This window comes from Leptonychotes weddellii, chromosome 1 (genome assembly GCF_054177405.1).
Source record: "Leptonychotes weddellii isolate Sample4059 chromosome 1, ASM5417740v2, whole genome shotgun sequence".
NCBI lineage: Eukaryota > Metazoa > Chordata > Mammalia > Carnivora > Phocidae > Leptonychotes > Leptonychotes weddellii.
Genome location: NC_138369.1, coordinates 65358554 through 65430642, shown reverse-complemented (window position 1 = coordinate 65430642; position 72089 = coordinate 65358554).

Below are 72089 nucleotides of genomic sequence, written 5' to 3'. Positions count from 1 at the left end.
AGCTACATACTTTTTCCTGAAATGTAAAAGACTCCAACAATACGACATTCTGGAAATGGCACAATTATAGAGACAATAAAAAGTTCAATGGTTTCCAGGGGTTAGGGAGGGGGGTGGGATGGATAAGCAGAACACAGAGGATTTTCAGGGCAATGAAAATGTCCCCTATGATATTATAATTATGGCCACATATCATTATACATTTCCTAAACCCATAGAATGTACAACAACAAGAGTGAACCCTAAGGTAAATTATGGACTTTGGGGGATGGGGTGATAATGCTGTATCAATGTAGGTTTATCAACTGTAACAAATGTTGGGATGTTGATAGTGGGGGAGGCTTACATGTATAGGGGTGGGGGTGTATGAGAACTTCTGTACTTTCTTCTCAGCCTTGCTATGAACCTAAAACTGTTCTTAAAAAATAAAGTCTATTTAAAAGGAAAAATTATGAGGAAAGTCCTTTCTTTGTATTCCCCAAACTATTTTCTTTTCAGTATTCCTACAGATGCCAACTGAACCTTTGGCACAAAATCCCTAAGGTAGAAGTATCATCCAAGGACAAACATGTTTGTTTGCTGTTGTTTTTTCAGACACATTCCAATATAAGCCCTTTTAGAGGGAGCATGATTTTCTCCATTAGCAAGTACATACCTGCATTGGAGTCAAAGGGCCTCCATCTTTATGCTTTTTAGAACTTTTGGTTTCTTTTCTTCTCTACTTGAGGTGTCAACTAAAGTCTCAAAAAGTTCTGTTAGTCTTGAATAATTGAAATACCTGGGGAAGAGTATAAATGTGGGTTAAATTTTTTTCATTTTGAAGTCTTCTTGAGATAGAAGTTGATCAACAATTTTTTCCTGCCCTGCCTACATTTTTAAACTAGGTTTAATACCATCTGTCCTGCTAAGAGTTGCTTAATTGCATTCCTCTCTAATTTAAAGCAGCAACATTGAAAAAAAGGAAAAAAAAAATTGAAAAAAAGGGATACAAGCAGTTCATCTAATTTTCTTTTTTTTTTTTTTAAAGATTTTTTATTTATTTATTTGAGAGAGAGAGAATGAGAGACAGAGAGCATGAGAGGGAGGAGGGTCAGAGGGAGAAGCAGACTCCCTGCCGAGCAGGGAGCCCGATGCGGGACCCGATCCCGGGACTCCAGGATCATGACCTGAGCCGAAGGCAGTCGCCTAACCAACTGAGCCACCCAGGCGCCCTCATCTAATTTTCAATCACTTTCTTCACATACAAGATAAGTTTTATGAAAAGTCAGTATTTGTTTAGAATACGCAAGAACATCATTCAGTAAATTTACAATAGAACTGCATTAAAAATTATAAGGAAGAAATAATAAAAGCTGAATATAAGATGTTTAAGGCCAAACAAAGATCATTTCTTGTTTGATATCAATACCTACTAACCAGTTTTAATAGAAATCAGATTTCATTTATCAGAATTTGCTTTTTCAATAAAAACATGATTACTAGCAGTGGCTGGGAGTGGTGGTAATAAAGGAAGGTCAAGAACCTAATTTAGACAACAGAGAAGAGAAGAAAAAGAGAAACCAGAAGAAAAGATAAATTTATAATGTAGTTCACAGTTAGTGTCTAGATGCAAAATACCTCCTGGGGGTTGAATGGAAGGTCATTTGTTCATCTAGATTAAAAACTGGGAATTATTTATGTATGTATTTGTGTAGGTGTGTGTATTAGTGTTGGTGAGTATAGGTGTATCAGTAGCCTTTCATTTATCAGTTAATTGTCACTCCACAAATACTTGTTGCAAGACACTCTACTGGGTAGGATGGGATACAAAAATATGCTTGAGGCCCACTTGGTGCCATTTTCAATGATCTATCTAGTAGGTAACATAAGACAAGCACACATATAATTCAATATAAATTGGTCAATGATATATGAATGGTAGAGTATGCTAATCTAAAGCACTGCTTACTTTCAGTATGGTCTGCAGACCCAAGCCAGGCTAGGAAGTGTTTGTCACCTCTCCATGGTGAGCAAAGCACAGGATTTGAGAGTAACTGTGTAGAAACTCTGATAATATTTGATGTTGCTGCAGTATTCCATATGATCAGTGCTCATGAACGTTGCATCCAACAATAAAAATTGGGGAATAATATTTTTATAGATTTTTATTTTAATTTTCTAGTACTTAATTTTTGTTTGGTAATTTACAAATGTATCAGTCTGCAATGAATTGGGGAGGAAAAAATGTTGTCCTTTAATTGATAATTTTAATCTTAAAAGTTTAGAGGAGAAGAGGAGTTGCTCTACCCCAAGGTAAAAATGAAGGCTTAATGAAGAAGCTGGCATTTTAAAGGGGTCTTAGAGCATGGTAAGAGCTTTAAGAGGTAGAATAGGGTTACAAGTTATATTTTAGGAAAGAAAAGTAGCCTGAATTTAAAATGTGCTCGAAAAGCAAATAAATGACTTTGGTAACAATGGAACAACTACAAAGACAACTGGGGAGGTGGGTAAGGGCTTGAGGCTAGAATAACTAGAATGTGCAGAAAGGAATCTGGTTGTATTATTTGGCTTTTTTTTTTTTTAAGACTTTATTTATTCATTTGAGAGGTAGAGAGACAGAGAGGGCACAAACAAAGGGGAGAGGCAGAGGGAGAAGCAGACTCCCCACTGAGCCGGAAGCCGGACATGGAGCTCGATCCCAGGACCTGAAGATCATGACCTGAGCCGAAGGCAGACGCTTAACCAACTGAGCCACCCAAGCGCCCCTATTATTTGGCTTTTTAGCAAGTGAGATATCTAGGTAGTAGAATATTATAAGAGTTGTAACTTTTAGTGGGATGCAAAATAGATTGAAAAGGTCAATCTTAGAAACCAGAAGACCAATTAGAGAACTATTGTGATAGCATGGAAGTGGTAAACAGGGCTTGACTTGGGTGCCAGCAGAGAGAACATGGCAAGAGTTGATGAATACAAGCTTTCAGGAAAACCAAAACTTCCATCCTTGTTCAGCACCATGCGCAGTACTTGAGCCATAGGAGACATCCACTTCTGTTGCTTTGTTGAGCTAGAGAGATTTAGAAAAGGGCCCAAAAGACTACCAGAAATCAGAAAATGTCTGGTCTAAAAGGAGGACAAGATAGGTTCTGTTTTAGACATAGTCAAAGTCACACCTATTTGAAATGTGGCATTAAGAGAAGAGATAGGGATGAAAATACAGAGTCAGCTGTTGAGGTTTCAATGTTAAGGACATAACATGACTAAGAGAAAGAATGTAGGGAAAGGATAATGCTAAGAAGGACAGAATGCCAACTGAGAGGTAAGAGGAGGGCAGTTGTACCTTTCAGACTCATCAGCAGGGAGTTGGAAAGGTACAATGGCAAGAACACAGAGCTGCAGGAATCCAGAAAGGAAGATTTTCAGAAGGCACATCAACTGCACTCTGTAGGATCATGAAGCCTCTGGCTGGAGAGGCTAGATTTTTGGCATGTTTACTTTAGAGAGAGACATTTTCTCAGTGTGGCAAATATTGATAGTGAATTAGAGCAGTTTGGGGCAAGATTAAATAGTGAGAAAAGATAATCAGAGGGAAAGCGTGCATGCTCTCTCTCTCTCTATATATATAATACATCCATATATATATTCAAACTATGACAAATGTGGTAGAAATCTACCTGGGGTGAAGGTGGCAGGACTGGGTGAAGGCTAAGGATGGAAGTGAGGAAGCAGGTAAGGAGGGGAGCTGTTTGGAAAGGGAAGCTCACTGAGGGTACAAGTGTTTGTTTGGAAGAAGCAAGAAGAAAGGAGATTTGAGAGAATAAGTAGCACCTAGGAAGTGAGAATTAGGTATGTGTATTCTGAAGAAGGAAGAGGGCAGAAGAGACAGGTGATCTTCTATAACCTGGAACACAGAGGTATTGGTAATTTTTAAGAGAAAATGATTTAAGTGACTCAACCAAGGTTAAAGGCTCAATTCAGCTGATCCACATCAGGCTGCACCTGCTGACCAGGACTTTCTCCAACAGGACCCCAGTCAGGTTTTACAGGGTAGGAAGTGACAGTTGAGTAGCTGTTCTTACAGTAGGGACATAGGCAGCAGTTTGTTTACTTTCACCAAAATTTGGGATTAGGGGGGCGGGGGTCATTCCTGTTTTTGTGCTCCTTGCTCAAGTTCCTGTAAAACATGAGAACAGTATTTTCTAAGAACCATTTTTGCATACCTTGTGGTTTATCAGTTATTCAAAGTTCATGAAGCTGGGAACAAGATAGCAAAACAAGAAAGAAGGTAAAATGAAGGGGAGCAGAGTATGCCACCCCAAAGTATGCTTCTTTGGCATACTGATTATTTTGAATTGGTTATTTTTAAGAAACAGTAGACACAGGTGAAGCTCTGAGAACTGGGCTGAAGTTATTCTTTTGGAAGAGATATTTACATGCATAAGGGAAACCTCTGTTTGTAAAAGTGTCTTCCAATCTGTACCAGGAAGAGAAAGATGACTCTAAATCTCTAGAACTCATATCAGTGGAAAAGAGAATAACTTAAATCTGCATAACAATCCCACTGTGTGTTTCCTGTGTTGTTTCCTGTGGTTTTTGTAAACTCCCATGACTGGCCTCCTCGCCAACTCAAAATCATCTGTTGTCTGTAGCTGAAGATGGTATTGAAGTGGTGGCTTGGAGTATTTGGGGGAGTTCCTCAGTTTTCCTGGGTCTCTCCCATGTATACAGGAAGTATACATGTTATTAAACTTTTGCCTTTCTCCTGTTAATCTGCCTTTCATTACAAGGCATTCTCAGTGAAGAATATAGAAGGGTAGAGGGAAAAATTATTTTTCCTCCCCCCACAGAAGTTAGAAAGAAGAGAGAGAACAAGGAACCCTCCATCTTGTCTATTGCAGTCCTTCTACATCTTTATTTCTTTTACTTGTTTCTTGTTCTCTCAGCCACTGACTTTATCCTGAATGATTGGCACAGGTAAGTTGAAGTTATTCTTCCCTTGAACAGTCTCTCCTCTCACCTATTGCTTAGCTAACTCCTTGCTGGCCGGGTAGCACACACCCTAGGGGGCTTTCCTGGGCTCCTAGGCTCAGTAGATATTTTTCTCTCTCAGTTCTTCCTTTTCAGTGACTGAACATCTTCATCCATTTCCAGCTTTGCCACACCCTTACAGCCCTGTGGCTAGGGTAGCATAATAAAAAAGCATTCATTACACAGTGCCTTTGGAATCACACAAAACAGAGCTTAAACCTTGGCTCTGCCATTTATAGGTTGTGTAACTTTGGGCTAACTAGTAAGTTAATTTCTCCAATTCATCTTTTTCATCTTCAAAGTGAGGAAAATAATGTCTTCCTTAAATGTATTGCAAAGATCACATTAATTGAAATAACAGTGCTAAATTCCTTGTTACATTGTCCAGAACACTGAAGAAATGATAGCTGTTATTACTACTGTGGTCACATGGCTCATTTTAGACATGTCAGTCTCTGCCTGCTGCAGCCCTGGCATAGCTAGAATATTCGCTGGACATGTGCAGACACAGTTCTGCCTAGTCTTTGCATTAACTAGAGACAAAGCTAAAAGGAGAAGCCTCCTTCACTAGAATGTGGAATCTGGAAAGAGTTGACCACTGTCCTCACAGTGTCCTGGAGGTGAGCAGACATGAGTGTCCCATTATTCACAGACACCCCTTCCAGTAATCCTTTTTCCCTTAGGACACAGTCACCTGATGTTTCAGTTAGTTTTATCCCTTCCCAGGACAGATACTATTTTTTTTCCCTGCAAATACCCTCCCTTGTCAATTGTTCTCTCTTTTTTTTAGATATGTGCCCCTGCTTCCAGACCCACATTGCTGGTGCTGAACTCCGTAGCACCCCTCAAGGACAATAAGCATTTACGGAGCACCTACTCCACGCTCAGGATACCCCTCCATATTAGCATATCAGGGCTTCCTTTCGGAAAGTTGAGATCACCTTGAGCCTCTCAAACCACATCCTCCAGTCCCTTCCATTACTCCCCTGCATTATCCAAACATGTTTTGTTTCCCCTGGGGGAACCTGCTGTACATGTGCACACACACAGACACACGCTACGAAGCAGTATGCACAAATAGTATCATCAATGAGAAACCCCATAGGTGGAGACACACAAGTGCCCCACTTGCTCCCCCCTCCAGGGCCTCAAGTCAGTATGTTGAAGCCCAGATGCACAGAACAGAAAGGACATTTTCTCTGACATGAATACTTGGCATAGAGCAAGAATGGCCGCACACAGGGTGTTCCTGATGGGGAGGCTGAGACACTAAATCATTGGTGCCCAATGGCATGAAGGCTCTGACTCCCATCCCTCTGTCTCTTTATAAATGTCTCCTATCCACATGATTGAACCCAGAGGTTGCAAATTAAACTGGGAGCTCAGATGTGAAATCTAGCCAGCAGATGGCCGGAAGGGTACCATAATGTGTTTTGGATTAGTTGCTAAAAAGAGGAAGATTACACATGAAACTCTGAAACTCCAGATTCCCTCCTCAGTCATGTCAACCCGCCTAGCCCTTGCATTGCACCTTGAAACCCCGATGTCACACCAGGCTGCTTCTTGAAGAGAGTTGCTCTTTTGTACACACCCTCATTGGGGGTGCTGGGAACCCCCAAACCAAGCCTCTTCCCCGCTACATATCAATGGCGGAGCTTTCCTGTGGCTGATAACTCACTGCAAAACGTTTATCACACACAATTTCCCACTTTCTCCAAGTCCTAGCTATAAATCCACCTGTGCCTTTTTGTTGGAGCATGACAAAGAGAGTAGGAAGCCTCCACCTGGGTTTTTACAGGAAGAAGAGCCAGAGGGAGCCAGGACTCCCTGCTCCAAACTGTTTCATTAAATAATCACTTAATAACTTCTGCCAAGACCCTGTTGCTGCTTAATTACTTGCTTGTTTTCTTCTTTCTCTTTTCAACTTTCTTTTAATTGAAAACCCAAGTCAGGCTTGTCACAACCTAGGAAGTCAGATTGCTTGGAGACATCTTCTGACTCTGTCTCATTAGGCGTCCAGCCATTGAAAAATGTATGACGGTTGGAGAAAAGGATGTAGGAGCAAACAAATGCAAAAAAAAAAAAAAAAAAAAAAGCAAATTTACCAACAAGGTAATGAGGGAAACAACACTTTGAAATACAACGTGCTTTTCTATTTAACAAGGAGAGCAATAAACTGCAGTCACGCAAATAAAGTGGGAGTCTAAGTATGATTTTTGGACGCTAATGGGGAAAATAAACATCAGGGAGTGGACACAGCCAGTGAATCTCTGTTGTCTTAAAAGGATGTGAAACCAAATGGGGAGTCTACAATCTGTGCCTAAAGAACAGAGAAAGGGGCCCATCTGAGCAATTAAATCAGAAAGAGGAACTCAGTAACTTGGAAAAAAGAAAGAATGCTTTGCATTATGGCCAAATTCAAACTTCGGATCCCATAGATCTATATCATGCTTCTTATGTTGAGTGCCACAAGAGATTTTCTTCAAAATATTTTATTTACTATTAATGGCATTTTATTACTAATCAATATTAAATAGTAACAATCTTTTATTTAATATTAGTTTTCATTTATGTTTAAATATTAAAATATTATTTCAAAATTTAATCAATATAAAAATATGACTGAGATACTTTACATTCTGTATTTGTATTAGGTTTTCAAAATCTGGTGTGTATTTTTTTTAAGATTTATTTATTTATTTGAAAGAGAGAGAGTAAGGGGGGTGGGGCAGAGGGAGAGGGAGAGAGAAACTCAAGCAGACGCCGAGGAGTCCAACACAGGGCTCGATCCCATGACCCTGAGATCACAACCTGAGCCAAAACCAAAGTTGTACGCTGCTCCTCTGGTGTGTACATAATAGTTGACAGCACTCTGGACGAGCCACATTTCAAGCACTCGATAGCTGCTTGTAGCTAATGGCTCCATATTCTACACTACCAGTCTCCAGTATCTTTTTCTCATATTTTCTTTACCTTATGGCAGAGCACCTCAATTTTACCTCCCAGCCCTCCTACTGAAAGTTTTATTCCCACAAACACTTAGAGTAGCTTGGAACTTTTTTGTTCTCTTACCATTTTTAGTACAAAAATGATAAAACGATCCAGTTCTTGTGTAATAAATCCAGTAACTGCTTACAGCTGTGCACCCTAATTAAAGATTTTATTATTTTGTTTTGCTTTAGGTCTCCTCTCTGTTTCAGTTCTCTTTCCTCTGGAGTCAGTTCTGTATTTGTTTACTTTGGCCTGGCGATCTTTGTATGATCAAATGATCATACGTTGGGATATATGTTGGGATAGGGGAGGCACTAACTCACAGCTTTTCCAAATTAGAACTTTCTATTAACCAGCCCCCTGTCACACACATGTCCCCCTTCTCTACTGGCAGTGTTGAGCACCATGGTCTCCTTCTACGTGGGTAATTTCTGCCCTGTTTTATTTATCAATAAACTTTCTGTCTCTAACTATATTAGAAACTCTCACCCACTAATGACCTCGACAGCCATGCCCCTCACACAATGTTTCTTTCACTATTTGGGCTTGTCTTGGTTTGGGGTCCCTAGAAGGAGCCCGTGAGAAGAGAAGTCTTATTGCAAGTGACTTAGCAAATTCCAGTAATGGCATTAGAAGAGTAGACAGACACTGACTCAAATCTGTAGATATGTTAAGTGCAATTTGATCTAATTGAGAGATTATGCAGGGAGTTCAGAAATTGGCGTGAGCTCCACATTTAAGTAGCAGGACTTAGTAGTGACTAAACTGAGAGATGTTTAGGGGTTTCCAAAGAGTCCTGTTGTCATTTTCATTCATAAGAAAATTCCAAGAATAAATATAAGGACTGTTAATGAGCATACTGAGGAGAAAAACCATCAGAGGCAAACTGTAACAAAACAGACAGTAGGATCACAAAGTGCTATTCTCAGGAAGCACTTTAACACTTTCTGCAGGAACTTTTTCTACAGCTATGCACACTTCATATATTAAAGGTAAGGTCTAGCTAATAATAAGAGAAGTGATAACTGAAACCATTATATACACAATACTGGGATTGAGTAGACATACTAACCTAACTCTATAGAAAACACTACTGGAATCAAGCAAAAATAACTTAGCTGTTGCATAAAATAACTACACCTAGAAGTTAAGGCTATTGGCCAGCCAAATAGCTAAATCATCAAAACTAATGACTTGCTCAACAAGACTTACCTCAAGACCTTAATCTCATCGTTACCACCCATCTAAAGCTATTATGTCATACACTCTGCTTGGCCCTAAACAGCTTCTGCCTGCAAGACCTACCTTAAAGTCACCCCCTCAAGCCCTAACACCCTATAAATATCCTGTTCTAATTTCCCATGGTTCCCTCAATGTGGTGTTCTCCCTTGATGCAATAAATCTGATCAATTTAGCTTTGCCAAATTATAATCACAGTGAGAGATCACTGTGCCTGTTAAAATGACCATCATCAAAAGACAAGAGATAACAAATGCTGGGAAAAGAGGGAGCCCTTGTGCATTATTGGTGGGATTGTAAATTGGTGCCATCACTATGGAAGACCGTATGGAGGAGCCTCAAGAAATTAATAATAGACCTACCATATGATGGGACATTTCCACTTTGGGGTTATATCTAATGGAAATGAAAATACTAACTCAAAGAGATATCTGTACCCCTGTGTTCATAGCAGCAGGATTTACAATAGCCAAAGCATGAACACAATTTAAGTGTCCATCAATGGATGCATGGATAAAGAAGTTGTAAGATAGGGACGCCTGGGTGGCTCAGTCAGTTAAGCGTCTGCCTTCGGCTCAGGTCATGATCCCAGGGTCCTGGGATCGAGTCCCGCATCGGGCTCCCCGCACTTCTCCCTCTGCCTCTGTCTCTCTCTCTGTCTCTCATGAATAAATAAATAAAATCTTTAAAAAAAAAAAAAGTTGTAAGATAGGTAAGTAGATAGATAGATGATAGATAAATAGATAGATAGATATGAATATTACTCAGCCATAAAAAATGAGGAAATCTTACCATTCACAACAACATGGATGGACCTTGAAGGAATTATCTTAAATGAAATAGACAGAGAAAGACGGATACTATATGATCTCACCTATATGTGGAATCTTAAAACAACAACAACAACAAAAAAAACACGAAGTTCATAGAAAAAGAAATCAGATTTGTGGTTGCCGGAGGTAGAGAAGGGGGAGGAAGAATTGGAGGAAGGTAGTTGAGAGGTATAAACTTCCAAGAAAAGGAAGATAGGAACCAACTTCCAGATATAAGATAAGTAAGTACTGGATTTGTGATGTAGGACATGATGACTACAAGTAACACTGCTGTGTGATATATAGGAAAGTTGTTAAGAGAGTAAATCCTAAGAGTTCTCATCACAAGGAGAATTTTTTTCTTCTCTTTTAAATTGCATTCATATGAGATGGTGAATTTAATCAAACCTATTGTAATCATTTCACCATGTATGTAAATCAGACTCACGCTATACACCTTAACCCTTACAGTGATATATGTAAATTACTTCTCAATAAAACTGGAAAAAAATTAAATACAGTTTTGCTGATCAATAGGTTATTCTACTGGTCAATAGTCAGGAGCAGCTATTGCCTTGTCGATTGGGAGCCTTTAAGGTACAAGATACCATGTTCAATGCCTTATATACATTATATCTCATCTTTATTACAACTCTGCAAGGTAATGTTGTTGTTCCCAAGGTGCAAAGAGGAAATTGAGACTCAGGGAGGCAGTAAACGGCCCCACTACACAAAAAGGAAGTGGTAGATCCACATCTGTCTGGCTCTAAAAACTTTTGACATACCATATAAGCCACTAGTCATTTGAAAATATAGCATAGAAACTTACATCTCTACCTCATCCTTTACACTAAAACTGATTTCAAATGTGCCAATGATTAAAAGGTAGGTTAAACCTTTGTAAATTCCTACATGATAAGAACGCTAAAAGCATCTTCTATTCTATCAAAACAACTCTGGATGGGCTTCTGAATGGGGGCTGGTGACCAGAAAGACTGAGCCATGATTAGAAGGTCGAAACTTTCAGGCCCACCTCCCATCCTCCAGCTAGGGCACGGGTAGAAATAAAGTTAATATTTGATCATCCCTACATGAAGAAGCCTCGATGAATTCCTAATAGTATGGGTTTCCATGAACTTCCAGGTGGGCAAATACATCCATGCTGGGAGGTAACACACACCAGCACCCCAGGGACAAAAACTCCTGCACTCAGGACCCTCCCAGACCTTGCCTTAGGTATATTTTTATCTGGCTGTCTGTATTCTTTATCACATCCTTTAATAAACTGGTAACCATAAGTGTTTCCTTGAGTTCTGTGAAAGGCTCTAGCAAATTCATCAAACCTTGGAGTAGATTGTGGGAACCTCTGATCTGTAACCAAATTGGACAGAAGTTATGGGTAACCTAGAGACTTAACGCTTGCAGTTGACGTCTGAAGTGTGGTGGGAGCAGTCTTGTGGGACTGAGCCCTTAACATGTGGGATCTGACGCGGTCTCTGGGAACATAGTACAGAACTGAGTTAAGATAGCATGGAGAATTGCTGGATGTGGGGAAAAGCCTCCACACGTTTGGTGACCAGAAGCGTCAGAAGTGAAGTGTACTGTGTAGTAAAGGAGGCTCACAGAAAAGAAAGACACAGGAGGGAAGATTGGGTTTTTCCCTACAAAAGGAGGAAAACTGAGGGTTTTTTCCCCCTATTCAGAAATAATGGGGGGTGGTACCTGGGTGGCTCAGTTGGTTAAGCATCTGACTCTTGGTTTCCACTCAAGTCATGATCTCAGGGTCCTGAGATCAAGCCCTGAGACAGGCTCATGCTCAGCGCCAAGTCTGTTTGTCCCTCTGCCCCTCCCCCCACTTGTGCATACACGGGCGCGCTCTCTCTCTAATAAATAAATAAAAACTTTTAAAAAAAGAAATAATGGGGTTCCCTGTGCTAATTATATTTTCTAGTACATTTCTAGTACATTTAAAATAAGCACAAACTATTACATTCAGCTATATTTATTCTAAATGAAACATTTAGAATAATCTTATGCCACACTTTGCACCAACTGGCCAAGAGGCCCAATTGCACAAAGTGCATTTTCTAGAAAATTCATTCTATTTCAAAGCTGATCTTTTGCCTGGCTCAGAAACTAACAAATTCAGATCTTGTCCGTATCCCCCAGTTACACAAATTCCAGGAGGCTTAATCAAACTGACAAATCTTACAACTGTGGAGAGCCAGAGTGCCAATTTGAGAAAATGTGATGAAAACTACGATTGCCAGCTAGCCTGGGAGCTCACATCAGTATGACCGGAGCACTCTCTCCCTATAGACAAGCTATCCCTGGAGTCAACTAACAACCTGAAGTGTTTCTTCCAGAGAGTGGGATCGGAGCCAGGTTGCTAAGTAATGACAGTCAAGCCTCACTGGCCTGAAAGCAAGCAGTCCTGTCTCTCTGGGGAGACTTGGAAATCACTTCTCCAGCACACATAAAGTCAACTCCCTGTCTGTTCTCAGCCACCAGCAGCATTTCCAAATACAGGGGCAGGGGGTGGAGGAGAGAATAACTTAGTGTTGATTTCATTTGCTTTTGGGGGGAAAATGACACTCAGAGGAGGTCATTAATAATTCTAATAAATGGCAGGGCCATAGTTCTTTCACGGATCTATCTAATTATAAAGTGCACGTTTTTTTCCATTATATTCTATGTCCTCACTAACTAGCTAGGCCAACTTCTCTAGTCTATTTCAAATCTCTGAAATTCAGTTGCTAAAACTGTTAAAGGATGTTATTATTATTGTTATTATTATTATTATTTTTACTTGCAGCTTCTCTTGTTTAGAAGATAGAAAAACTGAATTCTTGAGAATTACTGGCTCTAACGCAGAGGGCTGAGTTGTTACAGCCCATCTCTTCTGCTGATTATAATGAAAAGTTCTGGATGAAACACGAAAAGCTACCCAAGGATGCTAAAAAAATAAAAGCAGCTGGATTAAGGACGGATGTCAAAATTTAGAGAAGTGGCGGCTTAGGGGAGCGTCTCGGTTTTCCTTTTTCTTTTGATAGTGTCTCACACAGAGCCGTGAGGAGGAAGCAGCAGCACAGGCAGCTAATACTTGAGGAGAAACCCTGGATTTTGAGTCAGCGAGACCAGGGAGAAGAACCCTTGCTAGCTAGAGAGGGAGAGGAAAGTTCCAGAGCGGAGAGAGCCACAGGGCGGATCTCCTAAGCCTATGTGTGAACCTGCTCATGCTGAGGCCCCGGTTTGTCTCCACAGGTGCAGGTCAGACACAGACCAGCATGGTCCAGCGGAGGGGTCAGATCTGGAACTGGAGCCACCTCCCACAGAAGGCAAGACAGAACTTTCCGGTTGAATCTGCCCAGGTGGATTGCCTGCTAAATCAAAAGCATCAACATTCCCCAGAAGATTATAACCAGACGCAGAGTCTCAACATCCTAACATTTAAAATGTTCAGGTTACAAGCCAAAGTAACTCACTGTGCAATAAAGCACGTGTGTGCGTGCTCACACACACACACGTGCGGATGCGTGCATGCGCGCACAAACACTAAACAGAAATCAGCCCCTAGAAGACCCAGATGTTGGAACTATTATGAAAGCAACGATTACAGCTCTGCTCCATACGGTAAAGGAAAATGCACCTGAGGTGAACAGAAGTATGTAAGTTCTCAGCAGAGAAATAGGAATTATAAAAAAGACCTAAGTAGAGATTTTAGAACTAAAAAATAAAATAAAATATCCAAAAAATTTTAAAACTCCCTGGGTGGGCTTAAGAAGGAAGATGAAAGAAAGGAGTCAAGGCAACTTAAAGTTGAAAATTAAAATTATTTAATCTAAAACAAAGGGAAATTAAAAAAAAAGAAAAGAAAAAAAAAAAACAGAGCCTCAGAGGCCAATGAGACAATACCAAAATATCCTGCACATTAGTCATTGGAATCTCAGGAAAGAAAATGAGATGGAGGAAAGAAAATATTGCAAGAGATAATGTCTGAAAACTTCCCACATTTGGTAAAATATGTAAATTTAAAAGTTCTGGACACTGTGGGATCCAAAATAGGAGAGATTCAGCAAAACCATTAGATAGACAAATCATAATCCAACTACTGTAAAATGTAAAACAAAGATAAAAAATGTGAAGGTAGCTGCAGAAAAATGACATATTACATAGAGGGAAACAATGATTTAAGTGACTGTGGGTTTCTTATTAGGGAATATTGAAAGAGCCCGGATGTCCATTGACAGACGAATGGATAAAGAAGTGGTATATATGTACAATGGAATATTACGAAGCCATCAAAAAAAATATGAAATCTTGCCATTTGCAACGATGTGGATAGAACTAGAGGGTATTACGCTGAGCAAAATAAGTCAGTCAGAGAAAGACAAATACCATATTATTTCACTCATATGTGGAATTTAAGAAACAAAACAGAGGAGCATAAGGGAAGGGAGGGAAAAATAAGACGAAATCACAGAGGGAGACAAACCATAAGAGATTCTTAATCATAGGAAACAAACTGAGGGTGGCTGGAGGGGCAGGGGTGGGGGGATGGGGTAACTGGGTGATGAGCATCAAGGAGGGAACTTGATATAATGAGCATCGGGTGTTACATGCAACTGATGAATCACTAAATTCTACCCCTGAAACTAATAATACACTATATGTTAACTAAACTGAATTTAAGTAAAAATATTTATAAATAAATAAATAAATAAATAAATAAAATATATGGTCTGACCTGTATCACCCAGCAATCCCAGAGAGATAAAGAAGGAAAATTAAACAGGAATAATTAAAAGTCTGAATGTGTATGCACCTCAACACAGCTTAAAAATACTAAATCAGAAACTGTCAAAGCTAGAAGGAGAAATAGACCAATCGACAATTATGGTTGGAGATTTCAGCATTCTTCTCTGGGTAATCAATATAACATGTAGACAGAAAATCAGTAATGATAATAGAGGACTTGAACATTAGCAACCAACTTAACCTAATTGATATTTATGTAACACATCACCCAACAAATGCACAACATGTGTTCTTTTCCAGTGCAACAATGGCAATAGACAATATTCTAGATAAGAGTACAAACCAGGGGAGCCTGTGAGGCTCAGTCATTAAGTGTTTGCCTCCAGCTCCTGTCCTGATCCCAGGGCCCTTGCTCAGCGGGGAGCCTGCTTCTCCCTCTGCCTCTCTCTCTCTCTCTCTCATAAATAAATAAAATCTGAAAAAAAAAAGAGTGCAAACCATAACAAATTTAAAAGAGGAAAACCAGACGAAGTATATCCTCTAATGATAGCAAAATTAAAGAAGAAGCCAATAGCAGACATATATCAGGAAAATCCCCCAAATAACTGGAAAGGAAAGGATTCTAAATAACACAGGGCTTAAATGAGAATTCACAAGAAAAAATAGAAAACTTTGTAATTGAAAGAAAATAAAAGCACAACATACAAAATTTGTGAGATAAAGCTTAAAAAAAAATACAGAGAAATTTACCAAATAGTAAATTGATTATGAAATTAATCATTTAAATCTCCACTTTAGCAAACTAGTAGAAGTAGAGCAAATTTAACCCAAGGCAAACAGAAGAAGAATATAATACAGAGAAGAGCAGAAATCAATGAAATAGAAAACAGACAAATAATAAAATAAATTAATAAAAACAAAAGCTGATTCTTTGAAAAGATAAAGAAATTTGACATTCCTTTATGCAGACTTACGAAAAAAAGAGAAAGAATATAAGAGGGCATATCACTATTCATTCTACAGACATTAAAAGGATAATAATGGAATGTTATAAAAGACTTTATGCCCAGCAATTTGAAGCTAGATGAAACAGGTAACATGATCAGCCTTAAATATATTAAGGAAATTGAATTCATAGTTTTGACCATTCTAACAACGAAGGAAAAGGAAATGGAAGGAGAGAAAAGAAAAAAGAACAGGAGAGGATACTGTTGGGGAGGAACTTACAATCTTTTTAGCTGGATTTAGAGTGAATCAAACACATAAAGCAGATTAGCAGGAGAAAAATCTGATTTAATAGCATATGTACAGGGACTCCACCCAGACACGAGATTCCAAAGACAATGAGGCAACAGGAAGCTTATAAGAGCTAAGGAGAGAAGTAGGTCTGAGGACGTGCAGGGAAGGAAGGCCATTAGCAGGAAGGTGAAAGGAGATGTTTTGAAAAACAAAAGTTGTCCTATTATGCAGATCAGTTTCTTTGGTAAAGGGGCGTCTCTGTTAATAGCGCTCATCCCCATACAGGCTCTCCTTTTCCATGTGAATTTAGGCCTTTGAAGGGGAGGCAGAGAGCTTTTCCTGCATCTGCTGGGGTTTGCTTACTTTTAACTCAAAATAATCTTTATGCCAAAGTGGCTCATTCTAGGACCTCCTGCCCTCGGCCCCTACAATAATAGGTATAACTTTATACCAATAAATTTGACAGCTCTGATGAAACGGGCACATTTCTTGAAAATTACAACTTACCACAAGTGACATGAGGAAAGAGAAAAAAGATGAAGATTCTTAGATCCATTAAAGAAATTGAGTTTGTTCCAGACCCAGAAGATTTCACTGTGGAATTCTATAAAACATTCAAGGAAGGAAAGACCCCAATCTTACACAAACTCTAAGGAAACAGAAGAGGAGGAGAGTGAGGACAGCATAACCCTATTGCCAAAATCTGGCAAAGATATCACAAAAACAAAAACAAAAAAACACCAAAAAACCTCAAAGAAAAGTATCTCTCATAGGCTTAACAATTCTTAACAAAATATTAGCATAATGAGTACAAGCAAGGTATAAAAGCATACATCATGACCAACTAGGGTTTAATCCCAGGTGTAGAAGGTTGGATTAGCAATTGAAAAGCAACGTAAGGTATGTAACATGCCATGTTAGTATAATAAAAGGCAAAAAGTATATGATCATTTCAACATAAGTAGGAAAGCATTTGAAAAGTTCGTTCATAATAAAAACAGCGTGTAAAAATATAACAGGGAAATGTCTCGAAAATATAAAAGAACGTAAAGATATGAGACATTCCTATGATTACTGAGTATAGGCTTTAGTTAGTGGAGTGGGAATTCTTGGGTCAATACTGACATTTATCTGGAGTAGATTTTGCTCTGTTGTAAATATCCTAGTCAAGGAGGAATTTTATTTTAATTTGAAGAAATTTGACTTTAATTTTTTTGTTTGGTTTTGTAGCTAGTGACAGAGACTGAGACTGAGCTTGACAGAAAACATTATGACAGCATAAATACTGTTGTCTGATATCCAGACTAGTTAAGATCCTCTCTCTCTCTCTCTCTCTCCCCCTCTTCCCCCAACCACCTTGTCTGTCTCAAGAGAAGACCACTGGTAATAGCTACTTGTTGGTAAAGAAATAAACCATGAATATGGGTAGTTAATTTGCCTTAAATGATATTCTTTTTGACCTCATCCTATAACCAAAGACAAATTATAAGAAAAACAAAGCATTTTTTTTTCCTGAAAACTAGACAAAGATTTTAAAAATAGCAAAACAAGCACTGATGAAGGTGCAGGAGACATTTTTTTCTCTTGGACAGTGATGGTGAAGCGGGAGAGCGAGGTTCTTGTCTCACAGAATCAAAGAATGAATCGGACAAAGGAGAGTGAGAAAAGTGATAGAGTTTTATTAAGCAAGGAAAGAGAAAAAGCTCTCGGGAGAGGGGTCTGGACAAGGTTGCCAATGAGGGCCTCCAATGACAGTCTTTCATTTAGAACTGACCAGGGAGCTTGTGGCTTTATCATTCTTGTGATGTCTTGGCATGAGTAAGGACTGGTAATAACATCTTTAACGGCTTACTTCTTTTTTAGGGTCTGGTTATTCCCTGTTGGTGGTCACAGGTGACTGTCATAAAAAAGATGCTCCCCCCACATGCCTAGGACAGGGTGGTCCAGTTTGTTCCTGTATCTCTGGTTTTCTTACACCTCAGCATTTTTGAGATTTCTGTGAGCCTGATCCCATAGTCCCCTACCTAGCTCTCCCTACCTAGACCCATTTGTCCCTTACTCACTGATAAGAGTTTAAATTGGCAAAACCCTTGGGGGCAGTGGAGAACTTAACAAAACATGGTCCTAGCCTTTAAACCCAGTCACATGTCCTCTGAGCCAGGAATTTCATTTTTAGGAATTCCTCTTTTTTTAAAGATTTATTTATTTACATTAGAGAGAGAGAGAACTTGCATGCATGGCGGGGGGCAAAGGGAGAGGGAGAGAGAATCAGAGAATCTCAAGCAGACTCCCTGCTGAGCATGGAGCCCTATGAAGGGCTGGTTGTGGGACTCCATCTCACAACCCTGGGATCATGACCTGAGCCAAAACCAAGAGTCCAGACACCTAACCTACTGGGTCACCCAGATGACCCAGGAATTTATCTTACTAAGGAATCAGAAAACAGACTCTTAACTATAGAGAACTGCTGACTGGCAGACGGGAAGTGGGTGGCGGGGATGGGTGAAATAGGGGATGGGGATTAAAGAGCACACTTGTTGGTGTTGAGCACTGAGTAATGTAGAGAACGGTTGAATCACTATATTGTACACCTGAAACTAATATAATTCAGTATGTTAATTATACTGGAGTTAAAAAATAAATAAATAAATAAATAAATAAAAATAAATTGTAAAAAGATATAGCCCCCCAAAAAATAAAAATATGTTATTAGGGTGTTTTATTTTATTTTAAATCTAAACATCTATTTCAACGATGGCAAACAGGAGCCACAGAATGCAGGCAGCATCTGGAAACTGGAGAGGCAAATAAACGGATTCTATTCTAGAGCCCCCAGAAGGAACACAGCCTGCTAACACCTTGATTTTGGCTCCATGGGATTTCTATCAGACTTCTGAACTGCACAACTGTAAGATAACAAATCTGTGGTAAGCCATTAAGTTTGTGATAATTTGTCCACATTTGCAAAACTTATTATATATATCCCAATGTCATTAAATAATATGTATTTTATATGAAGAAGTGAAGAGGGATCTATTTGACCATATATTAACAGTGGTTCTCTCAGAAATTATGGACATTTTTCTTACTGTGTATTTCAAAGGTTTTTCTGAATTTTTATAAATAGAATGCTTGAAGTTTTATAGCCAGAACACATCGAATTTTATTAAAGAAAATTTTAAACTCGACAGCACAGTTTTTAAGCAATAATAATTGTGAAATATTATTCTTAAGCACATACGCCACATTTTCCAAATTATTCACTTCCTCTTTCAACAGGTACTTACTAGGGCCTCCTAAGATAACTGAATCAAACAAGCATATGTTTTGTTTTCTAAAAAAAGGGAAGTGAAATTTCAAGTGAATCACATAATCTGTACTGTCTCTCACTTTGAAGGACTGAGACATCAGATCCATTTTGGGAGCAACAGGTGCTCTGAGTTCTTTCCCAGGAGGGGGTGAGCGACCCATCAGCACTGTCTCCCCACAGACCTCTCTCCAGAACAGCAAGTACATTTTTCAGGCGGCTGCCTGATGAACAATGTTTGTTTCAAAGGGACAGTGTAGTCTCATCCGAATAAATGCCCCAGATAATAAAATCATGACATTTTATGGGTGCATTTCCATCTCTACTGTGCTTCTACATACATCTCATGTGATGGTAGTCCAAATACTTTGGACAGAGGCAATATAACAGAGAACAACTTTGGTTGGGAAATGAGTTAACTATTACCTCATCCTCCCTACCATGTTTGCTTCCAAACTGTAGCAAGAAACCATACCAAGGAAATGCAACAGATTGGCTTGGCTCCAGAAGGTGGTGATTTAGAGAAGAGAAGGAATAGCCAATAATACCCATTGGAAGCCCACTGAGTATGACACAGGAACAGCATGAGGCTCTGATGTGCGTCAATATTTTTTTTATGACTAAGGGGCTTTTATCCTGAAGACAATATAAGTGAGTGAAAATAAGTGAATATGTACCTAAATCAAAGTATACAAAAAAATATAAGATTTTATTCCTCTTGGGCTCATTTGAGAGATGCCCAGAAATCTTCCATCCTTACCCCCAAAATACTTCCCAGCTAACTTCATAGGGCTTCACTATCTGGCCATGTAGCTCTGTTTTCTGTTACTGTGCAAATATTTCCTTATGGGAGGCTCTTGGGGCCTCAGGCATCATTTCCATTACTTGTTCTCAAAGTCTGGCGCCTGGCCCAGCAGCATCAGCATCACTGAGACTCACTAGAAAAGCAAAGTGTTGGGCCCCAATAATTCTGTTTGGACCTACTGAATCAGAAACACAGAGCTGGGAGAAAAGAGGACTGTGGTCATCTGTGTTTTTTTCCAAGTCTTGCAGGTGGTTCTGATGTACCCTGAAATGTGAGAAGCCTTAATATATAAATTAACATGCTAACAGGAGTGGTGGGATTATGATTTTAAAAATATAATCCTTTGAATCCAGTGGCCCCTCTCCCCAAACTGCTAGTTCAGGTTTGCTCTGTCTTAGCAGCAGGGTTCCCTGCAAAGACAAAGATTCCTATGCAAGGATTCATGAGCTACAAAAGGTAGGGGAAGGTGAAGTAGCCAAGCAAAGGGATAATCCTGAAAGGCTGCCTGCAGCCTGATCCTGCAGGAGCTCTGGAGTGTGAATTAGTCTTCAGGGTTGTCCCAACCTGAGGCAGAGGAACAGGACATTCATACCCCATACCCTGACACCTGTCCATGGTTGGCTAAGGGCTGCCCCAGGGGATCAACTCGACAGCATTTCCAGCTCTCGGCAAGTGCAGGCAAAGTAGCACCAACAGCCTGAGAGCAGGCTGCCCAAAAAAAGCCACAGGTGTGGGAAGCAAAGCACACCCACACTTGAGAAGGGCACACAGAAACTGTAACAGGATCCTTGGGGAAAATAACTTGGGGCTCACCCAAAGACTCGGGCAAAAACATCCCAAGAAACAGTAATTTCTCCCTCCTACCCTCTGATCCCCAAACAAGAAAAGGATTCTCTGGGAGATAAAATGAGTGGAGAGATGCAATGAGAGGATAAACACTGACGGATTCCAACGAGTGGGGTTCTGCACACTACCCTCTGGGCGTCGTGGACACGACCTCAAAGTCACAGAAATAATAATAATGCTAATAACAATAATCATGGTAACAATAGCTCACATATTGTTACCAATATATAAGGACCAATATATAAGGCTCTTAATACGTGTCAATACTGTTCAGAGTCCTCTGTCTTTACCAGTTTATTTAACCCACAAAACAACCCTGTGAGGTAAGTACTGTTATTATCACTGTGTTACACAGAAGAATACTGAGACACAGAGCAGTCCAGTACCGTGGTAAAGGTCACACAGCAAGTAAATGGGTAAGCTGGGATTGGAACATCAACAGTCTGGATCCAGAATTCACTGTACTGCCTGAGTCTGAGGTCATGTGAGTAACTGAATTGCGTATCATTTAATATCTGTAAGTCAGGGGTGCTTGGGTGGCTCAGTCGGTTAAGCCTCCAACTCTTGGTTTCAGCTCAGGTCATGATCTGAGGGTCCTGAGATGGAGCCCCAGGGCCAGCTCCATGCTCATCAGGGAGTCTGCTTGAGATTCTCTCTCCCTCTGCTCCCTCCCCCACAAATACATCCATAAGTTGTGGCTCTGACATATAGGAAGAACAGGAATAGAATTTAAAGAAGAAGTAAATAGATTAGTTGAATCTAATCAAGTGGAGACATAAAAATACATAATGTGGAAAGGGAGTCCAAGAGACGTGGAGGGTGAACTGAGATGGGGGCCAAAGAAACAAGTCTAAATTACCCTTAATCTTGGAGGTTGTGAGCTGTTGGCAAGAATCCCATCAGCATCTCAGACACTTCTTAGGTCATTAAAAACTTCAGTCAGTTGAGAATATAACCTTAAGAATTATTTGAAAAGGTTACCCTAAATATTTTGGTTTGGCATAAGTGTTTAATTAGTTGGGAGCATCTTTCAACACAGGGAAGATTCAGAATTAGGAACAGAAGTATTTAAGAGAATCTAAGCCATGATACTAATAGTTGGTTTTAAATTTGTGCCTATTTGATGTTAAAGTATTTATAATGATTGGGAAAATTTGGTCTATTAAAGTAATAGGTTAGACTTGTAATTCCAATTCAAAGATTTATTTATTAATTTGAGAGAGGAGAGAGAGCAAGCACACACTCATGCTTGGGGAGCAGTGAGACAGAGGGAGAGGGAGAGAGAAAATCTCAAGCAGACTCCCCGCTGAGCCTGGAGCCGGAGGCTGGGCTGGATCCCAGGACCCTGAGATCATGACCTGAGCTGAAATCAAGAGTCAGCTGCTTAGCCAACTGAGCCATCCAGGGGCCCCGAAATTCTAATTCAAAAATTAACGTGGACTTTAGTTATTGGTTTATACTTTGGGTTCTTCTTCACTTTTAAATCATGGCTTTAAAAAATACACAAGTAATATGTTAACAAATAGTTAACATTCCCACAATACTTATCCTCTTCTTTATTCTCTACACCAACCCTTTTCCAACCCTAGGAAAAAATACTGTTAAAATTTTGCTTATGTATTTATAGACTTGCGTTTTTAAATTGAAATCTTATTAAGTTATTGTAAATAGTATTACAACACTAAATACAAATTAAGATTCACCATAAATATATATCTATATTTTGGGGTTAATAAGAAACACTTAAATACTTAATTGAGGTACTTGAAAGGAAATAGAATATATTAAATTTATAGGTGCAATTTAAAATATTTAAATGAGGGCGCCTGGGTGGCTCAGTTGGTTAAGTGACTGCCTTCGGCTCAGGTCATGATCCTGGAGTCCCTGGATCGAGTCCCGCATCGGGCTCCCTGCTCGGCAGGGAGTCTGCTTCTCCCTCTGACCCTCCCCCCTCTCATGTGCTCTCTCTCATTCTCTCTCTCTCAAATAAATAAATAAAATCTTTAAAAAAAAAATAAAATAAAATATTTAAATGAGTTTAACAAAGTTTATAAATAGGGACAAACAATAATTACAGTGAAATAATGTATTTACTACACTATTTCTTTTCCCAGCAAACTCTGGAAAATCCTATTTCCCAGTCCTGCTGATAGTTAGGTTGGGATCTTATAATTGAGTTTTTGCTTATGAGAATGTGTCAGTTTGGTTCAAGATGGTTAAGAGCAAGAATGAATAGAAGCAAAACACTACAAGATAGCAAAGTTGCAAAAAGAAAGCAGCCAGATTTTTTAGTAACCTCAGGAGACATGCCCAGGAAAACCACCTTACCTGTATCAGGCTGTGACTCAAGTGAGAAATACACCCTTGTTGCAATTAAGCACAAAGGAAAATATGCGGTGTCATTAGTCGTAAAGGAAATGCAAATCAAAACCACAGTGAGATTCTACTGCACACTCACCTGGATGACTAAGATTAAAAAGATTGGTAATAAACGTTGGCGAGGCAGGAAAGCAAACGTCAGCTGGATGCAATGTATGAACATTGCTCTTTGTAAAATAAAAAAACAGAATTTTAAATCATGAGACAATCAGAAAAATTTGAATATTGACTACTAATCTGCTAATATTTATTGATAAGTTTTTAAAGGGCTCAATGTTGTAGCATCCTAAAAAAAGAAACTTGTATTCTAATGTTTATGAACAAATGTATTTTCTAAACACCAAAGTATTTATGAACAAATTTAGATGTTGTCTGAGAATTTCTTCAAAATAATTCAGTTATAGGGAGTGGGAAGAGTAAGAAGATATGGCAGAAATAAGAGTGGCCATATTGGATTGTTGCCAAAGGTGGGGAAAGAATGAGTAAATGGAGATTCATCAGCCTATTCTGTCTACATTTGTTTATGTTTTAAAACAAAAAGCTTAAAGTGGTTTTAAAAGTAGCCACCAGGGCGCCTGGGTGGCTCAGTTGGTTGAGCGACTGCCTTCGGCTCGGGTCATGATCCTGGAGTCCCGATATCGAGTCCCGCATCGGGCTCCCTGCTCTGCAGGGAGTCTGCTTCTCCCTCTGACCCTCCCCCCTCTCATGTGCTCTCTCTCTCATTCTCTCTGTCTCAAATAAATAAATAAAATCTTTAAAAAAAATAAATAAAAGTAGCCACCAAAAATAAAAATACAATTAGGATGGCTTTGCTTCTGAATATTTGGGAAAAACTGCCTCTCTGATCAAGATGAAAAGAGTAAATATACAGAGTTGTTAAATGTTACTGGAACACTGGAAATAAAAAAAGATTCACTAAAGCCCTTTTATTAAGCATTTTCCAGTAGACAGTGTTATGCTTTTTGATTTGGCTGGGCCAAATAGCAATAGCAGTCAGGGTTCTTGGATCAAGGGACTAGTTAAATGATGCCCGGCAAAAGAAAATGCCCATTACAATGTCAAAGCTGCATCTCTGCAGGTGATCAGTGATGAATGTGGAGTGTCTGCATCTGTTCTTCCAAGAGCTCCCCCCTTACTTCATATCCAAATCTGTAGGAGAGATTTCCAATGGGTAATTGGAAAACACTTTCAATTCTGGACTCTACCTCATGTCTCATTTTTATGCCTGAAGTCTCAACTGTTTTGCAAATAAATTGTAATTCATTCCCTGTCCTCTTAGTGAAAAAAGGAATTAGCTTCTTAAAAGTTGGGCATTAAATCTGCTCAGCCACAAGAGGAGGGAAGACACAGACAACATCAGGAATGGATATACCTCGTCCGTTCCAGAGGGAGAAGGATGCAGGTCCTGATTTTCTGGACTAATGATTACAACAGCATTCTTAAGAGGTTCAGCCCACACTCAGAGGTCAACTAATTGCCATTGTCTGATGAGTTCTATCTCTTTTCCAACATTGAACTGGAGATATTAACTCTCTTCTGGCTATTAAGTAGGTATTCAGATGAGAAAAATTCTCCATCAGCATTCAGTTCAACAGAACAGATTTCAACTCAAAACTTCTCAGCCTATAAATGAGACCCCCCACTTTGTTCCTTCCTTATTTTGATCTCCTATACACAGTGGTTTCAATCAGTCAAGGCTAGTGTTTTCTACCTATGCCTTTCGCCCTAAAGATCAACCAACCAACAGTAAGCGGTGAAAAAAAATCATAGAATTTTATGTTTGAAAATATAAAAATTGTGTAATCTAACATTCCCCAAAGTGTCTTCCATGAGATGTTTATTGGTCTTAAGATGGGGGGAAAAGGGTGGAAAAGCATGGACGCAAATAAATTTAGAACTCCTAATTAAACAAAAATAAACAGGTCTTATTTATGGCATGGTTTTGCAAAGCATTTAATATGTTGATGTGCCCAGTAAATTGCTAAAAGCAGCATAGATCATGTATTCTCTCAATTTTATTTGACCACATACAGCTTTCTTTTATTTTTTTTAAAGATTTATTTATTTAAGAGAAAAAGAGAGGAGGGGAAGGATGGGGGTTGGGGGAGGGGCAGAGAGAGAGGGAGAGAGAAAATCCCAAGCAGACTCCATGCAGAGTGCAGAGCCCAACTCGGGGCTCCATCTCACAACCTTGAGATCACGACCTGAGCTGAAACCAAGAGTCAGACACTTAACCGACTATGCCACCCAGGCGCCCCTATCTTTCTTTTAAAGAGCATAATACTTTGTGAAAAACATTGACTGATTCAGTCCCTTATTTTAGAAATGATGGGACCAAGGAACCAGAGAGGCTTTGTGTTTTTTCCCAACGGCATTGGGCAAACCCACCTTGGAACAGGAGGCCCTCGCTCCTTTCGACCCCCGTGTCAGAGCACATCCCGTGACGTGGTGCTCATGTCATGATAGTAACTGACACTCGGAAATATTACCTCTTAGGCTTGTGCCTTGATCACCGAATTTTAGCCTCACCACAGAAATTTTATTTCTTCTCACGGGTAAAGAAAAGGAAGCTAGAGAGGGTAAAGCCTTCTTCATACAGATCTTAGGTCTTTGGGAGGGAGGCCAAAGTAAGGACCACACTGAGTTTATCCCAAGCCACCACTCATAGTAGAGACGTGACCATTTATAAAATGGCAATTTAATTCCTTAAGTCTCTAAGTACCCTATGTGGGAGCTTTCATCTAATGAATGCTCTCTCAGTGCAAGTAAATCAAACCATTCTCCCATTCTGGCCCCTCTACTTACCAGCCCATTATGTAAGATTGTTGGGGACTGGATTTCCCTATCTATTAAATGGATTCATATAGCTGCTCTGAAGATTAAATGAGCTAATATTTGTTGAGAGAGGCCCTGCTCATAACAAGCATAGTATGTGGTTCAAAACCACTAGGGCACAAAACTAGGGCCTAAACCAGAGAGAGCTAAGCCGCAGTTTAACATGTGATGCCCCAGAAGGCAAAATGACAGGCCATTCCTATCCAGTTATGTACAGTATGCAGTCTTAACTAACGGGACTGTAGAAAATGAGCCCCAGCTAGCAAGAGGGAGAACTGTCTCGGGAATTCAGTAGGCATGGAAGTTAACTATCTGCGAATAATCAGAATGACTCTCACAGATCTTCAGACAGATATTTGAAGTTCATTTTTAATTTTTGTGTTGAATATGTTTTTGGCAGAACCTTCTTTTTCATCATCTTGCAGCCTCCAGCAGCTCTTTGGGTCAATATTTCAAAGAGGAACTTTCTACTTATGCTAGCTATTAAATAGAACAATGAAGAAATTACCTGAAGGTTTTAAGGGAGTAATTCTGTTAAGAAGTGGTCTACTGTGTTTCTAAATAAGGAAAAAAAAAAAAGCCTAGCTTTGCCTCTCATCTGTTTTTGTATCCATCCCTAGTCCTAGATGGCTGAACAATTCCACCAGGAGGAAGAACATGATTACTTCCTGAGGAATGTGGTATCAAATAAATACTGAACTGGAAAGAATCGGAAGATTACCATGTAGAGTGATTCTCAAACTTGGATGTGCATCAGAAACACCTGGAGAGGTGTTAAAACACAGAACATCGGGTCTCATCCCCAGCGATTCTGATTCAGTGGGTCTGAGGGAGGATCTTAGAATCTGCATTTTCATAATGAATTGCCCCCAGTAATGACTCTGGGCCAAACCATGAGAAATACTGATGTCGTTGCCTGTCCTTTCAAAGTTGTAAGGAGAGAAACTGAGGCCACACAAGATGAACTGGTGACAGGATTCGAGCTCAAATCCAACTTTCTTGGTATTCAGGTCAATTCTCTTTCCATAACCATAGCCTTGACATGTAGGGTGTTTAGCTAAAAAAATAAAATGTTCTTGAACTCTCCTTTCAGAGAAACAGGTGTTCATGGAGGTTGGGATAAGCTAAAAATGCTTAAGACTTTGAAACAAAGATCTCAGTGGAGGGACACATTCGATTTTTCTCTGTGACTCCATGTAATGGTACTTGACTTGGTAAGACATGCTTCTGTACCAGACATTTAGGGAAGCAGGGGAAAATACTCATTAGCCATGAGGATTCGCTTACCTGAGGGCTCTGTTCTGAGTGATAAGAGATGAAGCAAATGACAAGCTTGCTGGAAATGTAGTCTGCTCAACTAAGAATCCGTTATAAATAAAGACAAATGATCCATACGCATTTAGATTTCTGTTCCTTCCAGATCGCTCAACAGAGTTCTTTCCGAAGTCCTATCTGTTGTTAGAGGGGATTTGTGTTAAAGGAGCACAAGTCTTCTGCCACCCAGTAAAGTAAGAAATGCAATCATTTCCTTTCCAAAAATAAGAACTATACAGGGTGACTGGGTGGCTCAGTTGGTTAAGCGTCTGCCTTCGGCTCAGGTCACGATCCCAGAGTACTGGGATCGAATCCTGCATGGGGCTCCCAGTTCAGAAGGAAGGCTGCTTCTGCCTCTGCCACTCCCCCTGCTTGTGCTCTTTCTTTCAAATAAATAAATAAAATCTTTTAAAAAAACAAGAACTATGCAAATCACCCTACTTCCCTCTCTTCTTTGGATATGGGGAAGCTCAGAAATGAATCTGAAGCACAATCAAGCAACTATGTTAACCACATTGGCCAAAATATTCGCGTTCTTCTCTAACTAGTTTCCCAAGTTTTTTTTTTTCTTCTTATAGTTTCTGCTTGATTAAATTATCAAATGTGCTGTCTGTGTTTTTGGTTTTGCTTTCCCAAAGCTAAAACAGGGACAGGGATGAAGCATAAATTGAAATAATATCCATGGTAGTTAAAACTTGACCTAAAAGTGTCAATTATGGTCCTATCTTGCCAAAGCTCCTTGAAAGGTGGTTTAACCACCTTGGGTTCCAAGTGGCTTCACCCTACTATTCAAAAATTTTTTTTATTTTTAAATTATTATATTTTTTTTACAAGATGAGGGATGAGATCCTGATCCAAAAGCAGTCAAGCCTTCAGGCTTATAAGATCACTTGAAGTGAAAAGCTCATGCCAAATTAAGATCAGTTTGAGCAGTCAGAATCTCATTTCCAGGAATTAAATCAGGGACCAATGAGGAATATCAAGCAGTTGGTAGTGAAAGCCGAACTAAAGGGATTCTCACCAAAAAACCAGGAGGGGCCTCAGAGAAGAACACGTGAGCTGAGGATATAAATAAAAAAGGGTTCTAGGCAACAGAAGTGATCAAGAAGCAAGAAGCTCTACGGACAGAAAGATATAGAAATGTGAGGAAGCAGCAGCAGCTGGAGCATTCGGAAGGCTGAGTGAGTTGCACCTTGCCCCTGGCCGAGGGGCAGGGGGGTTGAGACCAAAATCCAGGCTACCTTTTTCCTTCCAGGCTGTGCCCACTCAAGCGTGGCTGTGCTCACTGGAGGAAGGTGCGTGCAGTGGTCCTGGCCACAGGCACAGAGAAAAAATGCAGACTGATACAGGATGAATCAAAGACCTAGAAAAATTCAAGTCCCATTCAAGGCATAGAAATTCTTGTTGGCGGGGTCTCTAGATCTGTCCTGGTTGTGGAATGACTTTTGTGTTGACACTCCTTGAGGCCTCCGTCTTCAGTGACTCCAATAATTCCCATGAGGCTGGGATGTTGGGCTTTTTGTAGGTTCCCATGAGGCTTGGCTTGAGACTTGTTTTTCTAATCCTTATGTATATGCTTAAAATAAATCACCAAAACGTATACTGTGAGTTAGCCTGTTCCTTCAACCCATAGAATCTACCCAAAATAAACAACACTGTAAAATGGTTTACCTACCCATTCAGCCTCATTTTTCCTCTGTAATGCTTTGGAAGAATATGGTGACATACACAACTTTCTTTCTGTAATTGAAGTGGGAAATTGATATTGCCACAAACCAATGGCCTAAAACAACACAAGATTATTATCTTATGGATTTATGGGTCAGAAATCTGACACAGCTCTCACTAGGCTAAACTCAAGGTGTTGGCAGGGTTGCATTCCTTCTGGAGACTCTGTTGGAAAACCCCATTCATTTTCTGCCCCAGCTTCTACAGGCTGCCTGCATTCCTTTGCTCTTGGCCACCGTCTCCCACCTTCGAAGCCAACAATTACATCACTCCAAATTCTGCCTCCATTGTTACATCTCTGGCTCTGACTCTTTTGCCTTTCTCTTTCACTTCTAAGGACCCTTGTGATCCCATGAGCCTGTCCAGATAATCCAGGATAATCTCTTCATCTCAAAATCCTTAATCTAGTCACATCTGCAGAGTCCCTTTTGCCATCTTAAGGTAACGTATTCACAAATTCCAGGACCTGTATGGGGACCATGAATTCTTCCTGTCACCATGATCAAGTAAAAGCCCCGCCTAATGGCTGACTTTTTCAAATGCCTTCATGAGGATGATCCATTTATCTCTTTTATATAAGGAAAAAATCGAGAACAAGAAGAAAAACCAAAAGACTACACATCAATTTATCTCCTATGTGGTTTCCTCTGTGGAACTGCAGACCCCTGAGGTTTGATTGTTTTCTCCAGCATGATTTTTAGTGAAAATTCAAGTATACAGAAAAGTTGAAAGAATTATACACTGAACCCCTTTATACTAAATATGTAGATTCTATTAACATTTTGCTGTAATCGTGTTAGCGTGTAGCTATCCATCTGTCCATTCCTCTATCCATCGATCTAACTTTGTATGCATTTCAAAGCAAATTGTAGACATCAGTACACCCCACCCCTAAATAATTCAGTATGCAGGTCATTCACTAGAGTTCAATGTTAGCTTATGATGCTTTTTTTAAGAGAAGATTTAAATAGAAATCTTAAATGTCCACAAATCTTAAATGTACCAACCCATAAATTTTGAAATCTGCATACACCTCTGCAACCTAAACCCCTAACAAAATGCAGAATATTGTTATCATCCCACAGAGTTCCCTTTCTCCTCAGTCAGCCCCTGCTCACATTCACTCCAAGAAGCAATGACTATTCTAATATTATTCACCACGGATTTGGATTAGATTTTTGAAATTACCATATGTAAAACTAAGGAGAATGAAATCCTAGGGATCAATTACCAATTTGGATCTGGCCTGCTTTTCTGGCTTGTCTTTTCTCCACCTGCAGTCATTTGTTGATCAGATGTTACCTGGGACATCTTTGACTGAAACTCTCCATGAATAAAGATTAGGTTTGTTACATAAACAAAAATGCAAAACCACAGTAACTCAAAGGTCTCATTATTACCTAATATTGACAAAAAAAAAAAAAAGAAGAAGAAGAAAGAAAGAAACAGAGCCTATCTAGAGGGGTTTTTGTGGGAAGGGGGTGAAGTGGGGAGAAGGGGAAGAAAAGTCTTTCACTGCAATTGAAAAGCTGCTTTCTGGATTATACCCCATGAGTCCTTATTCAATGCATTTGTTACTTCATATGTAGATGAACACACAGTTTGAGAAGGCAGCAAAACACACTTGAACAGTAGGAGATTTGGAGTTGGAAAAACCTGGATTTTACATTATAGCTGCCTGATTTTCATATTTCATGTAACCTTTTGGAGCCTGGTTATATATCCATAAAATAGGAATAAAAATGTCTATTCCTTAATGTCGTGGGAATTTGAGATAAATTAATAAGTACCTAGCAAAGGATTGGGCACATTGTGCCCCTCATACATCATGGATACTATCATTCTACTATGTCATACTGCATCACATTAGTAGTGGTAATAGCGTCATCATGTTATGGTGCCTATTAAAATAATTTTGGTCAAAGGAAAAAAAAAAACCCAAATTTGAAAACTGGGAAATGCTAGACAATTCCATCCTAATTCTTTTTTGTTCAAGGAAATTTGGGGTTCATTTTGGAACCACAAAGTAATTTCTAAAGTCTCTGGACCACACGTATGAAGAGAGACTCTGAAATTTCAATACTGGGGGCGTGGTTGCTGGGGAAGGCATCACTCCCTGGTTGAATTCCTGAAGATTACTCCAGGTCTTGAAGTGATTTCTCAGGACATACCATTTTTACTCTCCAGGAAATGGCAAGGAGCAAAGCCACCGGTGAAATCATCTAAATGAACAACTTGTCGAAGGAAATAATGCGTGTAATGTTCTAATTATGAAGTCAGACAATCTGGAGAGTTTAAGTGCAGACATTCAATCCAAAGCCTCCTTTCTCTTCTTTTATTTCATAGAAGAAAATCTAACTCTAGGAAGGGGAATACAGGCAAACATCAGCCTCAGCTCCTGATCAAGGACGAGTGCAGTTTGTTTCCTGCCATTTTTAGCAAAGGATCTACATATTAATTTCAGTGGGTAATCAAATACCTAAAGAAGGCTCTGACACTCTCTGATAAATTTCCAAGCCCATCAAAGGGAGAAGATTTTTGCACCGAAAGATAGCTCTGTATCTATCCACGTGTGTTGCAGATTTTTTTGATACCCACCTTTGATTTCTCTTGCCACTGTGGTAGACCATTCCACGCTCCCTGATAGCATCCCACCTCAAACACCTGACTGTATCTTTTCTCTCTCTCACTCCAAGTCCTTCTCCAAAACTAGAGGAGTCTGTCTACTAGGTGTGACTAGAGCCCAGAAGAGCATGGGAATTAATGTCATCAATAAAGGTAACAGGAGACTAGAGTCAGTGGATAAATGCCTCAATCTCCAGGTGTTTGGATGGACTATTCTGGGAAGCATTCTATTCTCCAAAGTCCCCTTGCCATTGACTGGAGCAATGACCTTGATGCAGCTTTACCTGGATGTTTCCTACTTGCCTGTCTGATTCTCCTGGCTCTCCCTAGCGTCCACTTCCTGGGAGACCTCCCAAATAAATTATCTGTTCCTGAATCTTGGTATCAGTTCTCTGCTTTGGGGATAACCCAAAAGAAGCTAAGTTCTTTTTACCTCTATCTCTCCCTTGCCAACACCCTAGTCCATGTCCCCTTATCTCTTGCTTGGAATACTATAATAACCTCCTAATGGATTTGCCTCTTCTACCTCAAATTTATTCACACAGCAGTCAAAATCATCTTTTTAAGTTATATCATATCACTGCCATATTTAAAACCCTTAAAGTGTTTTACTGTCTCATCTAGAACAGAACCCAAATTCCTTGTGATGGCCGGTGAAAAGTTTAATGTTCTAGTCCTAGCCCAAACCCCCAACCTCATCTCATACCCCACGCTCACTGTGTTCCAGAGACTCTCACCTTCTTTCTGCCATGACCATGCCAGGACTGCTTATACCTCAATGGTGCCGTACTTACTCATCTCTTTGCCTGCAATTCTCATTTTCCAGATATTTAAAAGATAACTTCTTTATATGGCTGACTCTTTCCCATTTTTCAGGCCCAGATAAAGCAACCCCTTCTCAGAGGGGACTCTCCAGCTCCCTTAAGTAAAGTTCTCACCAATATTGCGATTTTCCTCCATAAACCTTTATCATGCCAGTTTCCGTATTTACTTGTTTACTTGTTGACTTCCCATCTCTTCCCATCGAGATGAACATTTGTTAAGGACAAAGACTTCTTGTTTTCCACTGCACCACATAGCACATCGCAAGGCACAAATACATTTTTTTAACTTAAAAAAATGATTTAAATAGATAAGAACGGACAATTAAAAAAAAAACAGTGAAAGAACAATTCAAAAGTATTCTCTCTTTCAAGTAATTGAAAAAATGTGGTTTAAAATAATGAAATATTTCATATAATAATTCCAAATAAATGTTTCATTTTTAATTATGCAGGCAAGGGTACAGCAATTCTCTGTAAATAGGTACAAATCTTCTAGAAAGCAATTTGGTAATATGTATCAACAATAATAAAATGGTCACACCCTTTGACATAGTCATCTTACATTTGAAAATTTATTCTAAGGAAATGAAATAAGTACGTGAAAAATCTCTATGCATAAGATTTTTTTTTGAGGCTACATTTGCATAGTGCATAGGAGAGCAGGTAAATAAATTATACGCTATTCATTTGTATGAACAGGAATTAAGAACAGTGGTTATGGAGGCAAAGTAGCAGCATGTAAAAATAACCATGCTATAAAGTTACATTGAGAAGGATGCCAAAATGCACGTGTCCTGTGGTTGCAAATATGGGGAAAAAATATATGAAAAAAGAAACTATACAAAGATGATAACAGAGAAAAGCAATGGGGATCAAAACTGATTTTTAAATTTTATTTTCCAAGTGTTTTGCATTGCATTATTTCTATAATAAAAATAAATACCTGTCTTGCCGTTTGGAAAAGGTTGTTTTGAAAATAGAATCAGACAGTTCATTTTTTCACTCTTCCAACACTCAGTCCCTGATATATGTAAGAAACTGCTAAATGCTGTGGGTGGCTATGCTCATGTTTGTCTTGAAGACCTCAGTGATGCATAAGGAGAGAAAATAGACCCAATCCCAATGCAAAATACAGTGTGGTAAGGACTGAAGGGAGCTGCTAAATACAGAGGTGTTTGTATGAAGAATGAGGGATTTCTAGTCCCCCAACATGGGATCTTTTGCTGCACCCAATGTGTTGTTACCATTGCCAAGTATATTAGTCGGAACAGTCTGTTTTATGTCCCCAAATCTCAAACGCCCAATGCAGATGTTCCTGCTTGGTGGCTTTTGGGGGAGGTCTCTCCTCCATGCAATGCCTGAGGCATCAAGTGCTCTGCATTTTTGATGCTGACATCTTCCAAGGTCTCCTGAGGGGTGTTCAAGAACAAGGGGGAGGCACAGGAGATGCTCAGCCTCCTCTGCCTGAGATGACACATCACGTCCACTCCCATCTCGTTGACTCAAATGAGTCACATGCTTCCACATCGCAAAGCAGGGAGCTGGAAACTTTAGTGCTTGCGTGTGTGATGACTGCATGGTGGACAAGGTAGGGGGCCACGGAGAACAGAGTAAGCAGTAGCCATCTTGGCACAGGAGGCAATGTGAGGGGGCATTCAAGTCAGAACCCCTGGGTTCAAATCTCTGCTCTCAACTAATAAAAAAAAAAAAAAAGAATGGAGACAAATTTACATAAGGGGAGACTTTATTCTAAAAGGTTATTGCAACAGGAGGTAAGGGATAATAGCCATAGGCAGAATGCTCCCACCATGGGATCTGCCAGTGTCTGAGTTATGCAGAAAGAGGCTTTGCTTTAAGCGGCAGTGACGTGGCTTGAAAGCGGCTGGTATGGGCAGGGGGGCGAATGGGGTGAACAGGTGGGCATGGCAGTGACCTGACAATAGACCGGAGAATGCTTCACCCTGCTGTCAGCCTATTCTTGGGAGAGGCTGTTAAGAAGGGGTTGTGGGTTGGCTCAGGGTGAGGGTGGGTCAGGAACCTTGGGGAGGAAGAGAAAGTTAACTGAACTGTGTGGCTAACAAGGATTTTGTTCTGATTAATTAAATGGACAAACCATTCAGTGAATCATTTGTGAAGCAAAGAGTGGGAATTTAGAGTCTGTGTCGAGCCCCCTCACAAGTCGACAAAGGGGCATCTGACAGTCTTGCCTAAGTCACATGAGGAAAGGTGTCTCTTTGCAGTAAGCCATTTCCCAGAATATGAAAGAGCGGAGGGACTTCTGAATGGCTACTCTTTTCCAACAAGAGAAAGCTCAGGTAAAATTCAACATTGCCGTGGCTCTCCCAATTCCTAGCTGGATGCCTTGTGGAAAACAATTCTAAATTCTCACCAAATTTATTTCCTCTTCCTTCTGGGCATAAGCTAGTTCAAACCTCCCAGCCATATGACTCCCTTTTAGGCAAAAGGATATGAGTGAAAGTGATACATGCCATTTTCTAGGATTGGCCCATAAAAGCTTCCCACATGTGCCCATTTGTCCTTTATCCCCAAGCCAGCCAGCTCGGAAGCTACTTGTTAAAGACACTAGAGCCACAAGATGGAAAGAGACAAGACCCTCAATCCCGTTTTCCTGCTTAACAGAAATACTTATTTAGACTTTACCTACATAAAAAATAAGCTCCGACCCTGTTAAGCTACAGAGATTACTTTTTGTTTGTTTTGTTGTATTTGTTACAGAAGCTAGCACTCTTTAATCTTTCTAAACCTTGAAAGGTTTTGGTTTAAATATTTACCAAAAACTTATTAGCATCATGCCTGGTACATAGCAAGCCCTCAATAAATGTTAGCTATCACTCTAAATATCACTCAATATTAGGATGGAAAAGCTTGGCCGACAAAAGGGCATCTGAGTTATGCTTCCAGATACTGGTAGGATTTCCATGGGCAAGAGATCTAACGGACAGCATTTCAAGTGGGATTTATGATGTGTGAAAGGCTAGAGGAAAGGAAAGGCTTGAGAAATGAGACTGGTCATTCTGTTCTCACCCTATAGTTGGGAAGATGGAGAAAATCAAAGGAGGATGAGGTGGGAACGGTAGTTGCCGCCCTATATTGCAGAGTCTTGAATTAAAAAGGAGGCTCCAGTGACATCCAAGCGTAAGAAGAAGAGTATTAATATGCATATTCGGGGGAAGGAGTGGTTTGTCCCAACTCTTTTTTTCTAAAGAAAAAAGAATCATGCTGATAAGTGCTGAATTCATTAAGAAACCTTAGGCTGTTGCAAGAGAGGGGAAGTGAAACAGTGAAAGTACTTTGTCATCCGAAGTGTCATTAAAGAGCAAGGCACTATTAGCGGCAGCAGCCGGGACAATGGCTTTTTACTGGGGTCACGGACCTCTTTGGGAGTATGGTGGAAGCTAGGGATCCCCTTCCAAAAAAGCACATATGAACGTAAATACTCAGTCCTCCAGGCCCATGCGTGGACCCCAGGTTAAGAACCCCTCCGTCAGAGGAATTCAAGAGAAGAGAAAAGAAGCCCCCTGAATCATGCTCCGTGTCGTGCCTCCGGCGGAAGCATAACAGGCGAATGTGTCTTCCTAATCCACGGTGGCAGGGTCATCAGGCTGCCGCCAAGCCAGCACACTAACGGGGACAGTAACAACTTGACACTGTGCGAAGGACCACGGTGTGACTTTCAGCACTATCACCCACAGCATGGCCTTGGACAAGAGGGCAGCATGCTCTGTGACTCAGTTTCTTCATCTGTAAAATAACCTGCAAGTGAAGCCTATGAAGTTGCTTTCGAAAATTCTAAATGGTGAATTGTTATACAAATTAACGCAAGTTCTTCTTTAGGTAAGGCTTAAGTAGGTTTCTTTTCTGCTTCCTCAGGAACTGTGGTGTTACTTCTGTCTCTTATTCCCTTAATGAAGCCTGTATTGAATGACTACCAGGAGCCAAGCATTTTCCTCAGAGCTAAGGAAACAGAAGCAAATGAGAGACTGTCAGCCCTCAAGAAGCACCACGCACTAGTGATCTTTCTGCCCTGAGCTTAATCCCACTGTCTTAAATTGGGCTCCCCCAGAAAACAACCCTGAAACAACAAGCGAAAGGTTCCTAGTTGATTTGGGAGGTGCAGGAAACATCAGTCAGACTGTAGAGAAGTGTAGCCCGTGAAGAAAGACAGCAAATACTGAACACACGATCGATCCCTCGACCACTGTGGATAAACTGGAGCTTCGTCCCATGGGAAATCTTGGGCAAACTCTATAACCCACACTTCAACACTGTCCCACCCGAGAAGAATGAATCGGCTTCCCTAGGGGGATTTATTCCCAGCACTCCCAGCCTGCCTTGCAAATGGAGCTTCTCCAAGCTTCTGAGAAAGCCCCCAGGGGAAGAGATGCAGACGTTGACTGCTGAAATTCAGCTGAAGAGCAATGAAGTGGAGAGGCCCAAGGGATAGGAGCAGAGCACAGCTCTATGTCCAAAAATAGCCAATCCCTCATTCTTTAGCTTTGGGAGGTTGCAGACTTTCCTGAGCCCTGTCTGAATTGGTGAAAGAGATCTCTAGCTGAAAGACAAGACTATAGGCTTGATGGTCACCTCTTTAGGTGACTCTCAGAACATTTTTCCTCATGAAATCCAAGGAGTTGCTTAATCTCTAAGGTTTTGTGCACAGGAGAGGGATGAAAGAAAGAGCCAGGCCACAGATTTAGTAGCTACCGTGTATTGGGTCCTTAGCATGAGTCAAGCATTGGGTTAATTGCTTTATACGCATTATTATCTGTTAACAACACTGCTAGTTAGGTACTACTATTTCCATGACGAAGCAAGAAAACTAAGGCTTAAAAAGGTTAAACAAATGGCAGACCTGGGATTTGAATCCAGAGAATTCAGTTATCATCCTAAGAAAACATTCTTAACCACAGATTGTGCTGTGTTGGAAGAACTTAAGGTTAGACCTCGCATTTCGGCCATGTTCTCTTCCCATGGCATTGGTCAAGAAGTATGGGGTGCCCTTCGGGGGCTGTCAAGACAGAAGTCTGGAAACCAGGTACAGCAAAAAGTCCTGGGGCAGGAGGAATTGAATAAACCTCAGAGCTCCCTCCAAGAGGAGATTGACCCCCAGGAAGAAGCTCTTTTCGCTCAGCCTGGCCCCTCCTTGGAATATTGGCTCCTGCAGCTTCAACATCCCGGAAACCACGGGAGCCTGGGCCATCCCTCTGCTAGCGAGGAAGAGCTAATGAACTAATCATGTTATCTGCACTCTTAGAGGCGGGTGCGGTCACAGTGATGTTCATTCTTTGGGGCGGCCGTCTGTCTTAGCAAGCCCAGCATTCTCTAACAAAGGTTCTTTTCTCGTCGTCACTCCTTTCCCCTCTTCACTCCTTCACTCTGTAGGTGAATGTCTCATAAGCATTCTTGTCTCCCAGGCTGAGTTCAGACCTCCCTACAAGGTGATGCAATAAAAGTACTTAGCGGTCACTGGCCTTTCCCGGGACCCAGAGGGAACCGACATTTCCTTCAAAGTCAGTAACAGCTACTGAGCACTGCCCATGTGCCAAGCCTTTCAGTTGCATCTGCACATTATCTCATCTACTCCTTACAATAGCCCACGAGGTTCTATTATGCCCACCTTTCAGATGAGACACATGGGCTTTCTCTGACCATGATGTTTGGGTTTGCTTTTTTTTTTTTTTTAAGTTTTTCTAAGACTCTTCACAAAATACCCATTCAGGAAGGCCATGAATATAGCTGTCAAGACCTCTCCCACTGCGCCGGCAGAAGACTCTCTGACCTTTGGGGAAGAGAGATAAGAGTGGACAATATTCTGTATAAAAATATAAGCTTCATAAATCCCTTCTGTGGATGAAAATAGCTCAGAGATTGAAGCCCTGGATGTGTAACTTTCTAGGTTAATTGCTTTGATTTTAGGCAGACACATTTGGATAGTTTCATCTGAGTGTCTCCCTTTGAGGGAGTGTGTGCACGAATTATTGATCAACTTCGCATCACATTGGAGTAGCATCTAATTCCCTGAAGAATATGCAGTGAGAGCATAATAGCAAAGGGAGCCTGGGGAGATGTGTGCCCCATGTGGAGTCCTAAATGCTACTTTCCGTGAGCTTAGAATAGAATATAAAGAGAAAGTGGGGAGTCCTCCTTGTTCCCTGGGGGTCCGTGCCTCTTCCCAGGAGCGGCATTAAGGCTCTTTCATGTCCCACAGTGGCAGGAAGGGCTGCCTGATCTTGGATTATTGCTCACAGCAGCCACTTCCCCTCAGACACTCAGCTGCAAATGCATACATCCTGATGGTGTAGCACCACCTGACGCGAAATTGAAGAATGTGTCTCTTTCCTGTTTCCTGAGCTTTATTTCCAAAAAGAAATCACTAAGAATTTTTCGTTGCCTATCATGGTGCCTGATGCATAACTAAGATCCAATAATGGATGGACAGATAGATTAATGAGTGAATGCAAATATAAATAAATGAATGAATGAAAAACTGAGTTTCCTTCTTCATCGAGTCATACATAAGGCACTGTGTCAGATAGCCTAGACTTAGATTCCAGCCTCTTCGTAGCTTGGGATGACTCCCAGAAGCTTCTGAACATTGTTGACTGAACAAACTCAGAATGGCAATGCTTGTCATGGTTCAAGCAGCCTCATGAAACTTGATTAAACAGATGAGACCTATGAAAGAAAATGTCAGTCTGCATGGGAGGAAGGGTTTAGATTTTGCTTCTGAGTCTCAAAGTGTGAAGCAATTGATTGTGGCTTCTCTGTCATTTTCCCCTAACCCACTTGTCTGTATAAACCCCTTCAAACGATCCCTGGGACTTCTACGGGTAAGGAATTAGCATGCTAATTAATTTAGATAACCATCAAATTCATAAGTAGTATGTTTAGAGACTGGCCTTCCAAGACCATGCCCATCTTTCTAAATAATGGTGCAATGGCAATTTGGTGTCATAAATTCACTAAGCCATGTAGGTTAGGTTATGTGCCACCATTCATTCCCTTCTGTGCCTTGGAGTCTAAAAGTTTTCATAGATCCAGATCCTAAAGAGGCTAAGATTTCCTCAATGTAATTAGGGGTGCCAGTAGGGAAAGCAGCATTCTGTGGCTCTTTGCTTCAAATTCATAGTATGTTAGAGGTGGAAGAGAATTTAGAGATTATTCAAACTAGCATCTAGATTGTTACTAGTTCAGATCATTTTAATATGGAAACTTGGGGTGCCTGGGTGGCTCAGACAGTTAAGTGTCTGCGTTTGGCTCAGGTCACGATCCTGGGGTCCTGGGATCAAGACCCTCATCGGCAGGGAGCCTTCTTCTCCCTCTCCCTCTGCCTGCCACTCCCCCTGCTTGTACTCTCTCTCTCTCTAATAAAAAAAAAAAATTAAAAAAAAATCTTTAAAAAAATATGGAAACTTAACTGTTCTGTGTTCTTCCTTTTCTTTGCAGAATAGAAGGCTCATGTTACGCCCACACCTCCAAGGACAATTTGAATATTAAGCCCACCCTATCCCCTGAGAACAGAGCAACAGGTCATTCAGTTATTATGGTTCTAGGCCTGAGTTAAATATGTTATCAAGCTTTATTGGAAAAGAAGGGGAAGATCCCAAGAAAGTTTCCATGGCAGGAGAGGCTAGCTACCTAGGAGGGGCTGGATGAGTGGAATCACCAAGTTCACTGCATGATCCATGCGTTTAGGAGCTACCTGGTTGCTGATCTACCACCTCTGAATACATAGGCTTCACTTGGAGATGAACATTTCATCACCAGGCTTGGGATGCCTTTACCAACCATGCCTCCCCATGGGTGCCCAATGAGGACTTTGTCAGTATGCATTGCTGCCCCAAGACCTGGCCATCAGGAGGGACACTCAATCATGACTCACAATCCACTTTTCATTACTCCCTGTGGACACTCCCAGCAACACAGCAGGAACCTGGGAACCCAAAAGAAAAGGGTGAAACCCTACAATTGGAAGAGTCTGAAATGAAAATCTCAAGACCCCTTGAGCTGTGTGACAAGTGTTACTTCAGTAATGTTTTATTTTATAAAAACAACTGTTCAAAGAGGCTCTTCCGATTTGCTCAGGTCACAGGATATGAGAAAGACGGAGCCGAACCTAGGATCCAAGTCACCTGGGTCCATGGGCCTCAAGGGCTTCTTTCACTGAACATAAGTAATATGAACATAATTTCCATAACTGGTAGTACCCATCTAAAATATTTCATTAATGAACAGAGAAATACCCTACAAAGTCAGGGTTGGCAATCCCGAAGTCTAAGTGGCTTGTTGGTGGACAGACTCTCTGGAAGCATTGGACTGTCTCTCATGTAATGCTGGGTGAATGTGCTTCCTTCACACGGTCCAGGAACCATGTTTCTTGGGTTCCTTGTTCTTTCACCTTAGACTCTGCCAGATCAAGTCAGCTTCTCCTAACAGTGATCTCTCTGAGGTAACACCTACCGATCTGTAAATTTTAAATCAGGGCCTGCCGTTCTGCTAATCAAGTTAAAAAGCTGGGCCCCGTGCTCAAACAGGGAGATCCTTCTGTACTTGTGATGTCTATTCCTTCTCCTGATTAGCTTCTCCTCCGGGAAGCATCATTCTTGGTCTTTACAAGAACACGTTCCTTTCTTGTATACGTTAAATGTAATTTTCTGCTTTGGGTTTGGCAACTGCTCTCTCCTTTGGTGATTGTCTATAAAATTATATCTTTCAGGCAGAGACCTCATGGCAAAATGCAGAGAAGAGCTCTGTAGAATCAGAGGCCAAACTGACCATTTTTCCTGGCTCTGGTAGAGGGACAGCAGGGCGGCCCAGTAACAAAGTTGGGTCATTGTAGTTGATGTCATTTGAAGGGCGTATTCTTGATGATTTTTCAACACTTTTAGTTATATTGAGTATATTGGATTATATTGAGCTTTCTATGTCCTTTTCCTCCAAAATCTCCCTATAACAAAGGACACACTGTTGTGGGGTACCAACGGTCATAGGGCACAGTCATAGAGACAGTGACATCAACTAGTCCAGGAAAAGAATAAACCTATGACTTGGAAGGCAAAGAAGGTTGCTATTTACTGTGAAGCCAGCTTCTAGACTATACTATGTCTCACCACATGGTTTGTCTTATCCCCTCAAAATGTAGTGTGGGTAGTGTTATTTCCTTTCACATTCTTTTCAGCTTTATAAACAAAAAGTCAAAGGTTTACGTATTCATTCAAGACAAATGTATTGAGTATCCATTATGTGCCAGGCCTTAGAGGTGCAATAATGACAAAAGACACAGTCCCTCTATCATGGGCCTTGTCGTCTGTTCTCTACTAAGTAAATAGGCAATTGATAAGTAAAATTTAAAAAATATATATTTCTGACTTACGATAAGTGCAATTTAAAAAAAACAAAAACATGGAATTACCTCCGAGTATATATTTCACAAATAGTTGAGGCAGCCTTCCAATCCATATGTTTCTGACCCAGAGTCTATGTTCTGTCCTACAGCATTGTGTATCCCGATCTAAGAGACTGAGCTGAACATCCCCAAATTATACGTTGCCATGAAAATAAAGAGGGGATGTGAAGTAGTGGAGTAACCGCATTGACCTATAACCTAATAGGCGTTTTCTGCACAGATCAGTGGGAATTCCCTGCAGGTTTGAGTCAAGTCTACATTTTCTCTGTGTCACTCAGGTGTCTCACTGGGGCCACCCTTCAAGTTTTAAGGAAAATTGGCTCAATACCAGTCACATAGCTTATGGGAAGTTACGCATCTTCTCTGAGATGAATTCTTTTTCCTGCTTTATCCTGATTTTCACTCCTCCTCTTGTGATTAGACTACTCACTTCTTTTTGCTCCAGGTTGACCCAGACAGGGACTCAGTCCCCTTTCCTTAATTTCACTCCATCACTCATGTGATGGTTTATATGTTTCACAGTTCTGAGGGGCAATGATGAATGTTGACACTGCAGTGAAATCGAGAGAGACAGAGAGACAGAGGCAGAGAGAGAATTAAAATTGGACATTAGACCCCTTAGTCTTCAGGTTGTCTTCAACCTCCTGTTGGCCATCGTCTTCTTCCTGGCTACTCTGTCCACCATATTGCCTGGCTTCCTCTCTCCCTCACTTCTGCCCTTTCCCAGTTTCTTGTTTATTTCTTGTGTAAAATATTTGCACAGAGCTTTTTTTTTTTTCTTCCTGATGCTATTGCCTTCCTAGTCACCTCCTCTGGGTTTCATCTTCTACGTCCTACGTCTTATCAAGGCACTTGTCTAAACTGATACTGCTCTCCTCTCTCCCTAAGAGAAACTCTGCTGCCAGCTATTCAAACAATGCTATTTTTCATCCTGCCACATTTGTTTGGACACCCGAATTATAGTATCAAATGTAAGAAAAGGATTCAGCAACAGAATAAAGACTCACTTTGTACTTAAAGAGTACAAGAGAAAGAAAAACAAAGTTACAACTCACTCATCCCAACATTCTGAAACTCAGGCTCCAGAAGTCAGTGAAAGAACCTTAGTAACAGATTTCCTCTCCACTGCCTCCCTCACAGGTGTCAACACTAACAATCACACCAGGGAGGGAGAAAAAGGCAGGACAAATGACATTCACACCGTCATGCCTTTTATTTGTGTTATTCCGTCCTTGTCTTGGGAAGCAGCAGCTGCTGAAAACCCACACCAGCCTGGCACTGTCCTCTAAGGGCCACATCAGTAGGGAAAGCAGCAGACACAGAATGGCTTCTTAGAAAGCATTGAGCTTGCATGAAAATGGACTTCTTGCCATTTCCCCAATTCTTTGGATCAATCTTGGTGATTGAGCTGTGTCACTGAGGATTTGGGCACCTTATGGCACACTCTACACATCCACTGGGCAGAACCATTAACCATCTATCCTGCTACAGTTCACCTAATAAATTAATAGGCACCTAATCTGTAAATGAGCCAAGGCATAACCTCAGAAATGAGTAATGGGAAATACCACTTGGCTGCAGGTGTCTGGCTCAAGTTCGGCATTAAAAGCATATGTCTCACTGGATATCTCATTGCCTTGGGGAACGCAGAGAAATCTGCTAAGATTCAGAGATGCATCACACACATTTCCCCAGGTAGTTTTGTAAAGTGGTTAAGAACACAGACTCTGGACTCAAACTGCCTGGATAAGTGTCCTGTCTTTGCCATTCAAAGCCTAAGTGACCCTGGACCACTCATCTAAACTTTGCCTGCTTCATTGTCTCATCTGCAATTATAGTAACTACCTCAATGAGTTGTTGTGAATACATGTGTAGTATGCATGGGACAGTGTTTGGTGCATAGTGCCAATAAATATGAGTGATTATTGTTACATGGACAAACAGATTCCTACTATTTCAGAGATAAAGTAGCTTACCTCCATATACTTGTGTTTCTAATTGAGCTAATGAGAGACTGGGGATGTGCAGCAGCATGCCAGGAACACTCAAGGCCACAAGATAAATGTAGTTCCTGTTCCTAGAGTATCAATTTGACTCTTAAGAAGTAATTTAAATGAACTCACCTACCTGTATCAACATGGATAGACATCAAAAATGTCATTTTTGAGTGAAGAAAGCAAGCTACAGAATTATGCACAGTGTAATAATACTTTTTAAAGATTTGGGGTGCCTGGGTGGCTCAGTTGGTTAAGCATCTGCCTTCAGCTCAGGTCGTGGTCCCAGGATCCTGGGATGGAGCCCCCACATCAGGCTCCCTGCTTAGCAGGGAGCATGCCTCTCCCTCTCCCTTGGCCTGCCGCTCCCCCTGCTTGTGCTCTCTCTCTCTGTTAAATAAATAAATAAAATCTTTAAGATTTTATAGATTTTATTTATTTATTTAACAGAGAGAGAGAGCACGTGCTGAGGGAGACACAGAGGGAGAGGGAGAGGGAGGAAACAGACTCCCTGCTGAGCACGGAGTGCAGAGCAGGGAGCACGGAGCATGGAGCCCGTTGCAGGACTCAACATGGGGCTTGATCCTAGGACCCTGAGATCATGACCTAAGCTGAAGTCAGACACTTAACCGACTGAGGCACCCAGGCGCCCCGATAATATTATTTTCAAAACACAAAACATGATATCTTTTCTCAACATATGCAAATGAGTGCAAATCTGTAAGAATAAACCACGAAGTAGAATAGATTTATAAATTATTTGTTTAATCAGCTTCTTTTTTTAAAAAGTAATCTGAAACAAGCCCAGATATATAATGGAATAGAAAGTGAATAAACTTATATAATTTTCAAAATAAAATATGACATGTCAAAGAATTTTTCCAATTGCAGGGCAAACTACCTACCAGAGCCTCCCAAGATACACATTTACTTTGTTTTATTGTTAAAGGAGCTTTGGAAGAAAAGATTGAGGAGCACCACATTGATTGGATGGGATCTCATTCCATTTTTCTCAAATTTAGCTGGTAATGCAACATGCATCCATATACCCAGACCAGAATGTCAGCTGGCCATCTCTTTTCATTCTCTTCACAGTCAACCCATAACCAAGGCTTACCTCATAAATCCCTCTAAAATGTGTCTATTTCTCGTAATTCTCATTTATGTAGGACATCTTCATCTCTTGCCTGAATTACTGCAAATCCTCAGTACTGGTTTCCTTGCCTCCATTCTCCCAACTCCCTCCATTCCACTGACACACTGATGCACTCATGATCATCTGAATGCAAATACCACCAGGTCATTCTACTATTTATAACTCTTTGGTGGTTCTCCATCATCTATAATTCATCTAAGCACCTTCATAGCAACGATAATTCATGACATGATTGGGTAGCTAACTGATCACCAAACCATCCCTGTCTTCATTAGCACAAAGTTTTAGCTTGGAGGCAGATGCCCAGAAGGAAATAGATTTTGTAGATCACCTTGCACTTAGGTAGGGCCAGGTGACAAGGTCTACCTAATGGACAGTGAACAAAAATGATGGATTCGTTTATGGCCCACAGCCTCCTCCTTGCTTTCTTTCCCTTTCCACCATCTGGATGCTGATCACAGAGCTCTGGTGTGGTAAGGCCACCAGACGAAAGGGGCCTGGATCCTTGAGTCACCACATGGAGGCCAGCTGCCTGCTGATCAGAAACAACTATCTTAAATGGTTGTATGCACAAGAAATAAACTTCTATTGTAGTTGAGCTATATTAAATAATAAGAAATATATATATATATATTGGTGTCTGCTCTCAGTTCCCAGCAGAGAGCTCCCAAAACCCTCATTATTTCCCAAGTGATAAGATCTCTAAGGGTGTTTTTTGTTCCACTGAGGTGACTCTGAGCCTTGATCAGAAGCTTCAAATTTTCAGTCCAACCCCTGATCCTCCAGAGAGGGGAGAGGGATGAAAATGGAGTTAATAATTCTTCATGCCCTCATAAGGAAACCCTCATTAAATTCCAATAGTGGAGAGTTTGGAGAGCTTTCAGGGAGCTGAACACACCCACACTAGTGCTGTGACACTCCCAGTCCATGGGGACAGAAGCTCCTATGCTAAAGACCCTCGCCCTATATATCTTCTTCATTTAGCTGTTCATCCGTATCCTTTATTGTATCCTTTAATAAACTGGAAAACGTAAATAAGTGTTTCTCTGAGTTCTACGGAAGCCCCCACAAATTAATCAAATCTGAAGAGGAGGTCATGGGAATCTACAGCCAAATCTGACAGAAGTGAATGAAGGTACCAGTTCAAGTGAGAACCATCCTGTCTTCTTAATCTTCTGTTACCCACTTCCTTCCTATCCCACCTTCCCCCCAGTGGAATCTCCAACAGCAGCTGGAGAGGGGAAAGGAGAAGCACAAGGCAGAGATATTCTCATTCACAGACCTGCCGCCTGAAGCAGGCCAAAGCTGGGGTTTAGGAGAGAAGAGTTTCACTGCATTCAGTTCAGGGTCTTGAATTGTATCCCCAACTGAACACTTCAGTTACTAAAAACAAACAAACTGTATTTTTACCTGTTTAGTAGTTAAAACCAACAGAAAAGTCAAAGAGCTGTCAGAATTTTCATTTGGAAAAGAAAATTATCTCCCCTGAATAACTGTAAGAGACAGTGGAAAATAAAAATAAATTTATACTTTGATTTGTGAACTTGAACTTCACAAGTTCTGCATGTTTCATATACCAGTTTCGTCACTATCAGAACCACTGAAATAATCATAATTTAGAGTTGGGGGTAGGCTGTAGAGAAATAGGTTTTTCCACAAAATCAAAACCTGGAGGCAGAAATATCATCTGGACCTACCTGACATGACTATACTTTCTCTTTCTGGATGAAGAGCCAGTCTTTATGGTATTGAGTATGATTCAAGAGCCCTAATATTTTTGAACATCCTCTTAAGTTGAAACATCTAAAATTTTAGTGTGATCTTTGAGACCACCAGCATCATTATCACCTAGGAACTGGTTAGAAATGCAAATTCTTAGATCCCACCCCTGGCTTACTGAATCAGAAATTCACTGAGTGAATTTCTCACAGAGAGTGGTCCCAGCAATTTGTGTTTAACAAGCCTACAATTCTGATGAAGTAAAGTTTGAGAACCACAGGTGTCGGATATTCCAGAATATTGACATAAGCCTTTGTATTAAAAGGCAACAATTGAACAAAATTTTAGCATTTTTTTAAAAATTCATACAGCAGGGATGCCTGGGTGGCTCAGGTTAAGTGTCTGCCTTTGGCTTAGGTCATGATCTCAGGGTCCTGGGATTGAATCCCCATAGGGCTCCCCACTAGGGAGTCTGCTTTTCCCTCTCCCTCTGCCCTCCCCTCACTCCTGCTCTCCCACTCTCTCTCTCTCTCTCTCTCTCAAATAAACAATAAAATCTTAAAAAAAAATTATACAGCAAGCAGGACACTACCTGAGCTGGGAGAGAATTGTCCCAAAATACAGATGGGACAGGGGTACAGGTAGACACGGCTGACAAGCAGAGGGATGTGGTGGCAGGAAGCCATGCAAGAAATTATGCTAGCCTCCTTTCATAAGTGTTCTATGTGCCCACATGCAGTCAGGTGGGAATAAAGTCACATACCAAAAAAAAGTATTCATTCACACAGGTCACTGAAATATCATGTCCATGACTGTTATGCATATGTAAGTGTTTTACAAACTTAGATTCTTCACTGAACACTCGAGAGTTCAAGTAAAGAGTTTTCTATATGTGAGCCATACAATTGCATTATTTATTAAATGAGCTGGAAGCTTATGGCTTCTTACACAAATGAGTAGCTAAATTGTTTCTCTCTCTCTCCCTCTCTCACTCTCTCTCCCTCTCTCTCTCTCTCTCTCTCTCTCTCACACACACACACACACACACACCTATATGCTAAAATCTGTACCAGTATACGAGTAAGTGAAAAGTTATAGCTAAAAATCTACCCGATGAGGATGAAACAAGTCAAGAGTCTTGTGTTTTCGAGAGAATAGATCTGCTCCGTATCATTTATCACCCTCCATGGGTTGGGCATCTATCCACTTATGCTGACAACATCATTACATTAATAGTTAATTTGTAATAGACCTTCTTACATGCCAAGCTCATCATGCTTATAGGGATTTTCTCATTTAATCCTCACAGTAATCCATCAGGGGTGTACTATTACTATTCTCATTTCAGAGAGGAAACTGACCTTTATTAACATCCAAAGTCACCTAGCTGGGAAGTGGTAGAACCATGTTGTCCATTCAGGCAGTAAATCATTCTCTTAACCACTACACTGTACAGCTTCCTACGAAACTGAGAGCACCTTATATATTAGTCTAGAGTAACAGATAGTCTGTTTGTTACACATAGATTATCTGTTTCCCACCTTAAATGTATCAAGCCCTGCCTCTGCCATTTACTCCTTGGGGGAACTGGGGCAAGGTACCTAACCTCACTGAGTAAGCCAACGTTTACTCCTCCAGTTCCTAAGGCCATTATGAAGATGATATAAAGTATGTGCAGGAACACATGGCAACATGGGAGGTCCACAAAATTCTTAAAAACCCTTTGAAGACCAAGGGCTGCCCCACCACCCGTCAGTTCCTACTCCGTCAAGGCAGACCTTGTAAAGTCTAAGTGTGGGGGACTTACATCATACGTCTTTCCAACTTGGACATTGGTCAGCTTAATGGTGTCTCCTGTGACAAAGATGGCTTTGTATATTCAAATTCGCGAAGACTCTAAGAATACCAACATGCCCCCATTCACAGGAAGGTGCACGCCAAAGCCAGAGGGCTACCAGCTACCGTGGACCCACTCAAGCATCCAGCCAGGCACTGTAATGGGACTTTATTCACATTATCTTAAGGAAGCCTTCTGACAGTGAGCTTGATGTCGTCGTCATCATCTTCTAGATGAAAAAATGAGAGCATGGATGGGTTAATCAGTTTGTCTATGTCCCAAGTAGAAGAACTGGGATCTGACCCAGGCCAGGCTGCGTGTAAACACACATAGTCTTCCCAGGAAATCGCACTAACTCTCTAGTATAAGGACACATAGAGATTTATGCACCATTGCAGGAACAGATGCTTTCTGTCTTTCGCCATTAGTGTAAGTGAGTGCTAACTGTAAATACTAATATCACCCTAAGTTTCCTCCGTAGAATGGGTTGTCATGAAAAATGAGTTCCCCTTATTTGGGCAGCAGACTTTTCCTATGTGCGGGACTAGATTAATGCTTCCCGATTTTCAGTCGTGTGTGCCACCTTCATGACTTTTGCTATTTCCAAGCGATACCTGTAAGGAACCACCATCGTTACTTGCCACCAACAGAAGGTATTTATAGAAATAAATACAAAGAGGAGTGAATAATGGCATTAGGCCCTAACTACATAATGTCTCCTCTCTTTTTGTGAAAATGGAGGTTGATAAGCATTTGGGAAGGGTAAATACATACTGGCATCAACCTGAAACTTTCTACTTACCATAATCAGAACGATTTTATAGTATTGAAAAGGGAACACTATTCGGTAGGTGATTTAATGTCACTTAATGCCTTACCCAGGAACCAACCCCAGTTGTCTCATATGTCACGGAAGAGCATTTGCTGTGGCCTCAGCGATGGTTATCTACACTTTGGGAAATAATGAACAAGAATGTTTTCAGGGTTCCTTCTGGTCCTTCAATTTTATGGAAAATTTTCCCACTTATGCCTTGAGCAAGCCACCTAATACTTAAATTAATGTACATTCAGGCAGTGCCCAGCCAGGCATGGGTGTGTCATAAACATTGTTAGTGGATTAAAAATATTTACCCCCCTTCGAAGGTACATCCATGATCAGAACACAAGAAAGCAAGTTATCCAAGTCACCGGTACATTTAACAGTTCCAGGGTCGCCTGGGTAGCTCAGTCGTTAAGCGTCTGCCTTCGGCTCAGGTCATGATCTCAGGGTCCTGGGATCGAGCCCCGCATCGGGCTCTCTGCTCGGCGGGAAGCCTGCTAATCCCTCTCCCACTCCCCCTGCTTGTGTTCCCTATCTCTCTGTCTCTCTCTCTGTCAAATAAATAAAATCTTAAAAAAAAAAAAAAATTTTCCCTAAAGCTGAATATGCCTCCAGTGACTAGAAACAAACACTGGGGAAAAGCCTGCCTGTCAAAACAGAACACAGCTCACATCAGCTCAAAATAGTGTGAGGAAATTTTGCTGGCTATTTTCTACCAGATAAAGAGCACTATCAATTCACATCTGGAGTTTATCTGTGATGATAAATTGCCTTCCAAATGTGACTTTTTGCCTCCCCAAAATATTTTACTTACATAAAGAGGTAAGACAGACAATTCCTAGGGAGAAGGAAGAAAATATGCTGAAAGATGTGTATATCTGCTTGTTCCTTGTTAGCTTTCCCCAAACTGTAAACATTAAAACAATGAATAATGTATTGGAAAAATAACAGCTGATTAGAAGTAAGACACCTTGATAAAAGTACTTAAGAACTGTTCTCTGTTGATTGGCCTCACTAGGGTCAGCAGCAGCTCCCAGATATGCAAATACTGGTAATTTTCAAACTGAAAGGGTCCTTTCCATTTCCAATTACCCTCCTGGGAAATTTCATTTGAAAAATTCACCAGATACAATTTTCACCTCCATAACTTCCGCTGTCCCTTTCATAGACTTGAGAGTCCGTGGAAAGCATGCATTAATGATTTAGTAAAGTAAGTGACCAAATGTCAGACTTAGTTTTAAGTTCTATTTGAAGATACCATGCCAAGAAATCAGAAGGCTCTAATAGGAAGGTCAAGGAGAAAAATCCCTGCCAGGGAGTCCTTCATGTCCAGTGTGAGTATATATCATCTAAACTGGGATGGATTTATAAAATTAAGAAGAAATGTATCAGGATGTATCAGAAATGTAATAGGACGTTACAAACCACCCCAAGATTCATTGGCTTAAAAGAAAAATTATTTATTATTTCTCTTGAGTTTTTGCATTGGCTAGGGGTTGGCTGATCTAATTTGAGTTTGGCTGGGAGTAGCCCCTGCTTTGTGTGTCTCTCATTCTCCTCCTGGGTCCAACAGGCTTGTCTAGGCATATCCTTCTCAAGTCCATGGCAGAAATTCAAAGGTGTAAACTCAATTGTGTTCGTGCTTTTTCAAACTTCTACTTAAATCAGTATTGCTCTCATGCCACTGACCCAAAACAAGTCACATGGCTGAACCTAGAATCAAGGAATAGGGAAATACAGCCCCCTCCTTGGTGAGCAGAACCACAAACTCACACGCCAAACAACACGGATGGATTGCACTGACTGCCCCAGTTGTTTAGGGAGAGAAGCATTGGTGCCACAAATTCAATCTATCTCAGGGTACAATTAATAAACCAAGACATCCTAAGTAATCTGCCTCAAAGTGGGTATATATAGAAAAAAAACATTTACAATAGAAAAAGATGCCCTTTGTCTTTCTGAAAAAGAAGCTTTCTGAAGTTTTCCAGTTAGAATATGCCAGAATATGAGTTATATGAGTTAGAATGCCAGAATATGAGTTACAATCATGAAAATGACCCAGACTTGACAAGCGAAGATCTAACGCGCCTCCACCCCGCCCCACCCCCACCCCCCACCCCACAAGCACCTGCCAAAGAAGTACTGTCAGTACGGGAAATGGGCTAAGTGAGGCTAAGATTGGTTACGGAGTTTACCCAAAGGTGTACACGTAGTAATTGCAGACAGGAACAAGTTCAAATCTAGTCGTCTGAAATGACTCTGTGGCCAGAACCTTACGATTCTGTCTTAACGTGACTGGCAGATTATGTCTCTAAAGACTTATTTAAAGAGCCAGGTCTTCTTGGCACCTGGGCGGCTCAGACAGTTGAGCGTCCTACTCTTGATTTCACCCCAGGTCATGGTCTCAGGGTCTTGGAATCAAGTCCCGAGTCAGGCTCTAAGCTCTGCCATAGGCACTGAGTTGGCTGGAGATTCTCTCTCCCCCTCTCCCTCCGCCCCTCCCTCTTTTCATGCTCGCGCATGCTCTAAATAAATAAATAAAATCTTTAAAAAATAATAAAATAAAATAATAATTTTAAAAAACTTTTAAATAAATAAAGAGCCAGGTCTTCAAATACCTATAGTCTCTTCTGAGGAAGTTATAATCTCAACTAATGCCTTTTAGGAGACAGAGTTCTTCCTCCATACGGAACACACTTTTGTTTAGAATACATTGTGACTATTATCACTTGTTTTTTGTCACCTAGGCACTTTTAACATATATCTTTATGTTTATTTTAAGTGTGATTTTAATTTAAGCTTTTCACAGGAACACCTTTTATTTAGTAATCTAAGTCAGCAAAAGGAAATTAAAATTAAAAAATACATGTTAATCTCACAGATTTCTCTGTTAGAATTTATTTCAAGGTGTTGATATTGTGTATACATATATAAAGTTATATTTGATATATATTATACATATGTTATCATGTTACCTATTATAGCTATTTTATTAAAAGCTATTTTATTATAGGTGTACTAAGGATTAAATAATATAACTAAAGATCTTAGTATAGTGACTGCATCATAGTAAGTAGTAAATAAATGATAGCTATATAGAAAAGGCACCCACTTATCACATGATGCTCTTCATTTAAGCCTCATCTTGGATGTTAAATTTCAGCTGGCTGACCCCAGGTCAATATATTTCAAGAGACCACCCCCAATCCAGACATTCAAATGACCTTGCATTGATTTAATCCTGGGGAAGACAAAAAGAATAACTGGGGAAGCCGTTTAGAGCTTTCAGTGATGTGGAAGCACTGAGAATCAGGAAGTAGATTTCATGCACACCTCACGTATGAAATTTACATCCATGGCCATCAGACATAACCTAGATGTTACGTGGGCAGACCTGCTCTTTCGATGAACCCCCAGCCCCAGGCCCTGCAAAGGATAACACACTGCACGCAATTTCTGCACCAAGTTTATTCTTGGCTCCCTCTGCCTCCTTCTTCCTCTATGAGAGTATGCTATCTCCGGTTTATCCTAATGACAATCATCAACATGAAGGCAATATATCTTGTCCTTCCTCTGTCTTATACACCTGTCCACTGACAGCAAGCATTTTCTGAGTATATGAGATTTTATTGAAATTTGAGAATCATAAGAAATACATTCCAGGTTCCCATTACTATGTAAAAACAGGCCTGGGTAAAATAAATCACCCCAAAATTTAGTGATGTAAAACAATAATTATTTATTATTATTATTATTATAGCCTCCTATGGTTACAGTGTTAACTGGAGCTAGATTCAGCTGGGTGGTTCTCATTTGGCCTCCCATGTGGATTCTTAGGCTGGGATGGGAGCCATCTGTAGGCTTCACTCACATGTCTGGTGCCTGGACTAGAGCATCTGGAGCTCCTCAGGATGGTCATTCTCTTTTTGGTCTTACCACATGGTCTTAAAGCATTTGTGTTTAATGGTAGCCAGACTTCTTACATAGTATTCCAGGCTCCAATGCAAGTGTCCCAAGAGACAGAGATAAACAGAAGCTATATCACCTTTTCTAACCTGACCTTAAAGTCACCCACCATTACTCTTACTATATTTTTTTGCCAGGGAAGTCACAATATCCCACCAGTTTTAAGGCGAAACCACAGATAACTCCCGCTTAATAGAGGAGTGGCAAGATTCTAAAAGAACATGTGGGACATGAAGATTTTGTGGTTATTTTTGGAATATACAATTCGCTAGAGAGGGATCATGTCTTAGAATAGCTCATCATTTGTTGGTCACTCTCTTCTTCCTGCCCTAGCTTTTCACAGCCTTCCCCTATTCCCTTAGAGCTCCAAATTTTCTTCACCCCATTATGCACAATAGTTCGGTCCTTGCCAGGATCCTATCTCTGCTGCCAGTCAGAACAAAGAGACTATCCCCCAGGAACCTGAACGTCTACCTTCTTTAGAGAGCCTTACTCAGATTTATAAGTGAATAATCCTTGGTCCTGCTCTCTATCGGACTGCAGAGAATGGTATAAGAGAAAATGAAGGGAATAGCAAAAGATAGGACAATAGTCATAGTCTTTGACAAAGATCTCTCCTCCTTAAAATAGAGCCCGGATATAGTAAAGGAGAAGGGAATCTCGTATATTCCAAGAAAAGGATACATCCTCAATAATGCAAGGGATAAAAACATGTAAACAAAACCCCAGAGTCTTGGACAGCATATAATTTAATAGTCCATTCGAAGATGGAGGAATTCATTGCTTCAGCTTGGAGTAAGTGATTAGTCAACAAGATGAGAATGTCAGATACAGAAAAAGCTCCAGAAAGAGAAACAAAATTGTGAAACAGCTACAGCAACATCAAAACCCTCGTGGCAAAGTGCCCTGCTTCACACTTCCATTTCATCTCTCGTGTCCCGCAGTGTTGCAGTTGGAAAACTAAAAGCGATTATAATAATTTCTCTGAAGATGCCTATTGCATAAAAATGGTTCTGACACAATAGTCCCCTCCACATAGTATTCTAGGAAAATTCGTTTTCCTTAAGAGAACATATTTGATGCACACTTGTACCAGTTTAGATTGCTTTCTGTAGCATGTAATCACAAATCTAATTAATAATGACTTATGTAGTTAAGGTTTTTTATTTTTTACCATGTAATAAGGAGCCCCAAAATTGCCAGCACAGTCACTCTTATGGTTTTATGATTTCATCAAGGATTCAATTTTCTTCTATCTTTCTAACTCCACCAACTCTAGTGTGCGGCTTTTATCCACGATTGCAAGATGGTTGTTGCTGCTTCAGTCATCACATTCACATTCCAGGTTGGAAATGGGGGGAAGTATCAAAAGCCTTCTCCTTATGACAAAAGAGAAATTCTTCTCAGGGAGTTCGGCCTACATCTCATTAAGCCAGAGCTTTGTCACATGACCACAGCAAATCAGAGTGATACTGTAGCTTTCCAGTAAAGCTAGGGGAAGATAAGAAATGGGGGTTGTGAATGACATTTGGTTACAAAAGTAGAATGTTTGCCACAAATACCAGCCCAGGAGTCAGGAGTGCTGGCTTCTATCTAATCCTCTGATCTAACTAAGTATCTAATCATGGAGAAGCCTTCTAACCTACAGATCCCCAACCAAAAGAATAGCATAATGAAATAGATCTTGAATACTCTATGATTGTCGACATCCAGTGTTAACTTAAGGCAACATGGTTGGGGCAGACACTGTTAGTCACCTAACCAACAGTCATTTCCTACCTGCCTTCCTTACTGGCAGAGACCAACTTCCACTATAAAACCCGGTGAGATTTTCTGAGCCTCTCTTCCAGCTGGAGCATGATCATGTGACCAAAACTTGGCCAAGAAGACCCAAGGAAAAGTATGCCATGGCATCTGGGCTTTCCCAGACAGTAAGATCAGTGTATAAGGAAACGTCTTCTGGATCCCTTTCCCATCCTCTCCCTGCCTCCAGTCTTTGGACTCAGCTCTATGAACTATGGCAGCCATTTTGTATCAATGAGGCAACAAACTCAACACACTAAAAATAATGGAATGGATGGATGATAAAGAATTTTAGTCATTGGTGAAATCAATTATGGGATCACCTTTTCCTGATTTTGCATTATAGGAAACAATAAGAACCCTGTCTATATATGCTATTTATGTTTTATGCTATTACTTGCAGCCCAAACATCTTATACAATACATAGATCTAATAGAAACAATTGTGGATTCTAAACTAGCAGTCTTATACTTTATTTGCATATGAATCACCACAGAAGCTTGTTAAAATGCAGATTTCTGATGCAGTAGGTCTGGGATGGGGCCTAAAACTCTGCATTTTTAACAGGCAAGTGACGTCGATGCTCCTGCTCTGCAGACAATCCACATCACACTTTGAACAGCAAAGTGCTAACTCACATGTGGCTATTGTATGACATCGATCAAGTCATCTCACTTCTCTAGGCCTCAATTTTCTCAAAGAATCTGATATCTTATGATTCTAAGTATTGGCAGAAGAAAATGTGTTCATTTCCTCTGCAAATGAAGATACACATGAAAAGTGAACTGAGAAAGCATACACGCTGTGATTTATTTGAAACCTGCTAAATGGTCATTAATCTCATTACTTGATACAAATTGCAATCAAGATGAGGGCACATATGCCAACACTTGTTTCCATGACTGTCCAACGGCCCCACCTACATGGAAACATCATGGGAACAGAATATTAAACCGTGTTTGCAGCTGCTCCCTAGAACCTCATTATGAATAATATGTGTGCTAATCAGAAATTCAATTAATAGAGATTTGAAAAGATTTAGAGCAATACATCCTTTTCCCTGCCCCGTTCTCTTGCCATGAGAGTGAAGAATGAATGTGGTTATTTTCATAACAAAAAGCCATCTGCCTGCAAGGGTGATTGCAGCTTGGTACCCTCTGTCCCAGGTACTCTCCACAGCCCACTCCCAGCAGTGTCGGTCCAACACTGAAATCTGTCTGCTTTCACGTTTGAGCATTTTGTCTTTCTCTCCTAACCTCACTGCACTTACACAACTGGTCGAAGATAACCTGCCCTCCCACGGTGCCCTTCCTACTGGAGTCTTGGACTCTAGCTCCTTTACTATACCCTGAGACATGTCAGGTGCCAGGAAGCAGTGGAGCTCTGTTATACCATGAGCAGGCAGATAAGAGATTTCTTGTATTTTTTCTTATATATACTTTTTCTTTTTAATAGACTATTAATTAGAACTGGTTTAGATTAGAGAAAAATTGAGAATATAGTAGAGTTCCAGTTTCCCTCACATTAGTTTCCCCTATTATTAATGTCGTACATGAATATGGCACAAATAATGAACCAATAGTGATACATTATAATTCACTAAAGCTCATAGTTTATTTAATTTACCTTGGTTTTTTACCTCATAGTCTTTTTCTGTTCAGGGTTCCATATTACATTTATGTTATGTCCCTTTAGGGTCCTCTTGGCAGTGGTCATTTTCTCAGACTTTGTTTAGATGACCTTGAGAGTTTTAAGGAGTACTGGTCTGGTATTTTGTAGGATGCTCCATTATTAGAATTTGTCTGATATTTTTATCATGGTAAGACTGGGGTTATGGGCTACTGGAAAGAAGGTCAGACAGACAGACAAAGTGCTATATTCATCAAACCCAATCAAGTGTATATACTGGCAATGTGATTTTGAATCATTGATGTTGGCCTTGACCACCTGGCTGAGGTAGTGTTTGTCAGATGTCTCCATAATTAAATTACTCTTTCCTCCCATTTGCATGCTCTGCATTTTGAAAAGAAATTCTTCTGGGCAGCCTACATTTAAGGAGTAAGGGTTTAGGCTCTAGCTCCTTGAAGTGGAGCTCTACATAAAATATTTGAAATTTTTGTGTGTGGGAGAATTTTCAATTCTTACCCATTATTAAACTATTCAATCATTAATTTATGTCATTTGGAGTCATGTATACGTATTTTATACTTAGTTAAAGTCTAATGCTACTCTGTTTTTTCCCTTCAAGTTGTCCCATTTTTGACCATTGGGAGCTCTTTCAGTTGGCTTTTATTTCCCTTTGGCATGTCCCCATTACTGTGTGCAGTGTGTGCGTATCTTCTTCTTTTTTTCTTTTCTTTTTTTTTTTTTTTTGAGTCCTTTTTTACTTTCTGATGATAAAGATGATCCAAGCTCATCTTGTATATTTCTTCTCCAAGTCATAGAATCAGTCATTTCTCCAAATAGCCCTGGTTATTTGTTTTGGAGAACAGTGTTAGAAACAAAGGTCTGTGTTCTAGTGTGGTTGTTGTTATTGGAGTATTAATTCTATTAGGCCCTCTCAGCTGACAGAAAAAAAAATGTGTTTATACTAATCCATGTATATACACATATCTATAAATATTTGTGTATGTAAAAATCTGTATCTATATGAAGCTAAACATAACTTCATTCTGATGCCCCCAACTCTAATCCATTGCCATATGGATCATTTTAGCCTCCTCTTCTTGCTTATCTGGAACCTCCCACTCCAATAGTGAAAGAACTGGCCCCCACTATCTGTTATCCATTTAATTAATTCTTCAATTCCAATATATATGCATGGCAGTATCAGAATTGTTAACCTGAATCCCCGTGGGAAACAACTTTATCAACTAGGGTACAATTTTTTTTTTCTTTAGTCTTACAAACTCAACTCATTTCCAAAGATACTTAGGATGGCACCTTTTCCCCTCATTGGCTTCAGTGAGGTAGTTTCATACATTGTAATATAGTTAGATTCTCTTGTCACTGTCTATATTCCTTCTTGAGGTCCCAAGATTCTTTATTTATATCTTTATATATTCAGTGGTAATTTGGAATTCAAAGTAAATAGTGTAGCTCAATGTTCCCCACTTCACAAACCTTTCCACACAATGATTCCTCTGTTTTTCGTTTCATATCATTAAAGAATTAAATTATAAAATCATAGCATATAACAACTATTAGGAGTCTCAGGGATTTCCTCGCCTATTTAGCCAAGGAATGGCAGGCCAAACAAATCATTTTGTTTGTCCAAGGACTAGGACTCAGCTCTCTTGGTTCCCAATCCAAAGCTATTTTCCTAACACAGCCTAATATACAGGGAGAAGAGTAATTTCTCTAAGGGAAATCAAGCTGTGGTTAGTTCTGCTATATCTAACTTCCCAATTCCCAGTGAAATTGCAAACGGGGGCTTGTCACACTGTGGCTGTTGACACAGTGCATTTTCATGTGAGTTAACTATTCCTCTTGTCCAATAAGAGCATTCAGGCCTGGGTGCCTGGGTGGCTCAGTTGGTTAAGCGACTGCCTTCGGCTCAGGTCGTGATCCTGGAGTCCCGGGATCGAGTCCCGCATCGGGCTCCCTGCTCGGCGGGGGGTCTGCTTCTCCCTCTGACCCTCTTCCCTCTTGTGCTGTCTCTCATTCTCTCTCTCAAATAAATAAATAAAATCTTTAAAAAACAAAAAAGAGCATTCATGCCTACCCAGGCATAACGTGGTCACTTCCAGGGTAGCCTCCAAGCTACCATTGGACTTGGATTAAATTTTCTTTCCAAATCTTGTGAAAAGGAAGGGGAAGATGAAGTGTGGATCTCTTTGGAGTCAACAAAAATCATAAATCTTTAGTTCTTCTTGCTCAGAGCATCAGCTCCAGCTTTGCCTCTTTCTATAGCCTTCCCAGATTCATCTCTCTCTGCCCCAGAATATCTTTTCTCTGTGTTTCTATATCCTTTGTCACAATACCTTCTGTCATTAGACATAAACTCTTGAAGTCTGGGACCATGGTGTGTATGTCAATTCCCTCCACAGATGACTTTATATGTAGCAAATAAGATCTTTTGATTAATATTGGTTTAGGTAATTAGTAAAGGATGAATGGAATTAGAAACACCATTAAAAAGTTAGAAACATGAGTGAGATGGGAAAATGAGAAAACCAATACCAGCCATGAGAAAGACAAGAGAAGGATGAAAAAGAGTAGGATTGGACTTGCATTAGCTACTCTAGGGCCTGGAGAAGAAAAGGGATTCAGGCTACCTAGAAAGGAGCCCATACACTCCATAAAAACATAGATATGAGATGATCATGAAGGTATAGTCCTTTTAGAATGCTAACTACTGTGACATCAATAAGGATTCTTCTGTATCTCCAAGGTAGAGGGTGATCATAGACTTACGACATTAAGGTTGGAAGAAATCTAAAAACAATCTTACCTACCTTTCACTCATTGCTCTACTTTGAACTGCCCACCACTGTAAATGGAAGTCAGAGTATCAGGGGTCCCCTAGTGTTGCATGAGAAGGGATTCTTCACAGGACCAAAGGTCATGAAAGCCAAAGTTTCATACTCCCATTTGAGGCACCTCTTAGCCAAGAGACAAAAACCTAACCTTGGGGTTCAAAGTCACAGAACCTCAAAGATCTTTCCATAACAGTGACTGGTGCCTTCATAGGGACATGAGGAGGGTGACAGAATTTGGACTAGGTTCAGATGAAAAAGCTGGAAAAAATGAGACTTTTGTCATTGATAATGGACCCTTGGGTAATCAAGAACTGAACAGAATGATGAAAGGGACTACTAATTGAAAGTGCTGGGCGCCTGGGTGGCTCAGTTGGTTAAGCGACTGCCTTCGGCTCAGGTCATGATCCTGGAGTCCCAGGATCGAGTCCCGCATCGGGCTCCCTGCTCAGCGGGGAGTCTGCTTCTCCCTCTGACCCTCCTCCCTCTCATGCTCTCTGTCTCTCATTCTCTCTCTCGCAAATAAATAAAAAATTAAAAAATAAATAAATAAAAATAAATAAATAAATAAATAAATAAATAAATAAAGTGCTTCTGAAAAGTAAATAAAAGTAATAGATAATAGCCAAAAAGTCTACAGACATGGATGCAAATCTGGCCACTTCCACTCACTAACTAGGTGACTTTGGACATGTTACCTGTACTTCCCTAGCCTTATCCTCATTCTTTGTAAAATTAGGATAATGCTATTTATCTGGTAAGCTTGTTATAAGGGTAAAATGAGAAAAATTAGGTAAAATGACAAAGAATCTGAAACACAGAGAAAGAGTCATTGTCATTGTTACTATCACCATCATCACCATCAGCAATCACCAAATCAACAATCGCCAAAATTTATCAAGTATTTATTGCTTGCTAAATATTGTACTTGGTGTGTGACATGTAATTGTTATTGTTAGTATTATTGTTGGCCAATCAGTAATATCAGAGGGTTATGGATTTTCCTTGTTATATGGCCATCAAATCAGACTGGTTTGCTTCTACCTTGAGGAATTTGTATGAAGCAGCCTAAAGGCAGGAGAATGGTAAGTGATCCCACCTGCCTTTTGCATTCTTTTGATTCACAGTAAAATGAGATATCCAGGGCAAAGCTAGTTATGAGATCGACAGGAAGAAAGGCTGTGGCATTTAAACATTTCCCAGTCTTCTGAGAGATAACCTTCAATGTCTAATGCCCTATATCAGTTCAGAGAGCTAGTATTATGAACTGCTTTCTTCTTAGGCCCAGATAGCTGCAGCCATGTGTCTCTTTAGAGTAAGGGCTGCATTTCCCAGTTACGGGTAACAATTTCTCTTAAGGAAGAGGAAAGCAAATTGCCACTTACAAAAAAAAAAACTGCATAAATTTCGGGAGTATTAATTACTATTGCCCTTGGGCTTCTGGGAACTCATGCTGTCTTTCCATGGTGATTATCATGATTACATGCTATTTTAATTTTATATTTAGGTCTCTACAGAAATTGCAGATATGTTTCAGCTTAGCTAGAGGAGTTTTCAATCAAAATGAGTTAACATGCTTTTCCTTATCTTACATTAAACTCAGTATGGTTATGTTCATCTTAAATCCATGATCACTTCCTTGGGCTTTTCAATGAGAAATTCTGGACAGATATCCAATCCTTGTTATCACCATCTGGAAAAACTTATGTGACCATTAGGTCTAGGTCCTGACCTTCAGGACTAGGTTAGTCTAGTGAGGAAATGGCAAAAAGACCAGGCTGTCTCCTTCTCCCTCACTGACCTGGAATAATTTGAAGCTAGTGCCGGACTCCCACTGGTTCCCATTATTTTTGTCTGATACAACACAGTAAGAACTTCCTGGTCAAATAAAGGGAAAAAGAATTCCTGATGAGCCTGAGAGCCAGGAGAAGCTCATGTTTAGGGCTTTGGTGACCCTGGTATTCCTTTAAATGGAGATATGTGTTGTCAAAGCCAAGTAAGGAGCAGAGGATTATAACAGGTTCCTGATTCTGCAAGGGCTTATTTCTTTCTCTACTGACTGGGACTTTACTTCCCAAACTCAGAGAATTTTAGGGCTGAAGGACAAGAGTCTGTAGTAGTAGAGATGAGTCAATGGCAAAGCAGAGTGAAGAACTCATTTAAAAACAGGCACGACCAACCCAGGAAAAGGCTTGATCCACTGACTGTTAAACCAGGACCTATGAGCTCATCAAGCGCTATGTGCTTCCCTTTCAGATCTATAATATGTTGCCAAAACAGCAGTTTTTTTTTAAGATTTTATTTATTCATTTTAGGGGGGGAGGGGCAGATGGAGAGGGAGAGGCAGAGACTCTCAGGCAGACTCAGCACTGGGCCTGACGCAGGGGTTGATCCCACAACCCCAAGATCATGACCCTATCCTAAACCAAGAGTTGGACGCTTAACCAATTGAGCCACCCAGGTGCCCCCACAACCACCTTTCTAAATAACACAGTCTAGGTACCCATTTCATCTGTGTCAGAAAATGAACAACATCCTACATAAGCATCAAATAATTTATGATTTAAGCCACAATGGAAAACACATTTCCCTAAACACCAAGAATTGTTTTATACCAACTTTTCAAAAATAAGTGAATTTTATTTATGTTTTCCTTCTTGAAGCTGGTGACAGAAAGTTCCATCTGCGAAATCCATATTGGTACTAAGAAGTTGGCTACACAGCAACAGAGAGAATTTATGCTGGCTTTGGTCAAATCTGCCTACAATTTGGGGACTTTTTGCCTTTAAAAGCCCACACAACAAATCAGACAATTTCCACAAGGTGCCATATATTTGTCCAGGAAGAGGAAGGCCTGACATAGCTAGGAGACTTGTGTCTAATCCTGTCTTACCACTAATCGGACACATGTCCTTCAGGAAGACACAGCCTTCCTGGACTTCAAGTCCCCATCTGTGAAATAAAGTTGTTGGGCTAAGTCAGTATTTCTCAGCCCCGGACATATTTGAATCACTTGGCAAGATTTTTTTAAAAGTGATGCCCACGGGTGCCTGGGTGGCTCAGTTGGTTAAGCGACTGCCTTCGGCTCAGGTCATGATCCTGGAGTCCCGGGATCGAGTCCCGCATCGGGCTCCCTGCTCAGCAGGGAGTCTGCTTCTCCCTCTGACCCTCCTCCCTCTCATGCTCTCTCTCTATCATTCTCTCTCTCTCTCAATAAATAAATAAAAATCTTTAAAAAATAAAAAAAAGATAAAAGTGATGCCCAGGCCTTACCCTAAACTAATTACATTACACTCGTCAGGGGGTGGAGCTATTTGCTTAAAGTTCCTCAGGCTGAGACCCATGACGCCAGATTCTTCCTGAGTTCACACGATGTGGACATTCTGTCACGTTCAGTTCTACATCACCTTGGAACTTTTGGTCACCTCTGAACTTTCTCTCCTGTGGAAGGCAGAATTCTAAGAAGACCATCAGTGAGTTGTACCTTTGTTTCAACCCCTTTGAGTGCAGATGGAGCCTGTGACTTGCTTTTGGCCAAGAGAATATGGCAAAGGTGAGGAGATAGTCAATCTCATGATTATGTCACCTCACGTATAGTGGACCGGACAGAGAGATTCTCCTGTGGGCTTTGAAGAAGTAAACGGCCATGTTGTGAAAGGGTCTCTGTCATGGACTGAGTATTTATGCTCCCTGCCTCCAAAATTCATATGTTGAAATCTAATCCTTATTGTGATAGTATTTGGAGGTGGAGTCTTTGGGAGGTGATTAGAGCATGAGGGTGATCATGATCTAATGATCATGAATGAACCTTCATGAATGGCATTAGCGCCATTATAAGAAGAGGCTAGAGAGCCTTGCTCTCTTTCCATCATGTGAGGACATAAGGAGAAGTTGGCAATCTGCAAAACTGGAAGAGAGCCAATATCCAACTCTGCTGGCATCCTGATTTCAGACTTCCAGGCTCAAGAACTGTAAGAAATAAATTTCTGTTGTTTATAAGCCACCCAGGCTATAGTACTTTGTCATAGCAGCCCGAACCAAATAAGACAACATCTGAGAGAGCCACACAACCAGGAACTGCTACACCTTCCCTCCAGTCCCTGGCTGAAAACCTGCAAGAAAGCAGGGACCTCAATCCTACAACTACAGAGCTGAATTCAGCCCAAAACCATGTGAGCTTGGAAGAGAATCCAGAAATCCAGAAAAGAATGGCCTGCACCAAGACTGCAGCCTTGTGGGACCCTGAGCAGAGGACTGCAATCTTTGTCTGGTCTCCTGACTCACAGAAACTGTGAGATAATAAATGCATAGTGTTTTAAGTGGCTAAATTTGTGGTAATTTGTTACACAGCAATAAAAAAAAACTAATACGTCTTCCAAATGGTGCGCTTATGCTCAGCGTGACAGCTGCTGGTGGTATCTTACAGAAAGGTATGAGGTATATTTTGGAGAAACCTGAACTTGTAAATGCTGAAAAGTAAATTGTAGAATTAAGATTTTCAAAAAAGGGAAATAAATACATATTTGAAATTTAGGTTATATTTCCTCAAATTCAAATGCTTAAAAATTTATTTAAAAAATTTATTTATTTTTAAATCAGGAAAGACTTATGTTAATGTCTTTGCTATCACAAAACCAAATGCCTTAACACTTATTCTTCCCATGTCTTGGCCTCAGGTTTCCTACTGGTAAAATGAGGTGAGTAGAGAAGTTCCCTTTCAATATTTATGATCCTAGGCTCTTTGCATAGTGATCCCATGAGCACACCGAGGAAGGGTAAGCAGTCTGAAGTGAGCCTGATCTGAGTTCAAATTCTGGCTCCACTCCTTATCAGCTGTAGATTTTGGCAAGTGATTTATCCATCTTACTAAGCCTCAGTGTCCTCATCTATAAAATGGGGTTAATAAAATTCCTCAATCTTCTAGCTTTGTGGGTGGGTTTATTATATGAATCCGTGGATATAATGGGCTCAATGAAACAAAGGACTGAACACATAGTAATGACTCAAAAATGGTAGTGCTGGCAATGTTTGCTTTTGTTAGGAGCTCCTCGCTTGATGGCATTAGGGACAATTTGTTTATTTTTAGCACCTGTTGTGATCTGTCCTAGGAAATTGTTCAACAAGGCACATTTGAGAACGTGGAGTTGGGGAGAGAATACAATGGTGCTACAAAGTCTGCAGAGGAGGGCAGTGTCCTGCTCCAAAATCAGCAGGGAGAGGCAACCTCCTCGACCCACCTCCTCTATTTTCATTGCTTCTTGCTTCAACAGTGCTAAGGGCCAGCACCAAGAGGATGGACATGACAGAGATTAACAATACATTCCTAGTAGTTTATCTAGGTTGAAGAACAAAAACATGAATTTATTCCCCATTCTTTAATTTGTCCCTGATGTTTTATTTCCCTTTTCACTAGTAAAGCAGGTCTTTTCCAGGCAATATTCTGAACTACTTTCAGAGAGCAGATGTAGGTCTTTTGAAATCAAAGGATGGGTGGCTGCTTGACAGACTTAAAAGGTCTTCAAATATTATTGTGTTTGAGCTGCATCATCTAGGAAGACTATAGCCAAAAAAGGTACTCTTTGCTCAAGGAGAGCTGTTAAATAAATTCCCAAGTCTGCTTTTGAGAGTCTCACCCTAAACGTGGAGAAGAGAACTACAAAGTGGGGCCCCAAGAGAGACTTTCTACTTGGCTGACAAGAGTTTCCAAGAAAGTTGCCTGAAAATCCCCAGAGCCCACATTTATTTGGCAAAGAATGGTTTGCTTTTCAAAGGAGAAAGAAATCACTAAAATAAGAGATAACTTCCCTTTCATGGAAAAAAAATTAAACAGAGAAACAAAAGAAATTCTTAGAGGATAAGTACATGAAATACTAAAATATATTGAAAGATTCATTACCAGAAATTGTGTATGAGCTAAAGACAAAGAAGGTTAGATAAATTCATGGATATGAGAACCATAAGGAATCATCAGTTTCAAATCAGAGGTCTTGAAGGTGTTCAGAGTCTAAAATACATGTCAAAAACATCAAGCACAGCATCCCACAAAAGGTCCCTTGATGACACCATCAGAAAAGCAATTCATCATGGATTGGTCCCTCTGTTGCATTCTTATTCTCTTGGACACACAAAGGAATAAGAGAGAAGAAGACAAATGATGGGCCTTTTTTTTTTTTCAAAATGCTTTTATCTAAAGCATACCTACTTTTAACACATACTATGGTGTGTTTATTTGAGGGGCAATCTGAACAAAATTTGCCTTGTTCAGTCAGTGTAATTGCTGTGAGCTTTATGATAAAAATCAGAAGAAAATAGCCCATGAGAACCATGTTCAGATGTACAATTGGCCCTTGATCACACAAAATAGAACATGACTGCTGGCCTCCAGAGATCTTCTCTGGTTCAGTCTGCAGATGCAAGGCTGAAAATAGAGCTGTCTGGAAGGCTAAGTGTTGGGGAAGGTCACAGAAAAGATGTGACCACCCATTGACCCATGAACAGGACCCAGGCCATTGGCGGCTCCTCACCCCCTCCTCTGTCCTTGAAATGTGGGTTCTGCTTGCCTTTCCTACTCTCAGAGGCTGCTCCAAGAACATAGAACACAACCTTAAGATGGTGATGTGGTGTTGAGAATACCTGCACGGTTTATATGACTGAACCCAGTTAAAGCCTCTATGTAAACTTCTAAGGTTTGGTGGGTGGGTGCAGGAGTCCCCTGTCTTGCTGCTGCCCAAGATAATCCTAATACGTAAGTTCCCTTTGCTTATTAAACCTACCTCCTGTCCATCTGGAATGGCCTGGCTCTTTCTTCCATCTCTCCCTGCCCTCCACACACGGGGCCCTGTTTCAGATGGTACCCAGGAAGCTCCCAAGGAGGTTATGAACCAACATTAAGGAGGGAGAGATTACAAGGAGGAAAGAAAGATGAAACAATTTGGAATTTGTGCTCAAGATGGCTTCTTGTCAACTCTTGCCGTCATCAACTTCCTTGGGAAAAAAATGAGTTTTAGGATATACCGTTCACACTACAAATCCCGGTAGAGGGATCTCTCCACACTTGAACAAAAGGCATAGATCCAAAAGGCTGAATCAAGCAACACCAGGTGCAAGGAGGTTATGAAAAGGAGTTCCAAATTTTCCAAATGCAACAACACTTTTTTCAGTATTTTTCCAGGACTGATATTTCTCCAACCAGTTAGAGAATCATTTTTTAAAACTTAATCATGTCTTGCACCAACACTGAATTTAAAAGAATAACATTAAGCATCTCCTTTCCTTCCTCGACAGCAGAGGACTTGGGATTTGCACTGGACTCCCACCGTCAAGCCAAATGTGTGTTCAACAAATGCACTTAAACATTTGCTTTTGCCTTTCAACAAAGCCAAGTGAAACTTGTCCATAAATTTCTCCCATAATTCACAAAACTGAGGGCCAAATGGATGTTTTCTGGATACATAATGATATATAGGAATTTAAAAATTTTATAAATCTATTATGAAGAGCCAAGCTGAAGAGCAAGAAGCAAAATGACCAATACACATATGAAAATCATTTAGCCTTATTTATAATTTAAAAAAATGGAAATGACATTAGAATAGCATCTTTCTCATAAAATTGGTAAAAAATAAAAATATCAAGGGTGGTGAGGATCATGGACAATGGTCATATTCATACACTGCTGAGAGGACAAAGTGGTACAACCTGTCTTGGGGGAGATGTGGAATTCGGCAATATTTATCAAATGCTTAAAAAATTCACATACCCAAGGCCCCACCTGGGTGGCTCAATTGGTTAGGCGTCCGGCTCTTGGTTCAATTCAGGTCCCGATCTCAGGGTCTTGGGATCAAGCCCTGCATAAGGCTCCAGGCTCAGTGGAGAATCTCCTTCAGATTCTTTCTCCCTCTCCCTCTCCCTCTGCCCCTCCCACTTGTGTGCTCTCTCTCTTTTTCTCTCTCTCTCTAAAATAAATAAATAAATATTTTAAAAATTCACTTACCCTTTGGATCCCAAGTTCCATTTCTATGACTATATCCTAAGAAAATAATTAAGGATGCATGCAAGCATTGAGCTTCAAGAATATACAGCACAGTATTTTTTTTTATAATAGCAGAAAAGCAGAATCTAAGTTTTCACAATTTCCCAGTTTAGCAAAATATTGTATACCCAAATAATGGAATAGGATTTTGGACCATTGAAAACTACACTGCAGATTTTTTTTATTGATATAGATACTTGTAGCGTATTTTCTTTTAAAAAAGAAGTTACAAAAATGATGGCTTTATTATGGTAAAAGCAAAGTGTAAAAGGTGAAAATGTGCGTAGGATTCTGATTGTGTTAAGTATTAGCTGGGCCAGGGAACTCAGGAACACCTGGCTTTTGCCCTGGCAAGTTTCCCAATTTCTTTCAGCCTTTCCAAAGAAGAGAAATTCAAGGAAAAAATTCAAATAGTAAACGGAGAACCAATTTATTAGCTGGGTCAGTGCCTGAGATGTTCATAAGACTTCTCAGTTAAAAGTGAACTGGTGGGAGGGGATGGAAGGTGCCTGGGTGGGTCAGTCAGTTAAGCGTCCGACTCTTGATTTCTGCTCTGGTCATGATCTCAGGGTTGTGAGCTCAAACCCTGCATGGAGCTCTGTGCTGGGCATGTAGCCTGCTTGGAATTCTCTCTTTCCCTCTCCTTATGCCCTCCCACCCCCAGAAAGAAAGAAAGAAAGAAAGAAAAAGAAAGAAAGAAAGAAAGAAAGAAAGAAAGAAAGAAAGAAAGAAAGAAAGAAAGAAAGAAGGAAGGAAGGAAGGAAGATGAACTGGGAACCTCTGTGGGGCCTCTGTCTCCCCACCACAGCCAAAAAACAGGGATTTCACTTGGGCATGCATCCAGACAGAGAGTGAAGTCAGACCTGACTTAGCTTATTGATCTCACTGCAAGGAATGAGGGGACCCAGTGAGGGGAGCCTGGATGGCTCAGTTGGTTAAGCGTGTGCCTTCAGCTCAGGTCATGATCCTGGGGTCCTGGGATAGCGCCCCACGTCAGGCTCCCTGTTCAGCGGAGAGCCTGCTTTTCCCTCTCCCTCTGTCTGCTGTTCTGCCTACTTGTGCTCTCTCTCTATCTCTCTGTCAAATAAATAAATAAAATCTTTAATTAAAAAAAAAAAGAAAAAACAGTGAAAGTAAACTACTGGGACCCACCTTTTAATGACAGCGAAGCGGCCCATTAGTAAATATGACCTCACGATTAACATAGAATTTCATCAGTAGAATTACCTTCCCTAGGTTGGAGGAGTGGGGAAGGAGGTGTGTGTGCACGTGGGATAGAAGGCAGACCCAGAGCCACAAAGTCCTGCCCATAAGACGTGGTTTCAGTAATCTGCTGCATAACAAACCACTCCAAAATGCAATTGCTTAAAAACATGATTGCTCACAATGCTGTGGGTTGATGGGGCTCTGATGTAAGGTTCTGCCCCATACAGTGGACCTGCGCTTACTCATGCAGCTGCATTCAGCTAAGAGCTCAGCTAATGCCAAAGCCTCCAAGTGGACTCCAGGGTCTCACAGGTCATTCAAGAGTGTTGCCCGAACCTTTTTATGCACAGTGACTAGCTTTAAAGTAACAGTGTTCTAGGAAAATAAACCCGTTCTAAAAATGTGCCTGGGATCTGTCTGACAACCAGTGTGACATTCAGACAGAAATGATTGTCATGAAGGAAGAGGGCTATCAAGATCCCCAGAAACAAGGGCAGGAGGAACACTGGCGTGGTGTGTGATGTAGATTAAAAAGAGTTGGAGTTGGGCGCCCTGGATTGGTTGGTTTGTGTTGTGCATCAAAGATGCATTCACAGGGAAGTCATTTACTATCTCCAGATATTCAAGAGCCTGGGAGGGATAGTGTCTCTAGGATCAAAGCCCCAAATACCAGGGCATCAAGAATAAGAAAATACAGTTTGTAACAGCCCCAACAGGCAAGCTAAGCTCTTGCCAAGCTTCTGTTTGCATCATGTTTGCTAGGATCCCATTGACAAAAGCAAATCACAAGATCAAGGCAATAGGAGGGGATGGAACAAGGGCACGGACATGGGAGATATTGCCCATTGAGGGCTATCACTGTAACAGCTCCTGCATAAATAATTCCCAATGAAAGGATATTTGCCATGGTCAACAATGGTCACCCTTGGAGTCTAGACTTACATACTGTTTTGTCCTTTTATCTTATTTTGTCCTTTTTATCCTATGGATTTTCCTATTTTCAACAATGAATATGCATTATTTTTGTAATAAGAACAAAGCCCAAATTAATTAACAAATAAATATTACTGTCTTACATAAGTTTCCCCAGAAACTGAAGCTAAGATGAGGATTTTTGTGCAAGTGATTTAGTGCCCCCATGAGGAAACCAACCATAAGGGAGTGAGAAAAGCAGGATAGGGCAGGCGAAGGAGCTGAGCAAGAACGTGATCTCAGCGGAGGTCTAGCCTCAGCCTGAGACCCCAAGGAGCTCTGTGGGGTGGAAGGTGCTGTGGAGCTGTCGCACCATGAGGCAATGATACAGGCTTTTGTACTCCATTTCAGTCAGCCATCGGCTGTGGCTAACCCCAGGCAGGAAGGCATAATCTCTTGGGCATCTCCTGGAAATACACATCCCATAGGGAAGACAAGTTGCTAAAGAAGGGTGCTGCTTTTGGCCCTTATCAGGCAAGCTCAGAGCAATTGAGGGACACGTGCACCCACTCCATAAATGGGCACAAAATATCTACTACAGCTACTCCAGTTTATTCTAAAGGGCTGTCTCTGTAACACCTCACATAACTGCCTGCAATGTCTATCATACACTCCAAATATGCTCTCTAAACAGAGAACAGACATGAAGTAGTATATATTGGATGAATCAACGGTAACTATGTGAAACACAACATTTCCCTTTTGTGTGTATACCATGTATCCTTAAATATGACTTCAGAAAGTGGGAATCTAGAGAGTATACCAGGAGATTATAGATAAAATATCACTCTTTCTCTTTGAATAGCTCTACAACTGTGATGATAAGGCAGATTTTGCTACACTTTCAAACAAAATTCTCCTCTGGGCTAAAATCATGCATGAGAAGTTTTAGGGGGAAGGATCATTTTTTCTAAAGGTTACAGGCCTAAATTATAAACTCAAGTCAATAAGTTAGACATCTAAAAATTCTAAAAATAGGGGCAGATAATAAGAGTGCTTTCTCAACCAAAACCCAACCTTCCCTCTGCCACACTCAAAGAAAGCAGCAGAAACTAATCTTTCTCCCCAAGTGGAAAAATGGGTAATAGAAATCTACCAGATGCCTTGAATTCTGTGCACTGACAATATATTCCCATCAATCTCATTTATTTTTGTCTGAAGTCTTATTTTCAGGTCATTACATTCAAATACCGAATCAGGCCATATTCACCAAGATGCTCTGGGAGAAGGAAATGCTTTTCATTAGCAGGTATGCTTATTTTCTGGGTCTTACCATCAATGATGACAAGTCTCCACTGAAGTAGGGAGGGATGATGGCTCGTAGAATCTTAGGTAAGAAATTTGATAGAGGTTCATAGAAACATGGAGATGTCTAGAGGTCTCTGTTAGGTGAACTATGGACAGGACAGAGAAGGACCTTGTCACAAGGGCTCCAACTTCACTAAACGGAGAAATGGACCAAAAAAGAGAGAGAGAGATAAGCGTTCCAGGACTGCCATAGTCCAAGTGAGATGGGAAGGGAAGCCAAAGTCCCGCCCACCTACCCTCTTCCCAAACCCTACCACCTTCAACAACTAACCTATATAACTGACCAGAAAGAAAACAATTGAGGCCCAGAAAGAAAAAAAGGAAAGGCACACAGCTCTACAGCTAGCTCAAGACAGCCAAAACTGTAATCCAGAAATAGGATGACCTTTCCACGTCACTGCTCAACCATTGATTAAACATAATTTTATTCTTTTCAATATAGGTGAGATGTTTTAGACTTTTTAAGAATTTTTTTCATATAAAGCAATGCACAGAACAATAGATTAATAGATCTTTTAACAAATTGTTTCTTGTTTGAAATTTGGATAATTCAACTGCCCTTATTTTTCTCGGGTAAGATTTGCAGGGGGGCATATATCTAGCAAACTAATTTTCTGTTTCCAAGCTTCTGGTTCCATTTCTTTCTCTCCTCCCTCATTCTTTC